General features: G+C 34.8%; 4 protein-coding genes and 2 pseudogenes across 5 annotated transcripts; 5 read left to right on the top strand and 1 right to left on the bottom strand.

The window, feature by feature from the left end:
• Positions 1-1,002: 1,002 nt before the first annotated feature.
• Positions 1,003-3,091, top strand: LOC144838314 (uncharacterized). The gene is made up of 3 exons (XM_078693650.1): positions 1,003-1,234; positions 2,734-2,837; positions 2,936-3,091. Exons 1-3 carry the CDS (start codon positions 1,003-1,005, stop codon positions 3,089-3,091), a joined length of 492 nt encoding a protein of 163 aa, XP_078549776.1.
• Positions 3,092-3,101: 10 nt separating this feature from the next.
• Positions 3,102-4,260, top strand: LOC144838313 (uncharacterized). Its single transcript, XM_078693648.1, has 4 exons — positions 3,102-3,129; positions 3,322-3,493; positions 3,591-3,739; positions 3,832-4,260. Exons 1-4 carry the CDS (start codon positions 3,102-3,104, stop codon positions 4,002-4,004), a joined length of 522 nt encoding a protein of 173 aa, XP_078549774.1. The 3' UTR covers positions 4,005-4,260.
• Positions 4,261-4,340: 80 nt separating this feature from the next.
• Positions 4,341-6,361, bottom strand: LOC144838674 (P2X purinoceptor 7-like; annotated as a pseudogene). Its single transcript, XR_013611691.1, has 4 exons — positions 6,289-6,361; positions 5,310-5,673; positions 4,847-5,077; positions 4,341-4,711 (listed from the first exon to the last, which is right to left on the bottom strand). The product of XR_013611691.1 is annotated as a P2X purinoceptor 7-like (transcript).
• Positions 6,362-22,499: 16,138 nt separating this feature from the next.
• LOC144838767 (uncharacterized) lies at positions 22,500-23,105 on the top strand. Its single transcript, XM_078694240.1, has 2 exons — positions 22,500-22,927; positions 23,031-23,105. The coding sequence occupies exons 1-2, from the start codon at positions 22,586-22,588 to the stop codon at positions 23,043-23,045; spliced, it is 357 nt and encodes a 118-aa protein (XP_078550366.1). The 5' UTR covers positions 22,500-22,585; the 3' UTR covers positions 23,046-23,105.
• A 2,894-nt stretch (positions 23,106-25,999) lies between these two features.
• On the top strand, positions 26,000-28,187 carry LOC144838312 (uncharacterized). Its single transcript, XM_078693647.1, has 4 exons — positions 26,000-26,040; positions 26,182-26,411; positions 27,089-27,209; positions 27,992-28,187. Exons 1-4 carry the CDS (start codon positions 26,000-26,002, stop codon positions 28,185-28,187), a joined length of 588 nt encoding a protein of 195 aa, XP_078549773.1.
• A 5,031-nt stretch (positions 28,188-33,218) lies between these two features.
• LOC144838311 (paraneoplastic antigen Ma2 homolog) lies at positions 33,219-34,616 on the top strand (annotated as a pseudogene).
• Positions 34,617-58,928: the final 24,312 nt, after the last annotated feature.

The following is a 58,928-nucleotide window of genomic DNA, read 5'->3' as shown; positions in this document are numbered from 1 at the left end:
ACCTTTATGTGATGTATTTTATCAAAACCAAATCTTGGTTGTCATTAAATGTACTTAATCATCGCATATGTAATTTTAAAAATTTGGATAGTGATGCCAATGATAAGCCGGAAAAAGTGAGCAGTGCAAGTAAAAAACTTTCAGGCCATGCAATCCAAAATTGGAACTCTTTAAGATTGCTACCATTAATTATAGAAGATAACATTTTAGATATTGATGATGCTGTATGGCAATTGGTTTTAATTCTACAAGAAATAGTTGGAATGGTGTGCAGTTAAGATATATGCATGAGATGATTGAATTATATTTATCGTCTAGAGTTCAAAACATCATTACATGTTGCACTGCCCATTGCTTACAAAACAATTTGGACCTCTTATTAGAGCTGAGATATGAAAGTAAACACAAATATTTCACATGTGCTGCGGCATCAACGCAAAATTACAAACATCCTACAAAAACACTTAGCCACAAACATCAGCTTTTACAGGCAGCATACAGAGCTGGTCCATTATTTTTCCAAGATATTGTTGTTACCTCCTCAACATTTATTTTATGTGTATGATAAAAAGATCATATCAGCTGTTCGAGCAAATTTAGAAATTTGCAAAGATCAGGGTTGGCATTTATCAATATTTGCTTATATTTTTGCTTAAGCTGAAATATTTAAGAAGTGCTTAAGCAAACAACTTAAGCATATTTATCAAACCGTCTTAGCAATGTCGCGTACATTAGAATGTTTTACGTTCAATTGATTGATTTATAATTTATAATTTTCGTTCGTCACATTAATTCGTTCGTTCGTCACATTAGTACTGGTAATAATGTGTGTCACCTGAATATTCATACTTCGTGACAAATCAAATCAAAACGAAAAAAAAAAAACGTTAATTTCACAGCTTCAGAAATATCAGCATTGATTGACGGAGTCAGTAAAAGAAAAAATGTAATTAACGGCAGTTTGAGCAACCTAATACAGGACAGGCTTGGGAGGGTGTGGCAATGGATGTTGCTGCCGTATCTAAAGTTCCTCGAAGTATCGAGGAACTTAAGAAAAAGTGGTCAAACGTTAAAGTTACCAGCAAAAAACGTGGTGCTTTACACAGAATGGAAACGTTAAAGACAGATGGAGGAGCTGGACCTGCACCTCTCGATGAAGAGTGCCAGAAGGTGTTGGCCACTATTGATGGTGGCATCGAAAGCACCGATGACAACATAACAACTTATGATGAAGGTATTTAAAAAATTTTATTACTTATGTATATAAAATAATAATACCGTCCACCCAGAACGTTGATTAAATATTTTGATTAACAGAAAATGGAACTGGCGAAATCTCATGGGAAGACGTGATGGGATGCATCACCAATACACCATCTGCAAATGCGTCAGCATCTACTACGGCAATCAGTTCCGAGCTAGAGCTAGTAAGAGTCCAACAGGAGCATTTGGAAATAGAAAAGCAGAGGTTACAAATTGAAAAGGAGAGGTTGCAAATCGAAAAGGAGAGGTTACAAATCGAAAAGGAGAAGTTACAAATTGAGAAAGCAAAGAAGAACAAAATTTAGGCCATGAGGAAAATCAACAGAGTTTTATAACTTCTATATAGAATATAAATATGAAAAACGTACAGTTCAAATTGGATGGAACTAAAAAACGCATATCAACAGTTTTATATTTATCAATTGTTAATTAATGTATAGATTATAAAAAAATATATTAATATAAACAATAATATTTAAATAATAATATTCAAACTAGCAGTAACCTGTGCTTCGCACGGTCTTTTTCTGCCTTAATATGTTGTTATATAGTTTGCATAAAAAGATATAGTTTTAATTAGATTTACACAAATAATACATTTTTCATATGTATTTATTATCTAACATGACTATTAAATAATTAATAAGGAAGAAGGTTTAATTATCTATAAAATAAATCTATTTTCATCATAATCGGTTAAGTATTTAATGAGTTACAACCGAAAATAGAGTACCTGTCACTTACTTAAATAGCGCCCTCAACTTCAAAATTTTACTAAACATTATTAAATCCCTGCTACAAGTACCCAAACTTAATCGTTAATAACTTATGTTTGCCTTTTCACAAACACATGTAGTTTACACATTATTTCTAGTATATAGTGGATCAGGTTTTGTGCATATCTGAAAAAAAAAATAATTATGGCTTAAAAAAGGTTATTTCATTACAGTAAAGTTAAAATAAAATTATTTTATTGAATAGATAATGTAAATAGCTATTAATCAACATTATTTTCAACAAAATACATCAAATATTTATTAAGTTATAGACAATAAAGTGCATCACTATAAAATGGCGGCCATTTTTTACGCCATCTTGGATTTCAAGGTGACCGCAGTAAATTTGCAACGACACACCTCGTGATTAATTTGTCTCAGGGTATTAGCTAATAAAAAAAGTTGGTGTGCTGAGTGTGTAGAAACATGGCAATGGGACGTGTTAACGAAGCATCATTTTGGCACTTGGACATCCGCTTATATATTGAATGTGTGGAAACGACAACGGCAACTTCTTATTTCTGACGCCATTGAAAGCGGGATGCCATTGGTATTAAATAATTTAAATAGTCCCCCTTGTCACCTAAAGATTGAAGAAGATTGTACACATTTAAATATTAAATAATTTTATTTATTTAACAAATATAACATGCGATGTTTGAAACATTTTCAATATGATCATTTTTTATTTTAGGTGGGGATGCTAGGATGGATAGTCCAGGGCACACAGCCAAGTTTGGTTCTTACTCATTAATGGACTTAAAAAGAAACAAAATTCTTGACACACAACTAGTCCAGGTGAGACTTGAGCCTCATTTAGAGACATGCTGTAATTATTTGTCTGTATACTGTACATCTGTTTAATAGCTATTTTCTGTACTTTATTAATTGTTTAGAAAAACATGGTTGGCGGAAGCTACCATATGGAGTTAGCTGGGCTGAAACTGGGAGTGGCAGCAATCCGAAAAGAGAATTTGAAAATAAAAGACATTATAACAGACCGCCACTTGCAGGTTGCCAAATGGATCCGAGAAAATTTGCCAGATGTCTAACATTACTATGATGTGTGGCATGTGGCAAAAGGTATTGTGTAAATTCGTTTTTATGTGATATTTAATTATTTGACAATAGTAGTGATAGCCTATGAAAATTTAACCCATACCAGATGGCAGAAAAAAAAATGACTCCAACCAGGTACTGGTACTAATTTATTTGTGCATTTTGAAATCACTAATAATTTGTTACTACTGTTGTTTTAAATAATTGTGTAACTTTTCAACAGGGTCAAAGTCTTGTGAGAAGCTGTGCGACCTGCTAGAAAAAACTCATCTACGAAAGGATGTTCAGAAATTAAGTCCACATGCTCAAACATCAGGAGTAGAGGCGTTCCATGGAACCATACTACATTTCGCACCCAAAATGCTTGGGTATTCATACAATGGCATGTTAAGCAGGTACTTACTACTGTTGTCATTTATCCTTACACTTACTATTGGTGTAGCATATTAAAAGTTTACATAAAAATATCAAATATCCAATTTTGTATCTTAGGGTAATACTCGCTGTATTACACTACAATGAAAATTCTGGCAGGGCAGCAGCAAAAGATAGAGATGGAAATGAACGGTTCTCGCTGGTGTTTCCAAGAGCAAAAAGTGGTGGCTACACACTTAAGAAATTATTGACAGATGCAACATTTGGTAAGCCAAAAAAATTGATTGATAAGCTGTATACTATTTTGTTTGATGACTTTGTTCATTTATTGACAATTGCATTTATTTTGTAACCACAGCTTATGTTGATGAGCTTATTTCAGAAACATTATACTTGTGCAGTAGTGGCAAGAAAGATTCTTCGGATTCAATTCCTGAATTAAGTTCACCACCACCACCTGTGTGCTCAAACTTCGTTCGGCCAGATAAAGATGTTGCAATTTCAGATTACAAATCACGATTTGCAAAGTAGACAAGAGCAAGAGCCACCACTTTTTAAAATTTACTTCCATAATGTACTGTAGCACGTATATAAACAAGAGATAGCATTGTCTTTTGTTACTTTTTTATTTTAATTTATAAATATATACAGTATAAACAAGGGATAGCATTGTCTTCCGTTACTTTTTTACTACTTTCATATTATACAGTAATGTTCTGTAAAACGTATAAACAAGGGATAGCATTGCCTTCCGATACTTTTTTACTTCTTTCATATACAGTAATGTACTGTAAAATGTAAATAAATAAGGGATAGCATTGTCTTCCGTTACTTTTTTTCTTCTTTCATATACAGTAATTTACTGTAAAACGTATAAAAATAAGGGATAGCATTGTCTTCCGATACTTTTTTACTTCTTTCATATACAGTAATTTACTGTAAAACGTATATAAATAAGGGATAGCATTGTCTTCCGTTACTTTTATACTTCTTTCATATACAGTAATGTACTGTAAAACTTATATAAAGAAGAGACAGCATATAAATAACAACTTGAAAAAAATTAAATATCTGCAATATTGCCTAATTTAAAGCCTGTGTAGCCATCGTCTTCTGGGTTTGGGAAGGTTCTTCGAATTAGTGCCACTGCACATGACGGGAGAACAACTCTGTTTTCCCTACCAAGGTAGCCCCAACAGAATCTCACCAGGTTCCTGTATGCAACATATCTATATTGCCTGTGAAAGTATTGTTAAAAATTACAGGTTATAACAAATTACCTGTAAAAATACAATATGTTCAACAAGATTCAAGAAAATGGAATGAAAGCATATTGCACCTAGTATTAGTATACATAGAATAGCTCAACTTACTCTTCGTTAGTGTGGGGTAAAGCAGCCATTGCGCCATACTGCTGTTTATATGACAGGTATGCTACTTGTAGCACCCACTCATTTAAACAGACTTCTCTGAAACCTGGATGGCGTGTTTAACACTCTTCATGCATCTCCACTTTCTCCACTTTCTCTCTGGTCTTTGCAATTTCCTGGCAGCAAATGGACTCTCGTGCTGTTGGCATTGGTACACAATTTGTACACATACACCTGAATAAACAGGAATGTCAGATACACTGTTTTTACAGTTATATAAGATGTGATAGGGGTTGCAGCATTGCCATTACTATTTATTATTATTTATTTATTTATTTATTAGCCTAGGTTTACTACTTAGAGTGTAGTAGATACAGTATAAAAAAAAACAGGCCTAGTTTAGCAGCCTATTATTATTACTACAACTTTACTTCATTCATCATCATTATAAGCTATATTTACGTACCACTCTGTATTCAACAGCCTGGCCCTTTCGTCGTTAGCGTTCTCTTCGTGGTCCTCCAAGTCTTCAACCTCTCCTTCTTCGTACTCAGGCTCGAACATATATGCTTGTGCGCCTAGGCCTACAGCACCATCGTCATTTTCTATATCTTCTTCTTCATCATCTTCGTCAAATGATGAAGAATTGTAATCGAGATTCAAACTAATTTTCTTTGGAATCAGATTCCATTACTGTTGTCTTTGATATTACTGTATTATACACACGGCCGCTTTCAGTGTGTTTGTGTGGCCAGCCCAGCATGTAACCTTTCCGGCCTTCTTTTTGACTCCAACTTGTGACGTAGCATTGATGACCTATAGGGTTGCCACTTTTTTATGACAATTTGTCCCAATTTTGAACAACGTAATTAAAAAATATTTTAAAAATATGAATTCGACCGAATTACTAATTACAAACACTTTAGAATAGTCAGAGTAGTAAATACATGATTGTAAAGTAAACAATGAAATTCGTTCTCAGTAATAGAAGGAAATGAGAGTAGACAAAATGACATTGTCCCATGCTACATTAATGAACAATCCGATGGGGACTTGGCCAAAAGAGCTCAAGAAATACAAGTAGGTGACAACATTTTGGTCACGAAATGTCATTCAGGAGGAGGAAGTGTGAGAATGACGGCTGCGTCAAAGGTAATGCAAAATTTGGTTGTTTTTTTTTAAAGAAACAAAAACAATGTATTCCTTCCATATGGTCTGATCATGTGAAATAGTTATTAGGTAATACAACCAAATAATTATGTTGTTTAACAATCAAATCAAATAAATGGTTGTACTTATTTTTGTTAAAGGATATTATGACATTGTAAGTATATCCTAATATGATACCCTCTTTTTTACTGTGGTGAGAAAGCCTTCACCGGGCTGATATTGCATCGTAGGTGCCCTCGTGTAATGTAGTTATAATGTAATTTGCAGATACTTACGAAAGTGAGCAACTTTGAAATTGATGAGGAAAAGGTAGAGGGTTTTTTGAATCCCAAAGTGGTTACGGTGCCAGAGGCGAAAGGCTCACCAACAAAAAGGCACCTTAGCGTCAGTGGAGATGTTTCAGAAGTAATTGTTTGTAGAAAATTAGGTTGCTGTCCTTTTATTTTATTTATTTCATTCAGTTTACTTTGTCTATTTTATTTATTTTGTTAATTTATTAATTTACTATCAATGTGTTTATTTTTTTGTTTGTCTTTTCGAAACTTGTACTATACCTTGGGAATATATGTTTATATACAACATTTGTAGGTTTGTCTTTATACTGTAATTTTAAATTGAAATTGTTTATTATGAAATTCAAAATGTGTGGTTTTATTTCATGAACATTTTTTATGTTTATAACATCAATTGTTTTCTTTTAATGTGTAGATTGGAGATTATGTAGAGACAGTTACGTACAAATGAAGGGAGCGTTGATTCTGGAAGGAGGGGGGGACGAAAGTAGATGTAATTCTGTGGGGGGAGGCAGCAGAAATGAGTCAGGAGGTAGAACTGGGAGACGGGCTAACAACCATCACAGCGGTGATAAAGGAAAAAAACCGACTGTCAAGTACGCCGTCGAGCACAATAAAAGTGTAAAAAAAACATAGGCAGGTACCATCTAGTGTTTACGAGTCTTTTAACAAAGCTTGTCCGTGTTTGACAACTCAACATTACAGAGACAGGTTTCCATTAGCTATAGAAGACTTTAGTGCTACTGGTTCTGAAGCAGAACTTGCCAAGTTAGAAAAGAACGTATTTTACTACATGCTTGCCAAACAATCCATGCATAACAAACATCCCGATGTATGTATGTTTGCCTAGCCTTAAAAGCGTTTCATTTTTCGACAGCTCAAAGGAACTGCTTAAATCAAATTTAGAAATGGTCTCTATTTTGGATTTTCCCACAGATAACAAAGAGACTGAAGCATATTCTGGACCTTTTGTAAGATAGTATCAAATAGGTTCCAGGTTGTCAAAACTTGTAGTAGTAGGTGATGGAAAAACCTATGCCATTTTAATGCACTCAGTTAGATGCTTCCATTTATAGGCGACTGGCATTTATTAAAGAACTGACTCAAGCTCCTTTAATGAAGCTATACTTAGATGCAGGTCTCAAGAACTTACTAGGTTTATTCCATCATGGCACAACTTTAACTTCTGTTGCAAAAGTCTCAGGTTTTGATAAACACTTTTTTGTTACAAAACTGGGAAACTGTATATAGAACACAGTCAGCACAATTTCTACACGATCAACCATTCACTGTAGAGGCCACTGTAGTTGAGTGTATAACACAATTTAGAAATCTTAGAAAATATTGATGTTTTGTCAGAAGTTGATCGAACTTCAGTAGGTTAAGCCGTACCATCTTTAGTGGATAAATTTGATTCTTTCTGTAAAACTAAAGCTGATAAGGATGCCACATTTTGTTTTTGGAAAAATTTCACAAGACGAGATATGTTGGCTTATGTGGGCATGTCAATTTCAATCTCGCACCAATATACTTTGCTTTAGATAGACAACTATACTTGCGTTTGGTTCCGCATCATTTGACAGAATTGAAATGTTTCCCACTTGAAATTTTAGATTATTTTCAGTTAGTATTTCTGGTACTTGTTTTGCTAGTGTGGCTTTTGATGAAGCTTATGAGATGGTCATAAATAAGAAAATTAAGATGGCTATGACAACAAATAGTATGGGAGAGCTTACCACTCAAGTTCATTCATTACCTGTCCGTGCCAACACATTGGCAAAAATTCAAAGTCAGTTAGTAAATTCTAGTCAACAATCACAGATATGACCCCTAGCGTTATGAAAAGTGCAAGTAGTAATATTCAGGCGTAATATGGCTAAAATGAAGGAATTTTCTCCACTTAGCATTCCATCAGCTAACGTTACTAAGGACCTTCTGTCTTACTATGATTCAGGATATAGTGACTTTATTTCATACACATCTTGCGTTCTCCTGGCTGACACAAATTCTAAGAAAATAGTTAGGAAAAAGACAAACTTAAAGACGTTCACACCAAGGAAAGTTACTGTTCCCAAACAAAAGGGCGAGATAGCAGACCAAAAACTTCAGATAGCATGCCTTCGTCGACAGGTAGCCTACTCAAAGTTACATGACGAGGCCGTCACTACTACGACCAGGTCATTGCACTACCTAGAGCTCTGTGGGCTTTCCACTTAAGAGCAATAAAGCTAATTCATCCAAAGTAAGCTAATTCATCCAAAGTTCCCTAATGGCAATTTGACATATATTATTGATGGCATGTTCATACTCAACAGTTCACCTCTTGTGTCACATTTAACATTAGTAAATTATATTAGATTTCTCTACGATAGATGGGTATCATCAACATTTAGGTACACCAAGGCAAGTCAAGTACACATAGTTTTTGATGATCCAAAGAGGCATGGTTAAGTCCCAAAGACTTGGAACGGGCTAGGCGTAATAAGAATCGTACTGATGAGATTTCATATTCAGAATTAGCCTGGAAAACAAATCATTGTCGCCCCATCGCAAAGTCGCCCCATTGCAAAGTCACCCCATCACAAACTTGCCCCTTAAACAGGGTTGCAAGTGTAAAACTAATATCAGATGGAAAGTGAAACGTCACTTGCGATCTGTACATTGGGGTTTATGCATCGAGGTAGATGGTATGTGGATACTTTTATTGCATTATTTTATTATAAAAACGGTTAAGGTATTGTCGTTAATTCATTAAATAAATGCGTTAAATGTACCAAGTAACCGTCGTCACTGTCACTGTCCGTACTGTAAACCCACTTATAAGTCTTTTCCAAAGGCATCTCGACTAGAAGAACACATAAATCGCAGTCATCAACCATCGGGTTGCTTTGGGCAAAGAGGTAAAAACGGTCAACACTACGACGGAAAAACCAAGTAGAAAACCAGTTCAAAAAGCTGAAAAAAGAAAGCACACAAGAAGTAGTTCTGCAGAGTCAGTTTCGATAACAGAAACAATTTGCAAAGATTGTGGCAGATCAATGCTTAAAAAAAATTTTAAAATGCACAAGATGAGAGCACACAAAGAATCAGAAAGCAAACATACTAATTTTCTACCTGCAGTTTGTGTAGATTTGCAAGAAGGTATATTTGCAGTTCAACTGGATAATAGGTCTGGGCATCCGATACACGTTAAGGTAAAAAACAATTGGTCGAGACACAAAGTTGTACTGTGAGGTAGACGAATGTTGCATGTCATCAAATGTAGCAAAGCACAGTGGTATAACGTAATTTGAATGCAAGCATCTTCTGTCTGTTGCAGAAGACACTATTAAATTTGCAATAACGTTGAACTCAACAGCAACGTGTTCAGGACATGTCAGTGTTTATCCCATTTTAAATTTTTATGAAACAAACAATTGCTTTTTCTATTCAGTTTTTAGTGGTCTTGTTAGCTATTATAGCAGATTGCAAAGAGTTGTAGTGTACTACGCACAAGCAGAAAACGAATGGCACTGTAAGTGTCCAAGGGGAAAGCGAGTTTGCATTCACAAGGTGTTGGCTAGGTGGTTCTCATTTGAGACAGCATCGGACACGGAATATCACTATGTAAACACTAACAATGTCAAGTATTTGCAATCAACTGATCTAACAACAGTAGAGGTAAGGTGTTTTTTTAAAAGAAACACTTGCCACAGCACTAGCTTCTCCTGAGAAGAGGAAGTTGTCATTGTCTGGTATGGTGGAAGAGGTCATTGAATAATGATAAAAGTGTTAATTGAGATGTAAAATTGAGCAATCATATAACAAATTGTAAATGTGCATATAGTATTTGTTTACTGTACATTTAGACTGTATGTTATATGTATGTTAATTTTCATTGTATCTATTGTGATACCGTTATTAGTATTGGTTTTCGATCAGTTGTATGTTTAGGAGGGAGGTACCGAGACGATCTGGTATATTATGTAGTATTGAATTTGTTAACGGAAAACAATTGAAGGGTTGTTAATCAACGTGTATGAGAAATGGTACAACTATAGTGCTGTACTGTTATAATTAAAATGTGGACATGGTATATTTTTCAAGATTGGTGTTTCATTAAGAAATATTGTGTGTTGAAGAATGTTCATGCAAGAGATGTGAAAAAGGAATGTTCCTTTAATTAATAGATATAGTAAAAGAAATGTTGTTTTGAATATTGCAGGTGTATCCTATGAGGGTGGACGACAACAATAAGTGGAGAAGATTAGATATCAAGCATGAAGTGCAAACTGTGGAACGAGTTCGCCTCCGAGGTGGGAGAAGGAAATATCGGGTCCATGGTGACATTAAATAATGTTGAGGTGGATACCTACAACAATGTGAAGTATTTACAATCGACGGATCTAACAACAGTAGAGGTGAGGTGTAAAAATTATTTATCGATATTAAATGAATTTATTGTTGACAAAGTGCATATACTATACTTGGATTTCCAAAATGTGTTATTATTACTGTAATCGTGGTTGTCATTGTCATTGTAATGAATGTTTTGTCGGGAAATGTGTTATTTAAACAGTGGTTACAATATCGTTCAATGTAAATGAAAGCCTGTTTACTAGTTAATTATTGAAATAACTAGGAAGTGTGTTTTTTTTAGATTTCTGAAGACGTCATTGTAGAGAGTAAAGAAGAAAAGATTACTGTAGTTGGAGTAGATGAAGACGAGTACGTATATTTTGACGTTATTACATTACTGCATGTGCACGTCATAAGAATGTTTTCTGCTTGGCATGGGTCTCTGATAATCTGTCTAATGTCAATAAAATCAACTAATTAATTTACTACTGTAACATATTATATGAATTATTACTTTGTTATCTGACATAACCCACTATGATCCTTTTTTTAAGGAACTGAATATATTAAAATGTGTGTGTTGAAGAATGTTCATGCAAGAGATGTGAAAAAGGAATGTTCCTTTAATTAATAGATATAGTTAAACAAATGTTGTTTTGAATATTGCAGGTGTATCCTATGAGGGTGGACAACAGAAATAAGTGGAGGAGGTTAGACTTTAAAATATCTGATGGTGGAAGCACTATAATAATAATAATAATAACTGGTACTTGATATAGCGCATTATGCTGAAAGCCTCAATGCGCTTTACAAAGACAGAAAATTTTGAAAAATTACAAATTAAAAAGGTGGGTTTTGAGGAGAGATTTGAAGACACTGGTGGAAGTAGCCTGACGGATTTCAATAGGCAACGCATTCCATAGAGAAACGGATGCCGAAGAAAATGAACGATTTCCATAAAACTTAGTGGAGGGATGAAATATATGGGCAAGAAGAGACTCAGATCTAGATCTCAGAGAAGTGCAAACTTTGGACTGAGTTCGCCTCCGAGGGATAACGTAGAAAAAGAAGACATGACATTATTCATGAAGAATGTCCCATTAAGAAGAGAAGAAGAGAGCGACATAGATAAACACTTAAGTGGAGCATCTGACAATACCGATTTCAACAGGGATAACGTAGAAAAAGAAGACATGACGTCATTCATGTCCCAATAGAAATGGCTACTATAGGCAAGTGTTTTGCTGAACCAATCGGAGAACAAGTAGGCCTAATCAAAAAATTAAAAAGTCCAAGAACTGCACATTTTACAATAACAAAAGAAAAATGGAGCAAAGCATATGAACACTTACGAGGAAAGTATTTTGAAAAAGTGGCATGAACGAATTTATTAAAGGTTTTAAAAAATCAATTACGTACATGGCATAACTTCTTTAAATGAATACCTAAAAAGACTTGGTGAAAAAGACGCGACTCACATAGTTTTGGCAGGCAATATTGATGATCTTGGTACTATAGTAAGCAAATACTTCGCCAAGTATCACATGAGGCAAATACATTGTGCATACTTCACAGTGACAAGCTTAAAAGCCTACACATCAAAATGAAAAATAAAATGGAGTCAGAGAGTCAAACCAAAAAGTGAAATGCTTTATACAGTTTATGTCTTTATCCCCTACTGTATTTTACTGGACCGAGGCAGGTATTCGCCTATGGCATGTTAGTGTTTCTATTCCTCGTCAAATAAATATGGACATAGCGTTGTTGGCGGATTGTCACAGGAAATGCTTTAAATAATGACATCGAGCTTAAAACTATCCCTCACGCATGTACATCACATATATATATGTAAAGAAATCATGCAAGAAGCGGGAAATATGGATATGTCTTGATGACGATTAATACATGATTGCATGGTTTATTTTTATTTACGCAATAGCTAATAAAACAAAAACCCTTTTTTCTGTTGTTTAGGTACTTGCTTTACAAGGTGGGCAAAGCAGACAATTAAAGGTGCAAGAGAAACTGTAAGTGTAACAAACTATCGAAAACTATGCTCGATTTGGATCTAAATATATGGAGGATATTCAATAGCTGCTCCTCCCAACGCTTCTACTTTGGTCCTGTTTAATGCTTGGAAATTTACAGCGCCAAAGAAGTTCAATCCCAAAAATACAAATTTGTGGAAACAAGATGTCCCAGTAAAACAAAATTGTACAAGAAGAAAGATTCAACCAATTAAAAATATACATTCTTCAGAACAAATCCCAGCACAGTCATCTGACTTTAGCACTCAAAAACGCATTGAAAAATAGGACCAGAAAGGTTAGAAGAAAGAAGACAGTCCTCATGGAAGAGAGATGGAATAAGATGCGCAAACAGTTCGACACATTAAGAGACAAAAAATACGGCAAATATGAACAGCGGCCAACAAATCCTTTCAAAGTTACATAATCGGATAAGAAAAGGACAAGTGGAACAGTGATTGAGAGTAATCAGAAGAAAAATAAACCTAACAAGGGCGACGCTTCTTACATAACTCATGATGTGGATGTTGAAGTTGAACCAACAGGAACAAAAAAGAAAGAAGAATGTACATCACGTGTAAATCAATCACCGAACCTAGAGAAAAAATTCATTCCACTTCTAAACATGCACAACAATTATTGGTTCAATGCCAACGTATATATTATATTATATTGTATCGACATCTTTAGACATTCTGACAGTACTTGGAAAAAACTCAATAAATGAAATTATTCAAGTTTATTAGGATCTCTCAAGACCAACAAATCAATTAAATATAGGAATATTCAATCATTGTTGAATGTACTTTCGGCTGACAGACTTCAGTATGGACAACAAAATGATGCTCATTTAATTTATTTCACGCCACATATGCGTAATGATGTCCGGTAATTAAGCTTAACACAATTGAAATTGAAGAAATTGTAACATGCAACAACTGTGATGACACCAATTAAATTTTCGACAATCACGGAGATCAATATGTGAGAATTGTGGATGTTTAGGCATGCTAAAAATTAAAAACTGTTCCAAATGTGTTGGTGATTGTAATGCCAAAGCAGAGGCAAGATGCTGGTTGCTATACAACCCATAATAGAGTTATTAATTGATGTAAATTGTAGTTTCAACTTAAAGTCTGTTATCGTTCACAGAGGCGATATATGTGACACTGGTCACTATGTTACAATGGTACCGGATCACTCCTGTGGCATAATTAGTTGGGTACTCTGCGATGACCACATCATTGAAAACGCCCGACCACACGATATAGCTACAGGTTACGACCATAGCTTAATGTACTATGAGAAAGCAGAAGGAATTGATGAAACTGCCGGCTGTCATCAGACCAATACAAAAATCAATACTTCTAAAAGTGAGACTGAAGTTATGGAAACAATCAAACATAACTGTAAAAGTAAGCCAAATGAAATAATGCAGAAAATAAAAAGAATCGACAACTGGCTAAACAAGGTCATAGTCAATACATATCTCTGGCTTGTACATACCAATTCAAAACATCTTGACAGTATAAAGGTTTATCCATTTCCTACACAACGTCTACCAAAAAGTGACAGGAAGAGGAGAGACATCACTAATTTCATGTACGAGAAACATGAAACTGCAAAATGTCCACTGGCTGTTATTTCCAATTAGCGAGAGTGCACAAACGGAATTAACCTCAATCATAGTACAGAATCTACATTCGATTCATTACAAGGAGTACGAACACGTGGAATAAACTTAGTGAGTGACTTTTATCATCCAGAAGAAGAAACACTTGCCATGGCACTAGCTTCTCCTGAGAAGAGGAAGTTGTCAGTGTCTGCTATGGTGGAAGAGGTGTATCCTATGAGGATGGACCACAAAAATAAGTTGAGGAGGTTAGACTTTAAAATATCTGATGGTAGAAGCACTATGAAGTGCAAACTTTGGAATGAGTTCTTCCCCCACCTCCGATGTGGGGGAAGAAAATGTTGGGTCCATGGTGACATTGAATAATGTTGAGGTTGATATGTACAACAACATCAAGTATTTGTAATCCACTGATTTGACAACAGTAGAAGAAGTGAGGTGTCTTTTTTAAAAATTATTTATCGATAATAAATGAATTTATTGTTGACAAAGTGTATATACTGTACTTGGATTTCCAAGATGTGTTATTATTACTGTCGTGGTTGTCATTGTCATTGTAATGAATGTTTTGTCGGGAAATGTGTTATTTAAACAGTGGTTACAATATCGTTCAATGTAAATGAAAGCCTGTTTACTAGTTAATTATTGAAATAACTAGGAAGTGTGTTTTTTTTAGATTTCTGAAGACGTCATTGTAGAGAGTGAAGAGGAAAAAATAACAGTAGTTAGTGTCGATGAAGACGAGTATGTATATTTTAACGTTATTACATTACTGCATGTGCATGCCATAAGAATGTTTTCTGCTTGGCATGGGTCTCTGATATTCTGTCTAATGTCAATAAATCCAGAAGAAGAAACACTTGCCACGGCACTAGCTTCTCCTGAGAAAAGGAAGTTGTCATTGTCTGGTATGGTGGAAGAGGTCATTGAATAATGATAAAAGTGTTAATTGAGAAGTAAAATTGAGCAATCATATAACAAATTGTAAATGTGCATATAGTATTTGTTTACTGTACATTTAGACTGTATGTTATATGTATGTTAATTTTCATTGTATCTATTGTGATACCGTTATTAGTATTGGTTTTCGATCAGTTGTATGTTTAGGAGGGAGGCACTAAGACGATCTGGTGTATTATTTTAATATTTTTTTAATTAATAGATATTGTAAAAGAAATGTTGTTTTGAATATTGCAGGTGTATCCTATGAGGGTGGACCACAACAATAAGTGGAGGAGGTTAGATTTCAAAATAACTGATGGTGGAAGCACTATGAAGTGCAAACAAAACGAGTTCGCCTCCGAGGTTGGAGAAGAAAATATTGGGTCAAAGGTGACATTAAATAATGTTGAGGTGGATACCTACCTTTATTTAAACAGATGAGTTTAGATAAGCAAGCATAATGTTGACAATGCAACAACATGCCACATTCTCATACAAGATGTATCTTGTGGAAAACAGAGAAACCCTTCATGGTAGCAAAGTATTATGAAATTAAAACACTCGAAGATACATATTAGTGTATCTAAAAATTATTTTACCCTATTTTATGAAAGTTGAGAGCTTTTTCTATGATATTTAGCACACCTAGCAACAGTTTGGGCAAACATTTTTTATGCTCATGGTTTTAATTAACTTTCATGTTACTTGAAAAGTGTAAACTGATTTTCACAATAATTCACAGTTTGAAAATATACTGAAATTCACTTTATTACATTCTCAGAAAATCATTGCGATCATTCTTGGCCATGATTTTGGTAAACTTTTGCAGTTGTACTGTCTGTTTATGTTTCCTCGATGTCATAAGCGACCCATCTAACCCAAAAATGCAAGGTTTTACTAGACATGTGCCATTTGGAAAGAACAATGGGCATTGCAATAAGTGATGCCATTTAGGAAATCGTTTGGACATTCATAAAATATCACTTACAAACTGTAGGGGTCAAGCCTATGACAACAGCTTCTATTAGTTCTAACGCAAAGGGTGTGCATGCAGAAATTGCAAAACATGCTCCTGATCCACAGTATAACAGGGTTGTTTACATTTCATGAATCTTATTAATTGCCATGCATGTAAAATTTCACAAATCTCAAATAGATTCCTTCCGAGAATTGTTCAGCTTTTTTGATAATTCCCCAAAGGGACAGCGGTTCTTTGAAACGGTCATTTCTGCCAAAGCCCCAAATGCCAAGAAGTACAAGCTAAAAAATTGGACACATTGGATTAAAAGGCACTGCTTTTCAAACAATTTGTATATGAATTTATTATTATTACTCTAAATGGAATATGTCTGCCTTCCAATAATTCAGGTGTGGAAATGGGATTCCTTGACTACAAAAGCAAACGGTCTGTGGGAGACAGCAAAACCGAGATAACCACCCTTCAGGATCTGTCTCACAGTATTGGAAGAGAACAGTAGCAATGACAGTAGCAGCTGATCTAGCTGTTATCGGCATGCATAACTAGGATAGAAAATCATGAAAAGGAAAGTATTGTTTTTTTTATCCATAAATTTAGAGAACTTTTTTATATCAAATCTGAACAATTCAATTCAAACTTAGTAAAAGTATAAATGAATTTTGGATGTCCATTTATTTATTATTGTTGTTTTGATGGGATACATTAACATAACATACTAAATTAATGGTGAACCGTACACAAATAAATTATGCAAAAAGATTTGATTGAATGAATGGTAATTATTTTTACTCAGTAAACTTCTATGAAATTCAAGACGAAATTACATCAGCAATAGCAAGGAATGTTAATCCTCTAATGAAGAAACTGATGATGCTTACATTTTCCGAGCGATGTAAAATAATACTATTTTTTAAATGTTTCCCCTTGTCAAAACTCCAGAATTTTTAAGTCTTTTTCATTTCTTTTTGGTTATCCGCACTTGGCGGATAACCCCTTGTTATTGTCAGGATCTTTTTTTTTTTTTTTTTTTTTCTATGTTATTCTTCTTTCTTTCCCAGAATTTTGTGTCACGTGTATCTCAAATTCTGATCAACATTACATCGTATAACTTTGTCAGAAGATTTACCTCTATCTGTAGAAGTGCAGGACAGTTCGTTTTTTTACTTTAGAGTCGCGCAGCGTAAGCTACGCGCGATTTTATGAATTTTGCGTATTTAACATAGACTAAAAACCAAAAGTCATTTTGTAATGACACTTGGTGAACATTTAAGTCATATCAAGGGCAAACTTTCTATGGATTAAAAATGGCATGTTTCAAAGAAAGTTACGCGCGAACGCGCGTTTAAAATTTCAAAATGCGAAAAATCAACTTCTAATCAACTTTCTACGCGTTTCATGTCATTTTGAGCATTTCAAAAATTCCCACGCACGCGCAATAATTTTACGCGCGCGTGCGCATGTAGCGCAAAAATATAATTTTTTCGCGTGATTTATGTTTTTTCAGCCTTTTCTAGTAATTTTACCAACTTTTAAACAATTTCGACTTAAAATTACGTCATACGAGCACGTGGAATTGGATAATTTGCGTGCGTTTTTGATGAAAAAGTTCAAAAATTCGTCAAAATTATGCCTTTTTTTAAACAGTCATAGATTCTAAACTACATGATGAAGTTTATTTTGTATTACATATTATGGAAGTTGATGAGTTGTAGATATACAATCAAGCATCGATATGGCTAACTGGACATAGTGACGTCATCGTATGGCCACTTGAATATAAAATAGCGGATTTTTGTCTCTTTCGTCATAGCTCATCACATTTAATAGAGCGCATCTCCACTTATCCGTATTCCATTTTCCCCCATTTTTTTATATTGTCTAGGCCAATCAATTATCTTTCGCATGATATACCGTTTTTAAAATTGTGATGACGTCATCATGTCCAAAAGCGTCAATAACTTGGGCCACTTATTTTCACCAATTCTTCACTGTATGTAGTACGTATACAACATATAGTGTAAACTGATTATACTTAGACGTGACACAAAATAGAGAGCACACTAACATTTTTTCAATGGCATAATCGTTTTTCTCTGCTCAATATTCTAACGTATGACGTGCACGTGGCGTTTGCTCTGCGGATAACCTAACTCGTCCGTAGTGACGAGTTCAAATCTAGTTTAAAATTAATATTGTATTAAAAATCCTTCTCCAATGTCCATTGTGAATAGACTGGGTATTATTGTGTTGTATGCATCATTATAATTATTATTGACTTAATTTAATTCATAACATACCTAGATATAAAAAACCTACAATGTCAACACAATAGGGAGTTACTCACGACCGTCAGAGTTAGCATCATCATAGTGAATGCATTTCCAACCGGAATTAAAACTTGCCATTAAATAATTCTACTCTGATACAGGATCTCATATTCATAAATGTTACAAATAAATTTCAGATTTTACTGGATTGAAGAATTACTTCAATTCGGCGATGTAGAATCAAGCTACACTGAATTTGGAGAGTGAAGTACTTTGTAGTGAAGATGAGGTACATTAAAGTGCTAATATACTTTATAACTATTTAACTATTAATAGTGGAACTATTTACGGCCATTGATTTTGTTATACATTATCCTTTCACTTTTAAATATATGTAAGCTAACAAGATGAAAGCAATACTGGATTTAAAGGAACTTTAGACTTTACTTTCGACTGTTCAGACTTTACGAAAATAAAAGAAGCTAACGAAAAATTGTGCTGTGTCAATTAGATAATTCGCGCAAACACTAACAAAAGTATTTTCGAGGTGTATTAATTATTTGATATTAGATAAAATAAAAAAGTGGACATAAATCGAATGAAAACACATTGCTGTTTTAACAACTTAAAAGTTGTTTTCATGTTCAACCATCAAACCATTTGGAATCGTTTTGTTTGTGTGTGTTTATTTTTATTCATTTACATTTTTTTATTTCAATGGTTTTGATATTTTGCAATTTTTGTGTGTGTGGGAGATTTGTTATTTATTTAATACGGTACTTTTATAATTAAATTGTGGTCTAGCAGTAACTCGTGCTCCGCACGGTCTTGTTTGCCTTAATAATAATTTCGCATGGGATAACTAAGTATAATAAAAGTGCACTCTTCCCCTGACAAAATATTTTGTTATACCCGAAGTATTCCTTCACTTTGAAATATCTGTAAGCTAAAAAATGACAGCAATACTGGATATGGAACTCATGCTGTGTGAATATTAATCTGGGGCGCACGTTGAGAGGGACATGCATGAAGTCTGTCAATCAGTTGGCAGATTGAAACATTTTAATGATACGTTGAGTCTGGAAAAAGAGAAAAAACTACAGTTTGGTTTCTACAGGCCTGTTTCGTGAGTCGTGCAACTCACTCATTAGGAGACTTTAATGAAAAATCAATTACAACGTTTACTTGTAGAATTAGCATGTAGCTGAGTTCAGTTGAGTTTCTAGAACGTGTATGCCAGAATGATGAGGTGTGATTTCTGTACCGTGTCTTAAAATCATTTTCAGTGAGATCGACATAAGTTTCCGAAGTGGATTTGTCCTTGCGTGTCACTGTGGCTTGGTATATTACAGATCATTGTAGGAAATTTCCGTTAAGCATGCATTTGTCTTTCTGTCGGCAGTTGCATGTTTTGTTTTCTTGTGTGTTTACCACAGATGTTGATTTGGGCTGGTTAAGTATTCTCTTGTTGTGACTGTCTATTATCTGTTTCATATTGTTCGTACAGCTGTAGCTAATCTTCCTTAGTTCGTTATCTTTTGTAAAATGTTTGTCCACTAAGGATAAGAATTTCTTTCCAATGTTTGTGCGTTTTTGCTGAACCAGAGAATGTCGTTTCGTTGTCTGTTTTTTCGTCTGCTCTGGATTACCGGCTCATATTTTAGTGTGTGCTGGTATCCACTGTCGATAGGGGCGGCTTGGTTGAATGAGTTCTTGTCGGATGACAAGGACGAGAGTCATTTATTTATTCCAGCAGGTATATGCTTTAGAATGATCGGTGGATGGTTACTTTGTTGATGGATATACTGTAACGTGGCGTTTGGTTTGGTGTAGGGCTGGTATGTGTTCCTGGTTAGATTGAGTGTGACGTCTAGGAAGTTAATGACTTGTTTGTTTGTACGTAAGCCATTATCTTTGAATATCCGGCATATGTCTTTTTTAATGTTTTCTGTAACTTTAGGTGTGGTGTCTGTGACAACAAGGCTGTCGTCTCTGTAAAGTCCTATGTTGATTCCTAGTTTCTTTTGTAACTAGTATTACAGGAAGCTCCCAACAAGTTCACCCGTTTCTACACCATCATAACTACCCATAGTCACATCGAATGATGTGGGGACTTTCTTTTGCCATGGTTGCTGTTTGTTTGACAATGTTGATTTTTTGGTATGTATTGTGTCTCTTTCGTTGTTGGTAATATCGTCATAGCTAGCAGCGAAGTCTATTGCTTTGTTCAGCAGATCATTGCTGATAGAGATGGATAATAGACAGTCACAACAAGAGAATATTTAACCAGCCCGAATCAACATCCGTGGTAAACACACAAGAAAACAAAACATGCAACTGCCGACAGAAAGACACATGCTCGGAGATTGCCTACAATCATCTGTAATATACCAAGCCACAGTGACATGCAAAGACAGTACTCCACTTTGAAAACTTATATTGGTCTCACTGAAAATAATTTTAAGACACGGTACAGAAATCACACCTCATCATTCCGGCATACACGTTCTAGAAACTCAACTGAACTCAGTAAACATATTTGGACACACAAAGACAACAACACAGATTATTCAATCTCATGGCGCATCTTGCCATCTACTGAAGCATATAGTAGCGCAAACAAAAATGCAACCTAGCAAATTATTTATCATCCGCCACTCTGAATTATCAACATTAAACAAATGTAACGAACTTGTGTCCTCTTGCCGACACAGAAAGAAAGCATTTTAACATTCCAAAACATAGCACCTAGTACATGCTAATTCTAAAGTAAATGTGCTTATAAAAGCAACGTTGTAATTGATTTTTTTCATTGAAGTCTCGTTATAGGCGAGTTGCACGACTCATGAAACAGGCCTGTAGAGACCAAACTGTAGTTTTTTCTCTTTTTCCAGACTCAACGTATGTTTCAGCTCTACTTTACTGTATTGAACACTTTTTAGACGGTTACATTAAACTGAATATTTATATATATATCAGGATTCGAAATAACACTGGTCCGCCGGCCAATGGCCAGTTAAATGCGTGGCGGACCAATAAAGCAGCCAAATAACAAGTCCGCTTGGCCAGTTAAACAATGACGTTATATTAGTTGGGCATATGTAGGCCGGCCAGTTTTGTAAATGTTTATATAATAAAAACATATCAAATGACTAAATAAAAGTGTATTTCCTGGATTTCCTCTTTCTCTTTTCTTTGATAATACTGATTGACTAAGCTCAAGTGGGAACACCAATACCATGGCTCGATTATGACAAAGAAAAAGATGTTATGGCATGTAGGGTTTGTAAGAATGTATATAAAGAGGCGACACTGACTCGACGAAAGAAAAACATCTTTGTCTCTAGTACAAGTCATTTCAAAATAGATTCAATTAAAGAACATCAAAAAAGTGAAAGTCATTCAGTTGTTATTGGTCGGGAAGATGCAAAGTCCAAAACCCCTGGAACATCTCAAGCTGAAAAAATAATTCAAGGGATGAACAAGAAAATAATGAATAATTTAACGGTGTTATTCCGGAATGCACACGCAATTGCTAAAAATTGCAGACCATTCACAGATTTTAAATGGATGGCAACCATGGACACGGTGAAAGGGACACGGTGAAAGGTGTGGATGTCGGTAGGAATTACCATAATGACAGATCGTCATACATTATATAGCTGAGGTAAGTTTAGTGTAAACAGCGCCCCTATAATTGCTTATCGCCGCGAACGTTAATTTTTAAGATAACTGGGTTTTAATGTAATTAATAGTAAAAAGTAATACTTTGCATGTGCTAGAAAATATGACCTAACAAAAAAGAAAGTAATTTTTTATCAACAAATTATTTAATTTCCTATAGTAAATTTTTAAAAAGGTGTTTTTTGTTGCAGGTACAAAGAACACAACTTCAGCAGAAGTTAGAAAATGCAAAATTGTTCTCACTTATTTCAGATGGAACAACAGATAAGTCCATCGCTGAAGGCACTGTCTACACTGAATTTGTTGGAGTTAAAAATATTCCAACTGCTGATGCTCCTTCGATTAAGCAAGCAATGGTTTCAAGTGTAAACAGAAGTTGGTAGGTTTGGGAACAGATGGGGCAGCAGTGATGCTTGGAAGAAATAATGGGGTTGCCAAACTAATGAAGGATGAATATAATGATCAACTTCAGGCAGTCCATTGCACAGCACACCATCTGGAACTTGCATTTAAAGACGGCATAAAGTCGGTGAATATGTATACAAATCTCAGTACCTTCATGCTCAACCTATACTTATTCTATAAGCAGAGCTCTAAAAACAGAAGTGGATTGAAGCTAGTAGCAGAGGCAACCAACACAGATCAGGTAGTACCAACCCAAGTTGGTGGTACCAGATGGCTGCCACATCTCCAAAGGGCTTTACAGCATATTATATCAGGCTATAAAGCACTTGTTACACATTTTAACCAGGTAATGTTAAGAATTTTATTTCCTTTTCTGCAACCTAATAACTAAATGAAGATCGAATTGGAAAGTAATTTTAATTGTAATGTAATTTATTATCATATTATAGATACAGTTGCAATAAGGAACATCTGGAGCAATGAGTGCCAAGGCCAAGGAAAATCCTAAAAACGACATGATAAAGTATCATGGTTCTTTCAAAAGTTTCTCTGGCCGCCCAAATTAAAAATGCTACAGCTGATGTTGCCACTACCATGAATGCTGCTTTCAGTACACTTAAAAAGTACAAGAACAGGCAAGTATAGTGACTTTGATAAATACCGTTTCAATTGAACAATACCTTCCTAACTAGAGAACGTAAATGTCAGTCATTTATTATGTCAGTCATTTATTATATCTGTAACCTATTTTGTTTTAGACATATGACACCAAAATTGCAAAGCCTTGGAGAATGTCTTGAGTTCTATGGAGAAGGCCTTACTGGACAAGGCAACATTGATAAAGCTATGGATGACATCTTGGACTCATTGGATGACAGTCTAAGTGGCCGATTTTCTGACATGAATGAAGGAATTCTTGATGCAATGAAGATTATCAGTTTTAAATTCTGGAAGATGGTAAACATTTTAGTTTATCTGAAGTTACACAAACTTATTAAATTACCTGCCAAAAGTATTATATATTTTTGATATATTTAAAGTAATCTAACCATGTTTTATTAACGTACCTGTTTCTCTTTTAAAGGTACGAGAATGTTGGAAGACAGGCCAACAGGAAGGAGGTTGTGGCCTCAGCCATTACTGAGCTACTCAATATCTGCGCAGTAATTGACCTTTTTTAGTCGAACTTTAAAAATATTAAATGATGTAGAGTTTCGAATTTCGATGGGTAGTGCATTCAGCAAAGACGGTGCTTTACATAAAAAACTGTCCTGTCAAGATGAGGAAAAGGAACAATGAAGTATCTTTTTCCACATGTTTCATGCTGCCGCATGCCGATGTTGCTTCTCTGTGGTTAGTGCTGTTGCTACCGTCGCTATTACTGCTGCTGCGCACCGCTGCTGCCTGCATAATATGCTGCCGCATGCCGATGTTGCTTCTCTGTGGTTAGTGCTGTTGCTACCGTCGCTATTACTGCTGCTGCGCACCGCTGCTGCCTGCATAATATGCTGCTGCATACCGATGTTGTTTCCACCCTTTGTGATGGGCACTGTTACTAAAAGTAAACTGTTATTTTACAAAAAAACATATGTAGCCTATGATTCATTCATTCTAAAGGTATATTCACATCAGATCCAATTTTCGTTTCGGAAAGCTAACGAAACAATTTTAAATGCACGTACAGCACACGCTCCTATTCTAAAACCACTAAAGAGTGTGATGTAGCATTCAAATTAATTTTGGGTTAGTCTTCCGAAACGAAAATCAGATCTGGTGTGAATGTACCTTAAGCCGTCAAAGTTACATTTATGTGATATGCTTATACTTTACTTCACATTTCTATTATATAATGAATGTTTATGAGTGTAATAGCATGAGGTGAATGATGAAAGGTTATATATCAACGAGGAAATGCCGAGTTGATATTTAACCTTTCATCATTCACCAAATGCCATTATTTGTACCATTTCACAAATATAAAACATTCATTATTTGTTTTATGACATTTAAATAGATTCCTATCATTTGAATCAAATAAAAAAGGTAGCCATATTGTCAAGGCCTACATTTGATTCACATTGATTAAAACAGTAACATTTGGTTTTTAATATTATATTAAATGTTATATTTATATGGATTTTATAAACACACCTACTTTAGTGTTAATTATGTCAACAAACGACCAAACAATCCTAGGCCTAGCAAGGCTAAAACGCCTAGGCTAGGCCTAATACTAACAGGCCTAGGCTAGACCCAGTACTAGCTTGGGTTGGCTGAAAAAAAGTGAAAGACAAAACTTCGACAGACAACTCATCTAGGCTAATTCTGTTTTTTCCAACAATTCCACGTCTTGCAGAGATGTTCCCATTAATTAATCAAAATCCTACAAACAATCTAAAGCTAATTTAAATGTCTTTTTGATCTAAATTAGTACGTATATCTCTCCAGAAATATACTTCCATCGCGAAAAACCAGTCATAACATTCAAATCGCCACGATAGTACAAAATAGGTGGCGCTGCTGTATTTCAAAAGCAATAGTATAAAACAAAATATTTTCCAAATGCGAAAAAAATAATAATAATTTTTTTTTTTTTTTTTTAAATTACCTAAACAGGCTGCTTTAAAACAGTTAAAAAGTTTGTTATTTGTTGAAAAAAGTTAATGTGCAAGCTATATCTAGGCCATATCCCGTTTGCTAGTTATTTGAACAGATAAGTCCATCGCTAGTGGGTACATCATTGTGAAATAAATATTTTCCCTTTAATACCAATTTAAATTTAATATCAAGTCCTATATGGACTTGATACACATGCAATTCTATTTGAGCACTCATTACTATATGGAAAAAATCTCAGAAGGGGCGTTTATTAGAAACAATACGGTATGCTTATTTTAAGACTACTGTTTAAATTCTATCAAGACACATGCAATTACTAAAGCTGTATTACATATTATTGCCGTTCATAATGTCAGTAAGGTGACTATAGTGTGCCTTCATTTTTATGTTATAGTCGAAGGAAATGGTTAATTTATATACCATACTATTCTACATGTCTCAAGTTGGAAAAAAGGGGAAGAATCTGTGGTCAAAACTTAAACCACCAACCTAAATTCTAATTGAAAAAAAATTGAATCAAGTCTCATTGTACTTTATTATAGTCCAACTGCAGCTTTTAACCTTCAAGAAACAACTTTTGCTAATGAAGAATTTGGCTACAGTGATAATGAGGAAAACATTACTACTGAAGAAACTGATAAAGAATCTTCTGACAACATTAAACATATCAATATTATGGAAGATTCTCCACTACTCCTCAATGATGAGACATGTTTAATATGCAAACTGTTTAAAGTCTTTGGCGCCCATGAGTGTAAATAAGAACTTTTCCAAGCAAACATGCAATGAGCTTGTCAAAATGGACACCAAGTTTATTGGATCAGCATTATATTTTAATGGGTAGGACATCGTACTTATGATGATTGAATAGCAATAACAGTAAAAAACATATTTCTGTTAAATTTCCTGTTCTAGTGGTGATGTCTCATTAAAGACACTATAATACTGTATCTATTAATTATTAATTGTAATATTTTTAAGATATGTGTTAATGGGCACCTCAACAATAGGTTTTAACATCAACTGCTATATTGGCTTCTGGAAACAACTATGGAAAGATAGCTCTATTTGCCAAGTTTATGAAACTACACATAGTAAATATAACACATTTTATAGAATACAGAGACTCAGACGTTATCTGGTTCCAGCTGTAACAAAGACCCAGAAGGATATTCTAAAAATTCATGAAGGAAAGGAAGTTGTTTTGATTGGTAGGTCTTGTAATTTACATTCTGATGTATCAAGAGTTAAAATTAAATGGTATAATTTGTAAACAGTGACATTTAATAGATTTACTTACACAATTCTGTACCTACACTATGATGAATAATGCAGACAAAGCAAAATACTATGCTTAATTCTGACAAAGGTGAGCACAATGGAAAACTTCGGGAAAGATCTCCGCCTTGGATACCTACCTCATCTATCTCAGATGTACTGCGAAAAGTAGATTTAAATATTACAATATTGTTCCATATTTCTTTCTTAGGAAGATATCATTAAGGGTTTTAAAAGAAATGTTGGGTTTCATCGGTAGATTTTTAAGCGTTGGAGGTAAAGTTAGTTCCGGCTTTTTATCTTTTTGACGATTGGATGCAAAAAAAATCTGTTTTCCGATAATCGTGACACTAAACTTTTTTTGTTTAGTTAAAAAAAATATGCAATCATTATTATTAGCATATTGTCCATATTCATTAGTTGTTGATTAAACAACAATATTTTGAATATCAGCGCCCCGAGTTCCAAAAAAATGATGATTTTAAATCGCTTTTTTTGTTTGGTTTATTTTTTTTTTACGAAAAAGTGAGTAACAAAATGGCCTATTTCATTTTTCATGTTTTGGGGAAACAATATATCTTTAAACAAGAAAGATGCATTTATTTTGCAGATATGAAACCTATACATTCTTCATACTCATCAGCATGTTGCCTTAATACAACAAGATGGATGTTCAATCAGAGTTTTTTAATTGATCTGAAACCATTACCGTATATGTTGATGTACAAGATGCACTTTTGACGCACAAATTTGACCTCTAAATTTTGGGTGCGTCTTATACACAGGTCACTTCCTCGTGCACCCAAGTCAAACAAAGTTAATAGTACAGTAAACGTAACTCTGGAACTTTCAGAAAAGAAATCAACGAAATGGTGAGTCGATTGAAGCTTTTGTAACAGACATTTACAATTTCATATAAAGCCTAGAACAATTCTGACATTGGACGCAACTGCCAATGTTAAAAGCAACTAGATTTGAACTTGTCACTAAGGACGAGCTTTTGTTATAGCAAAACTATATAATCTTCCTGCTCATAGGGAAGCTCCTAATACTCCTTATCCACAGTGCATACATGCATTTAACAACATGTGTATATAATCCTTTCCAAATATAAATTTGTTAAATAGCCAATTAGTTAAATTCATACATAAAAAGTTTTATTTACAAATTTTTACCTATGTCAATGAAGGGAAAGAAGAAAAACTTACAACTATAATCCCAGCTCCTAAGTGCAATTAAATTATATTGTCATATGAATTACATTAGGCTAATATTGAAAAAATGTATAAATATTTGAAACCAAACTGATTTGATTTACTGTATTAGTTACAGCCCATTCTTTTTTGTAACTTTGTTTACATGCTTTCCTACATACAGGAAACACAATTCAATTTTATTGGACAATTGTTAAAAAAACCATCATTATACAATTTACAGATAACCTTCCTTTATATCCATCAAATGATCCATAATGTTCGTAAATATGTAATTTATTGTATCATTTAATTTATAGATTTCTACGTCCATATGACCTGCTGGTCATCAGCGAAGAAACAGAGTATGTCATCACGGTCACCGATCTTTCGGATGTCGAGGGAGAGATTACAGAGCTGCCAATACCTGTGCACATCACAATGGGCAGCAATGGTGCCACAGTAGAGTGCCTGAAAATGACAACGTACTGTGAAGAAACTGGAACCGAACTTTAAACAATTTTTAAAGTTTTTTAACAAGTTGTTTGTACCAAAAACGGGATTCTTAAATGATACTTGTTTGTATTTAATGGATTTTAAAATAATTTATACTTTTTTCCAAAATGATTTAATTCATTTACATTTGGAAGAATTGCTTCGCAACATTGCTATGAGACTAGTGAAACCTCAGCATATTAGATGTGTAACGTCAAGAAAAGACTTAGATGTTTTGTGTATTGACAATCAATGGGACAATGTAAATGTAGGTATTGGAAGAGACGCAAAATTGCTATTAATGACTGAGGAAGTATGTGATTTGGCGGACCGTATTGATAAATTTTATGATGATGCCAGATGCCTTTCTAAGAGTTTTTGTAAGATTATGAAGAAATTTCCTCTTGGGGCCGACTTGACTTGGGGCCGACTTGACTTTGGCCGAGACGGTTTAGGGCCGACTTGGATCGAAATCCTATCAGGCTACCAACACATAACACATCTGCCGTGGCCACACTCCTCTTGCCCTCCGGGGAAGAGGACAACAACCAAGAAGGACCAGCACGAAGAAGGACACCAGCGACGTCTCCTCTACTTCCAGAAGGAGGGAGGCACCAGCCAGCTGGAAGTAGTTCCAGAGGGGTAGCACCTCATTGGAAAGGCCAGCATCGCCGCTCCTGCTGCGGGCAAATACTGAAGCGAGGGTCAGCGTTGGGCAGCAGGTGCGCGTGAACAGAATTAGCAGCATCACCACGAGAGGCTCGTTCGACGCCATCGTGAAGCTGCGGAACGGCACCGAATTCGAAGCCAATATCACCATTGCGGGTTACCTCAACTGCAGCGGCCGCCTCCTGGCTCAGGATCTGACCAGGGGCGTCGTGGCAGGTCGGGTGACCAAAACAATCGGCCCAGACAGGATAAGTTGCCGGCTGGAGGGCCCGGACCTCAGCGGCCTGTCTGTCGGGGACCTGGTCGGGGAGCAGATGGCCCAGGCAGAGGACCCGATTTTCCAAGCGACGGACGTAAGGTTGATGAAACTTTTACTTATTTTACCACACTCTAACTGTGATGTGGAACGTTCATTAGTGTTATGAAACATATTAAGACACAATTCAGAGAAAGTCTCTCCCACTCTACTTTAGTTAACCTTATGTCATGCAAGATCAATTTATTCACATAAATGTCATGCCTTTAACCTACTAAAGATGTCCTAGCAAACGCTCGTAAAGCAACATCTATGTATAACCAAATAAAAAATTAAGGAGAAAAACAGCAATACTATATAATAAAGGTGTAAAGAGATAAAATTTAAATTATTATATACAGTATGTAAATACTGTATGGGATAGTGATGATTAAATGTATTTTTATTGTACTTTTTAAAATGTGTGTTTCATATTGTAATGTTGTTCGCGCGTTACAGCAAGGCGCCATGCAACACAAAACCAAATTTAAGTGTTTTTTGTAAGATTCCTTTAGGCCTAAGTAAATTGTTAGTGAGTTCTTTTTGTTGGCGTTGACGCCAATCACAACACACCGAAGATGAAAATCATTATTTTTTAACCTAATACTTTATTTTTTTATAAAGGGTGCCGTAAGCCTGGATCCATTATGTCTTTCTATTTGATATGCAATTATGAAAATATTAATAAAAAAGATAAAAGAAATTGAATCGCATTACAAAGAAAGCTGAATATATTGTTAAAGATCTGTTGGTGCAGTTAGATGAAATATACATAGATTGGATAGTGAAGGCAGCTCATAAAATAATTAAGGATGTTGATCATCCTCTTAGCAAATACTTTATTATCAAACGCAATGGTAGAATACATGTTCCAATAACTAAGACAAACAGATCGAGATATAATTAATTCACGTCACCATCGATAAAATGTTATGTAATACAAGACTATGTAAACAATGAAACTTTATAAAATGTTTTTATATTTTTAATATTTTTAAACATTTTTAACATTTTTAGTCTATTTGAATTTAGCAATTTATAAATTGTAAGGTTTTAGGAACATTCTAATGGTTTGTTTTTAATCCTTTTAAAGCTGTTTTAAACTATTTTAATCTCCTGAATCCTATTCAATTTTAATACCTTGTCATTTTACACCGTGTTTCATAACTTATATTTTTTTGTGCAATTATGTGTGTGTACATAATATATTTTATTGTATATCTATTTATTATTTTACTAATAATTGTCAATCTTCAAGAACAATTTCTGTTGTTATTTTATGATGATGATGGACAAATAAAGCATTTCAGTATTCAGTAAGAGACATCTACCATTCCCTGTGTAGTGTCATGCAAAGAGAAATGGAAGAGGCCAGGACGACCAGCCCATATCCTTATTTTTCAATAGAACTTGACGAAGCTACGGACACATCAAATGCGTCTGTTCTCGTTGCCTTTATACGATTTATCAATAGTGAAGGTATTCTTTCAACAAAATTCCTTTCTGTGAAAGAACACACATGACTGACGCTGAGACAATTTATAATGCCGCACTAGAGATGATTGTGGATTGCAGTTTAGATGATAAAAACATGGTTGGTCTTGCCACGGATTGTGCCAGTGTGATGATGGGCATTCACACAAGAGTGGCAACAAGGTATGATATTAAATTATAACTCATCCATTAGTTTCTAAAGCACAGGTGTATTAAATACAATATTATTATAAAAACGTACCTCAATAGACACTGATCCGGGTCTCTGATCGAACATGTAAACCATACAAAAGAGGTCCAACAACGGTGATTGAGTTTTGATGCAGAATTTGATTGGATCGGCATATTAATATTTAATACGCGTTTCCTGATTTTTAATAGGTGCCCATCTCCCTTGCAACACACAACAATTCCTTAACATGCCGTTTTTCCTATTTCAGGTTCAGAGCAACAATTCCTCAAATAATTACCACGCACTATATGGAACATCGGTTACAACTGGTTAGTGAAAAGGCATCCAACAAGGTACCGTATATAGCAAAATATATCAGTGTCCTTAACCAATTTTCTAAAGCTCTAAAGTTTTCGCCAAAATTGAAACAAGAGCTTACTGCTTCAAAAGAGCTCCATGAGGAAAAAGCAAATCAAATCAAGCAGGTATTTTTTTCCAGCTGGTTATCCTTTAAAGCGTTCAATCTCTTGCTGGCTGCATTGGTGGTGTAATATCTTGTCTACATCAAGTAGCTGTAGACCGGAACACGGAGGGAAGAGCTATTCTTCATGGAATAGCCAACCAGATGGGAACAGTGAAATTCGTTTTAATGACTCAGACGCAGTGGGCATTCTTGGTCTTCTTTCCCTGTCGTTACAACGCGAGAAAACAACATATGACCGCGCAAAATCACAAGTTGATGCAGCCATTGTAGCATTAAAATCGCTCCAAACATCACCAGGGCCATACTTACAGAGTGTAATGGACATCATTCCAACCTCTCCTGATCCTTCAGGCTCGTACGTCACATATAAAACCCATGATCTCTAGGATTCCCCATCACAGCGCACAAAGTTTCAGAAGGCTTCAGAGTCATTTATCGAAGAACTTGTGCCACGTTTATCAACAACGTTTCCCGACAACACCATATTGGATGCCCTTAGGGTCCTTTTTAGTCCCTGTGACCAGAGACACATAGAGTTAGAAGAACAACAAGAAAATTTAAAAACAATCGCAGAACAATACAGTGACCATATCTCATTAGAAGACGCTTTAAATAAATGGAAGCCGATTCGATTTCTTGTTCGACAAGAGAGGTAGACAGATTGCGACATGCTAGGCTTTTTGAAAATGTTCCTCCATGAAAATAGGGCGACTTACCCCAATATTGCAAATTTAACGGCCATAGGGGTAGCCATACCGACAACCTCAGTGGACTGTGAAAGAGGTATCTCCGCATACAATTCCATCAAAACAGATGCTCGTGTAACCCAGGCTAAAAAAAGTAGGCCAGTCCAAGAAGACGAAGGGTAACCCAGGCCACAAAAGTGTGCCAGTCCAAGGAAAATTGCAACATTTACCATTCCTACTTCCTTACAAACAGAAAGTTCTGACCAACATACTTTAAGTATGAGCTAATTATTGTAAGGCTAAACTTTTAGCTGATCAAACTCCAAATAAGGAAATAGGGCCACAATCATCTGCCATTAGATAATGGTCCAGGAATGTATTTCGGAACAGGGTGGGGCCAAGACATATAAAAAAGACTGCATAGTTGGGAAAAATCACAACTCAACTCTAAATCTATTGAGAGCAGTCAGGTCCTCCCTGATACTTTTTGTACGTTCTGAAAGAAGTTGTATTTACACTTATTCCTTGCTCAACAAATTCAGGTAAGATAACCAACATAAACTTATTATTTTGTAGCTTAAGTACCATAGCCAAGTCCTTTAGCTGTGCTTGTTACCTACATATAGGATACTACTTTTATGTTTATCACTGTCTGTTATTAAATCCAGCAATGAATTTATTATCTTAGATACAACTTGATATATTGTAAATATGTACTATATGTTTGATCATCTTATAGCCTATTGATTGTATGTTTATATGTAAGTTAGAGTGTAGTAATAAGACCCTGTCATTATATACTCACTAGGCTATGATTTATTTGCTAATCCTAAATTATCCTTGAATGAAGCCTGTATAGAGAATTCAGTAGTTATAGGAATCAAATACAAAAGGCTACCATAGTACACAACTCAACTCTAAATCTATTAAGAGCAGTCAGGTCCTCCCTGATACTTTTTGTACGTTCTGAAAGAAGTTGTATTTACACTTATTTCTTGCTCAACAAATTCAGTGTGTGGATTCTGTGTGTAAAGTCCACAGCCAGACGAGGGAATCGGTGGAGTGTATAAGCGTCAAACTTCGAACGGGTTTACCACACCAAATGGGGACAAGCTCGACCACTGCCAGTTGTCAACAAACTTAAGTTTGACTTGTTATCTAAATCTTAAGCATACCTTAATTATAAGTCGCATATTGTATAATTTGTATTACGATTTAGAATAATAACATATCTACTATAAGCCAACTATTTTGTACTCTTTTATTTATTATCTACGCGTGTCTAGTGCCGCCGCCCCAATCAACTCAAACCCCGCTCACCTCAACCTAAGTCGATAATCTTTTGTGTTGTGTGTAGAGCGGTTACATAAAAACTGGCGCCCAATGTGGGGCTTGAAAAGGCACTGGTTAGATAATAAATTTATAATTATATACTATATTGCATAATTTTTATCATTGTATTACATTTTATGCTTTTCAATTTTACTTTATAATATTCTTGTATTACCCTTATATATCTAATTATTGTTTTATAATTTGTAATATTTTATAGTAATTTCACTTATTTTAATTTACAATTGTAACTTCTTATTTTGTATACCATGGATATATATGACTGGTGTATTAAACACAAGGTCGATCCTTGTCATGCTATTGCATTACGGGGTGTATTGAAGGCCAATTATAGTCAAGATAGAATACCTAATGCATTCAAAGATATAGATCGATCCCAGGTTGTTGAAGTTATAGATGAAACAGATATCACTTTCCAACTATTAATTTCATTTTCCAAACCTGTAGCAGATCTAAATATCCCCACAACCATTGACCACACAGATAACGAAACCTGGACTATTATAAAATGGGATGGGAAGACCCCAGAAAAGGATACCCATATCCTACCAACAGATTTCCAGGGACAACTACAAAAATTTCTCTTAGAACATGGGAAAACCCTAAACGATCTTAGGCTAGATTCCATCCCCTCCGACACGAAAGAAGTAGTAGTAAAACACCTAATAGGCAAAAACGTGCCCCGTACGGCCGGTGTTCGTCGGTTACGACAGTTTTCGGGACGGGTGCCAATCCCTTCAAATGATTTCGACTTCGAGACTTGGTCCCAACTAGTCCAACAACTTTTAAGGGATGATAGCTTATCACAGGCTGAACAAAAGAGCATCTTAAGTCAAAGTCTCTTTCCTCCAGCACTTAATATCCTAAATAAAGTGGCCGATAAATCAACTGCTGATGTACTTAATGAGGTCTATGGATTGGCAGTTGATGCAGATGACCTCTATACTCTATTTAGGGAGACCTATCAGTCGGAAGGGGAAGTGCCTCTAAATTTTTAATGCGCCTGGATGAAAATCTAACTAGGGCAACAAAGGCAGGGACAGTTGGGGTAGCAAAGGCTGACCACCTGAGACTAACTCAATTTGTCCGTGGGCTAGTATATGACGAGATGCTATCATCTACATTAAACCTTAAACAACGTAAATCAAATCCCCCTACTTATTTAACACTAATTAAAGAAGTTAGAAGTGAGGAAATTAATAGTAGGGCTAGGGCAGAAAAGCGAACACCTAAGGCAGTTAGTGCCAAGGCTGCGTTATGTAGCTATGAAGCCCTTAGCCATGAGGTAGAACCCTAAAACTCGTTCTTCACCTGCGCCAAACACTAGGTCTAAAATATGTTATAATTGGGAACCATATGATTGGTTGTCCCAACCCAACTAATGCCACATTAGTACAACAGAAATTGGTCAAAAGGTTTAATCAGCATACCTTAATTATAAGTTGCATATTGTATAATTTGTATTACGATTTAGAATAATAACTTATCTATGTGTGTCTAGTGCCGCAGCCCCAATCAACTCGAACCCCGCTCACCTCAACCCTAAGTCGATAATCTTTTGTGTTGTGTGTAGAGTGTTTACACTCGCAACAGTTTAACTGTGTCATTGGTTATGAATTGATTCTACATCTCGAATCGAAAGAAATTGAGGGTTTTGACTATGAAGAGGCATTTCAGGTTTGGATTAACGCTAAAGAAAGAAAGGGATTTACTGCAATGATGAGGGAATCGCTGAAAAAAAAAGAAGTTCCCGGTTATTTTCTGTTTTCTTGTTTCGTATTTTTTTTATAGATTTATTGTTTTTTCTTTGTATAGCCTATCATCTAACGATTAACTTTACTATAAGTTATTCGAAAGTTATGTAGTTATGTAGTACTGTACACGAATTAGTTAGTCCTAATCACGGTTATAAATAATTGTTTGTTGATTTCTCAACCTACATTATCGGCCGGAATTATTGAATATTAATGCAAGAAATCACTTCATTTCATATGCTTTTGGCTTTTTTTGACGATGATATAAGAAAGATACACAATAGTAATTCACAATTCAGCAAGTGACCGATCACATTAATTTCTGTTGTACTGTTTCGTTTTGTATATCATTTAATTTCCAGATTATCTTTAGTTTATTCGGAAGTTGTAGTAAGTAGGCCTAGTGCATCATTGTAGTTGTATCCCTATACATTTTTTATGATGATTTATCAACTCACTTTTGCTAGAAATATTTAACTAGGACTATACTGTATATTGGCCTATCACTCAAATTCTCAAACATTTTTGTTTATAATTTTAATTTACTAAATGCGAGTACACTCATATTTTTAGTTTTTCAAATCGTCCTCTGCATGAGACCTTTTTTAGCCTTAATAATCAAAAAACAAAATGAACAATTGTTATTTATTGTGTACAGTACTATGTTTATATTTTTACTCACCTTATTAATTATTTATAATTCATAAATAAAAACAAATATGTTTATTCATTACCGGAAAATAAACCGGTTTGTGAGTAGGCCTAAATAAACGATCCGATCCTTGCTTGTAAATTTGGGATTTAAGGTCATGAGAAACATGCGCAGTAATTTTTATTTTCAGATAACGTATGCAGAGCACACACATGAATCACAGAGCATCAGCTAGGGCTGGGGAATATGTGTGTGTGTGATGAGAAAAATTCCATGACAATACGTTATTGTGTTGTGAATAAAATGAAAAAAAACACACAAACAGAAACAAATTTTCCATTTTTTATTGATTGACGAAAAATACTTTTCTAGGCTACACATGGATATTATATTGACGTACGTCGCGCACGACTCCGACCACTCGCTGGGTGAGTGATTCTTGCTTTTGGCTGGCGCTGACCGCCAAATACTATCTCTGCGCATGTATGTACATGATGTTTTAGGCCTAGGCCTATAATTAAGAATGTTGCTATGGTCATGTTTGAATGGAATAAAAGTAAAAATAAACAAGACAACAGCATACACTATGTAAATGTATTTACAGACCATTTTGGCCATTTTTTATCATTTTTAAATTTGACAAAAGTATTTTCAATTTCGCGAAAGAAAATCTGCGACCTTTCGCAAATTTTGCGAAAGCAAATTTGACCTTAGCGTTAGCGTAGAAAGGGGTTCTCGCCAAGACCCAGGGCCAGGCAGCCAGATTGGCAATGGTTTACCAAGCTATGTTTGAAGCTAAAATCGCATTATGCCAAGAACAAACCCACTCACCACCGAACACCCCCATGCCCAACACTCCATGGGGCAGCCAATCAGATGACAAAATTGTCATAAATGCCACAACAATGAAGCACGCCATTGATAGCGTCAAACTGTGCATAAAGTATAAGTTCGCATTGATGCCACCTATTGAACAACATAGGCATACAGTACTCAAATCACAAAACATTTTGTTTATCATATATATTGGTATTTTACCAAGATACCGATGCGGACTACATTGCTCCAGATGACCAAACTGATTATGAATCAGCAGATACTACTAGGTGTCAGCGAAAATATATCGTTGTCAAAGAGAATTAATGGCTCTGTTTGACAGGTGTCGGCAGTGTGGAGGGAAAGCAGACACTATTTACGGTACATAAATACATTTTTTTATATTTCTAGGCTGTAATTGTATAACACAGTTCTTAAGAGCTCTAAGATTTTAAAACATTGCAGTTTTTACTGATCGAACATATTTCTACCACCAGAAATGGTAAATACAGTACATCTATTATTATATTTTTTCAATGGTCTATCGCGTTCATTCACAGCAATAAACGCTCCTCTGAGCTTGATGATGTGTTGTTACTGTGTTACTAATAGTAACATACCAAACCAAGTTATGTTTTTTTTTAATAGGTATTTGCTGCCAGCTGTGTCCTGTGTTTTCGCAGCACAGAGAGAACACAATTTCAAGAGCAACATGAATATTTCATGTGATATGCGCTGCGATAGCCCAGGACATACAGCCAAGTTTGGCACGTATACCACCCATAAAGTAATCAACATCCAAGTAAGTCGTCAAGTCAAATTTACTCCATCTTCATTGTACCGTAATACTTTACCTGTACTGTGCTTATAACATTTTGGACATGCCACCTCCAAAATTATTGGTAATTAACTTTTTAACTGAATTCGTTTTACAGAAAGATGAATGTTCAAATTCACCGGCGATGGAACTGGAGGGGTTGAAAAGAACATTGTTGGTTTTAAAGGGTAATTTCAGAGGAAAGAATTGTTTCCGATAGGCATAGTAGTTGTAGCTGCCTACCTCAAAAATTCCATGAAGAATACGTACACTACTTTGATGTGAGGCAAGTATTTAACTACTTCAATTGATCACCTTTGCTGGACCAGCACTAATATGGTACATGATTATTATTATTATAAAATTATACACTCAAATGTTATCTCAGTACTGTAGTCCATTTAATTGCCAACAATCTTTAAACACAATATTTTAAATTTTTTTTAAATAAAAAGTTTGCATACTTTTTGAAGATGTTTAATATGATCAAACTGCAGTAGAACTTAAATAAATGTCTGAAGGCTGGAAAGATTAAAGACTGTGACCAGATACCAAAATGGATCAAATCTATTGTAACAATGATTTATTGGATTGTGTCAACTACACCCGAGACCAATGATTTGAGTTACGACAAGGAATTAAAAGTCCAACAATTTAAAAGTATATACAATCGTGTAAGAGGGATACATGAACATGAAACTCCCTTGTATCCCAAATGCATGCATGGTAAACTGGAAGAACAGGATTACATTCTCCCAAGTAAGTATCTCATGTGTACAAGATGCACTTTTGACGCACAAATTTGACCTCTAAATTTTGGGTGCGTCTTATACACAGGTCACTTCCTTGCGCACCCTAAAAAGTCAAACAAAGTTAACAGTACAGTAGCCTCAATAACAAGGAGGCCTAGCCTACCTATTACTAGTTTACAACTCTGTCAATATAGGCCTAGCTAGTTAGTCTAGCCTGTCTAATCATCATCGTCGATCACCACATCATGAGTTTATTGAATTTTCAATTAAGGTAAATTGTCATCCTATGTATTTACAGTACTTGAGATATTCTACCTAGGCCAAGTACTTTAGACTTTCAACTCGAATGTGTGTATTTCTAGCACCATAGCACCTCAAAACGGAATATGGCCGACTAACTCGCACATCATATTAGTTTTCACGATCGCTCTAAACACACGTATGTCCAATCGCGCTCAGCGGTAGTAGCCACGGCAGCCGTATGTGATTGGTTAATCTTTTTCAACCCAGGCGAATCGTGATTGGTTGATTTAATGCACTTTGACATGTCAGCCAGACACAGCAGCTTGATGTATCATCAGTGCATGACGACGAAAATAACATGTGCGACACACGCACCATCATTATTTTCGCAAGATGCCGAGTGCTTGCTGTATCGGTGGATGCAATCGGATTGGCTCAACACACCCAAATGTTTCATTTTTTTTATTTCCAGACAAGTTTAAACGTAGTGTAACGTTTACTAAATGTACTGAATTTGTAAAGTTAACGAGAAAGGGGTATTTGTGGAAGGGAACAAACAGAATATGTAGCGCCCACTTTTTAAACGGGGACATCGAAAATTATTTCTATGTTTCTAAAATGCAGAAGACTAGGGTGGTGGTAAGGCCGAGATTAAAAACCGATGCTTGCCCCACCGTAACAGCTCCGGTAAGTGATGAAGAAGGCCTACCACCCCAACCCCAAAAAACGGAAAGTGCGGCCTCGGACTGCAGCGAGGTTGAAAGGGTAAGTAGGATTTTTATAAATATAAGTCCCTGCCTACTTACGTTGTCGTTCAAATCTAGGCCTAGCCTGATTATACTATAATAGTGGGGCCGGGTGCCTAGGTCTATAAGAAGAGGCTATAGTTAGTCATATATTCATTGAAGAAACATTCGTTCGATTTAGTTTATTTACAGATGTTTTGTGTCCCCCCAAAAACTGATCTAAATTGTAAAATTGAATTTACGTCAGTTTTGGGGGACACACAACATCTCGTTGGGAGTGTATGAGCATTCATTCATTTCACATCAGATCAATGGCCAAAATATTATATAATACTGTAGTTGTGATCAATGCATGTTCAATTTTGTAAATAAAGATTTTTGTGTTTTGCAGGGTTTATGCAGCCTACAATTGCCATTCACATGCTGAACCAACTTGATTTTGATGGTTTTAATGACAGACACATTGCCATCTTGTGTATCAAGCGAAAACGGGGACTGTTTCAAGAGATGGAGGAATCACCAGCAGGAACCATGACATTTGGAGACATTCTGTTGCAAATTCGAAAGATGCGCTCTGTCGGTAAATTGTATACATTTGATGAAGAATCGACACAATGCTACGCGGCATTTTATGATGATATTGAGAATATAATGATAGAGAGGTAAGGTGATATATCTTCCTTTTTTAAGTTAACTTTACATAAGGCGTTTTATGCACTTTTCTTGTGAGCTGCTGTTATCTTATTTGGGTGCCATCCCATTATAATGATTTAGGTACATGAAAGTATTGACAACAATATAATTTAAATCAACTTTCCCGATTGTTCGTAATCAAAACGGTACTGGGTATGGTCTACTAGCGTTCCTGCTCCCAACTCGTCATCCATTCATAGAAGCCTTGATGAAGTAAGCTTATCTGGTGGTAACTATAGAACGGTCCCGAGATAACGACTATATTTCGGCTTTAGTCGATAGAAGATTGAAAAATTGGTTAGAGAGAGTATACAGTGTTTGATTACATTAGTGTTTTATTTGTTACATTATGTGTAGAAGAGTCTATATAGAATTGATGTTCCGTGTTGTTATAGTTAATATGATTAATCCATGTCATTTTGGTTAACCTATGTGAATTAACAATAAAATTCTAAAGCAAGCAAACCTTTGTTTTAGGTTCTTTGTTTTGTCAATTAATATCCAACGCCCAAGTCAAAAGTCTTTTCATTCTTGTAAAATTGTTTATTTCATTTGTTTCTATCTCGGCCGAGAATGCATGTTGTTTTGTCTGCGAGAGCATGACATGTGTGAATCATAATGAATGGTGGGTGAACAGAAAATGACAATTTAATTACGCCTTAAATCATTTAGGCCGTAATTAAATTTACTCCCAACATTTTAAATGTCATTTATCAGTTAATGTTCGTCGAGCAAAGCTATAATCAAGAAAATCTTCATAATGCCGAAGCGAAAATATTGCAGTTTTAAACCAGAGTTCACAAAGTCATACCCCTGTATAATTGAGTGTGAACCTTTTAAGGCCAGATATGCAACATGGTTTTTGGTGTAAAATACAAAGGATTGCGTGCGGCCAAAGTGCATGTAGAAGTTTTAAAGTAAAGTAGTTTTTGTAAGAGTTATTAAACTTTAAACAAATAATTCACTCACACTCTATTTTTAATATTATTTCTGTCAGTTTGCTAATAATATTATTGTAGGCTAGCTAACTACGCTACCGCTAGCTGTCTGTGGTCTAAAATAGTAGGCCTATACTATAGCACTTTCCTTAGCTAGAGGCTGTAGTAGGTAAGGTAGGCTAGGCTAGGCCTAGATTGTAGTAGTAGCCTATCTACTACAAGCTAGGCCTAGCCTATGGCCTATGGCGTTAATTTACAGAAAGGTCGAACAAATAAAGTATGGCATAAACATAGGCCAAAAATCATGTACTATCGAATTTGTATATAAAATATTAATAATTACGTTCGCTATTTGTATTTTATTATTGATTTACATGAAATCGAATCTTTCATTTTATTAATATTTACATCGAATCTTAATATTTCATTATAATTTACGTCTTTATGCAACATTGCATTTTTAATTTACGTTTGCGTAGCAAATGTGTGTTATTTTATTTCATTATGATCTTCAGTATTTATATTATTTATTATTGCATTAAATCAATGTACATTTTATTATAAATTTACATGCTATCGAATCTTATATTGTAATTTACATCGAATCTTAATTTTAAATTATAATCTACATTATGTATATACCAAAAAGTAAACGCTGGACTAATGTTAGGCTATCTTTCGCAAGGTCCAAGAAGTTGGCCTTCAACGCGCCTACATGCAGCAACCAAATACCAGACCCTTCGTCCGACAACTGATGGAAGGAAGGAATGTAATTTTAATTGTTTGTCTGCAGCTAATCTACACTTCTACTTACTTTGTAAGCTGCTATTTGACAAAGGACAGACAGTTGCGATTCATTCAGAGTTGGCATGGAGGATAACATACGTAATCAATCACGCCATGCTGCACGTGCAACAGATCGTCTGAACCTGCTGTGGGACGAATACACAAGAGGAACGCGAACCGATAGGGCACTATTGCTGGCCACCAGTCGCGTTATTAGCCGTTATTGTGCCGAGTGTGCTGGGTGCCAGGCTCTCGGTATTATTGGCAAGTATGTATCTGGTCCTTAATTGGATGAAACTCGTAGAAAAAGACCAAAATATTCTTGATTTAAATGTACCCTTTACTGTTCAAAACATGGAAGTTAGATGAATCTTCACTTGTTAATGGGAAGGCGGAGAGCTTGTTTGAAGATGTTCCAATGATCAAAGATGATGTTTTATAGATTTAATGTGCAAAAAAAAGAAGACAAAAAATATAAAAAGAAACACTCAAAACAAACAGTTCTTTTCAGAACCACCAAATATCCAAAAGAAAGCCTTGTGTTATGAATATATTTTATAAATAATATTTAAAATAATGTTTAATAAAATTAATAATAAATAATAAGGGATTGTTAAAATAATAATGCATTATTATAGTTAATTCTATTAATAAAATTGCCAGTTCTGTATAAAGTTAAATTATTTGAAATGTTGTATTTATCCTTTATCAATGAACTTGACCTTTAAAAATAACCTTGAATATAGTAATCAATAATTCATTTTATACAATAGAACCGTACAAAACAAAAATTCATCGATAATTGGTGTTGAATTTACATTACACAACATAGTGCAAATTGTGTATAGGAGACAGTTTTTGTTTAACTAAAACAATAGAGATTATCGCCTTCAAAAGATAATATCTCCGCTAATACTGTCAGATTTAAATCATTTTTGCTTTAAATTGCTTTATTCAATTACTAGTGTAGGCTGGTATGTCGTCTATAAGAATGTTGTGTATATTTTTTGTTAAAAGCAAACTTAGACTTTATTTCATATCTTGATAATATAAGGAATGAAAAAAAATATGTTGCCATTTTTTTAAAAGACATTTAAAGGCCCAAATTCAAGATGGCCGCCAACATTTAAAAAAAACGCTATTTAGATAAGAATGTCACCAATAAAACAAATTATCAATGTGAATCAAGTCTGTTTTGATGGTATTATTCATTAAACAATCATTTGTGACTAGGCAAAAGTATAATCTGTCGGCCATATTGGATTTCAAAATGGCCGCCACTAAAAAATTAAATTATTTAAATATTTTTGTTTAATATGTGTCCATATGTGTAAATAAATATTTTGTTGTACTAGAATGTTCTACAATAGTCATTTTCATATGATTGTATAAAGTTGTCTAAAGTTGTCTAAACTTGTCTAATGTTGTCTAACTTTGTATGAGTTATTGCCATTATTGACTCTCTCACAAGTACATTACACTTTTGATGATATGGTACCACAAAATGCTTTTGTGTTATGGTCTTCTAAACTTGAAATTACAGGTTTATTAAATTTATTCTAAAAAGGATATCCCAAGTGAAATGTTATTTGTCAGGTTAGTAGTTAATTATAAGTAATATGTATAGAAGAAGATTATAAAGAAATTTAGTAAATTAATGTTTTCAATTTTGTTTTTATATTGATAAATCTTCTTATAAACATAGTTAAATAATGCTATTATATTCATATAGGTAACAGTACTTCTCCTATCCTTTCCAAACTGTATATCAAATCATGGAAGCTCATCTGACAACCAAAAAGCAAAAATTAATTGATGAAAAAGTGTGCTTTGTTTGTCAGAGAAGTGGTGGCCAAAGTGGATATAAAAGTTACGTAACAACACCATCATTGGATTCAATTAAAAAAATTATAGAAAGTGCTCAATTAAGATATGAGTATGGCGAAACAGATTTTGTAGAATTGATTAATCGTATACAAGATTTAAGTGCAGAGCAACTGTTAAATGAGGGCATTTCCTATCACAGGCAATGCTATCAGGATCTTACACACAAAGGCAAAATTGATAGGGCAAAAGCTAGATTTAACAAGGGGATAAATGTTGGGGATGTTGGTGCCATACGTCAAAAAAAGAGGGGAAGACCATCTTCCTTTACTGATATGTCTGCCTCAACATCCACAAGGGGCAAAAGAAATAGTTTTGACAACCATAAATGCATTATTTGTGATGAAGACACAGAAATTAAACTGCATGATATTTCAACAAAAAACATGGGATTCCAGTTCATTGAAATTGGCAAAAACACAAGCAATTTAAATCTTAAAGCAAGACTTAGTAATGTTGTTGCAGCAGCTGATCCTCTAGCAGCAGTTGCGTATGATATCAAATACCATCTTCCTTGTTTAGTAAAGGTAAAAAGAGAAATCGATAGGAACAGTAAATCTGAAACGACACATGATGATGATTGCAGTAAAATTGTATCTGACCTTGAACTACTTGAGGTAGTAGAATATGAACTTGACAATCAAACAGACACTATTCTTAACATGAATGATATTCAAACAACTTACATAAATATTCTTGAAAGCAACGGAGTATCAGTACCTAACAATCCACGGTATAAACCATATTTAAAGCAGCTGATTATTGATAGTATTCCTGATGTACACTTTAACAGACCATTAGACAAGACAATGTCAGAGCAAGTTTTATCAACCAAATCTAAAGAAGTTGCGGTATCAATTGCAATAGAAATGGGAAATCTAAAGGAGGACTTGCAGATTCTTCTCAAAGCAGCCAAACTAATAAGAAAAGATATTGAAAACTCACCTAAATGGAAGTTCTGTGGTACATTTCAAGATTATGACCCACCACCATTGCTGTACATGTTTTGCAAGCATGCTATACAAGGAACAAGGCCCATTCAAACTGAGAGAAGAGAAACATCTATAAGTCAAAGTGCATCAGTCTTGGCGCAACACTTTGTTCAAGCTTACAAATCAGACAGACAAGTGTCCTATAAACCAAAGACAGAGGCAGGCGACTTTAGAAACCACTGTGAAACTCCTTTATCTGTTGGTTTAGCTCTAGATGTACACAAGAATACTAGATCAAAGTCAATTGTATCAAAGTTAGAAGAGCTCGATCTTGGCACCAGTTACTCTAAAGTTATGGAAATCGAATCCGGTATTGCCAAAGCTGTTAAAATGCAGATGGAATCTGTGGGAGGACTGTGTCTTCCTCCTTGGCTTGTAAAGGATAACTTTGTTTGGTTCGCACTGGACAACATAGATTTTCTAGAAGCCACGCCCTGCGGCATGAATACATTGCATGGAACAGCAATAGCAATTTATCAAACTGTCAATCAAGACAAACCACCAATCTTACCAAAAGTTAAAATTGATCGCACACCAAAGGCTAAAAATCAATCAGATAATGAAGCTTTGGAATGTGAATATCTAGTGTGTTCAAAACCAAGTCCTAAAAAGAATAAGTTTCCATGCAAGTTGAGCACTTCACAGCCCATTACAGAGATGAGTAAAAAGACAGATATGGCATGGATACTTGAATGTCTGAACTTTGAAGGAAATAAAGATACTCATTTACAAGCTCCAGGAACATGGGGAGCATTTAACTCCCTCCTCTCATCTCCTGCAAGACGTACCAATGTTTCATTAGTTCCACCGTTAATACGATCACCTCCCACAGAATATGGAACGTTATACACTGGTCTGATGAGAGCACATGATATAACAACTCAGGTATTAGGAAAAGGAAAGATAACGGTGATGACTCTTGACCTTCAACTGTATGATATGGCGATGAAACTTTGGGTGGACAGAGATGACATTAAGAAACAATTTCTGTTTCGACCCGGTGAGCTACATGTAGTCTTTTGGGCATTGGCAGCATTGGGGAAATATGTTGAAGCAAGCGGAATTGACCAAGCTTGGGTTGAAGCTGGACTCTATTCACCTACAACAGTAACACAAATCTTAAATGGAAAACATCTATACAGGTCACTAGAAGCCCATACTATAACTCTTCTTTCTCTCTACCATCTCTATTTTGACAGTTTTTTAGACAAAATGACGGAAGAGAAAGATATTCTAAGTGATGCATCGTTTCATTTGCAAGATGCTTATCATAAGGATATTACCGGGAGCACAGAAGGTCCACAAAATCTAAACGAGGCACCAGAGCTGGCAAATCTAGTTTCTGAGTTTGAAAGCCAGCATTTTAAAGGAAACGAATTTTCTAGAAAACAGCACCATGAGATAACAGGAGGAAAGGCATCCCGAATAAAGAAGAATGCTGCATTGCTCACACAGGTGTTTGTTGACCATGGAGATCCATTCAATGCTGATGGTAATGACCTTTATAATCTTCTTAGCAAAGAAGTAATGAATGAGAAGGTGACAAATGAAATATTAGAGCGTGATGCCATTGGGCAGAACATGTTTGAGGCATTTGTAACAGAACGTCTTGTAGAGGGCAAATTGTCTGTATGGGATCCAATGAAAAGGAGGAAGATTGGTACATTTAAAAGTGCAAATACAGCGATGAACCTGAAAACAGGTGACAAACTCATCAAAGTCAAAGAAGAAAGAGGCCTCCTACAAAGATTCATTGTTGTATCACGTAGTCGCCCTGATCTAGATTTGAAGGTATGTGTAGGAAAGTATAAGTTTGGCGTTATTCCACGTGCACTTTTTGCTTCAGACGGGACACTTCTTCTTGCATATGACAAATCTAAGATTGTTCATCACCTCGAAGAACTAATTCCTGAAGAACAATACATTACTTCAGATGAAACAATACAACCAATGGACCAGGATGTAACAACAGATCAGTACACAGTTATTGTTATAGATGGTATGGCACTAGTAAACTCAATCTCCAAAACAGATGATATGAAATATTGCAGTGATTTTGCTGATTCGTTTCTGAGCAAGCTTGTTGTGATCGCAGAACGGTATGATGAAGTTCGTTTGGTATTTGATAGATACATTACTAGTTCTTTGAAAGAACAAATGAGAAAGAAGAGAACGAAAGGAAGGTCAACCTACTATCACATTCAAGATAGCTCACTAATCAACAATATTTCATTGAAGGACTTTCTTTCAGACATAAAGACAAAGGCAGAGTTAGTTGAATACTTAGCTGCAAAGACACTGGGTCATAGTAGGAGCTCTGTCAATCAACTGAAGAAATTTATGGTAACAGTTGGGACAGAGACCAAAGGCAATATTAATGTGCCAAATACACTACTCACTCATAGTCATGAAGAGGCAGATACCTTACTTTTACTACATGCTCTTTCCGTGAATGGTGATGTGGAGATTGTCATCGACTCGCCAGATACGGATGTCTTGTTGTTGATGATATACATGTATCCAAAACTACCTGTCAATACATTTTTCCTGACTGGAAAGGGGAAAAACAACAGGAAGATCCCTATCAAACCTATCTATAAAAATCTTGGGGAAAAACGTGCATTAGCTATTCTTGGGTTTCATGCATTTACAGGATCAGATATGTGTGGCAGGTTTGCTGGAAGGACAAAAGACTGGTGCATGAAGGTGTTCATGTCATTGGAAGACGGAATATTGGATGTATTGGCTTTACTAGGTCAGGATGACATAACAGAACCAGGTCCAGAAATGACAACCCAATTAGAAAAGTTTGTTTGTTTGCTGTATAGATCAAAATTACACACTAAAGTTGATGAACTACGCTGGTTCTTATATTCGAACCGTCAAGCAGAGGGAGAGAGTCTTCCTCCCACTAAAGGTTCATTACAACCACACATCCTGAGAGCACATTACATTGCAATGGTGTGGAGAAAGGCCTGTGAAAGTCATCCACATTTTCCTTCTCCAACTGACTATGGATGGGAATTGGAAGAAGACAAGTTTGTTCCAGTGCGATGCTTAAATGCCCCTGCACCAGAAGCTATAATTGCACTTATTAAATGTGGCTGCAAATCTGGATGTCAAGGAAATGTGTGTAGTTGCCGCAGGAATAAGCTCCCATGTACAGAAATATGCGGTTGTATTGTTCATGAATGCAGCAACTTAGAAAACTTAACCCCAACCCTTGCAGGAGATGCAAGCGAGGAATTATAAGGTAACTTTGATTTTCCTGATAAAAAGTATTGTTGTATGCCGACTGGCCAGACTGAGTTGCAGACTGGTATGTTAAATGGTCAATATGTTATGTTAATTACCATTTTGTTGGCATATGCCTATCATTTGATGTGACTTAAATCTATGTCATTTAACAGTACACATGTCTTAATAAGAAATTAACCATTTTCTCAAATGGCGGCCATTTTGGGATTCAAAATGGCTGAATACTGTTGCATGTAGGTTTATGTAGTATAGAACGCATATGGCACTAGTTCTAACGTAAAACATTATTCAAAATGGAAGTTACTTTGTCCAACATGTTAGATTTATTGGATTTTTTATGTATTGGCGGCCATCTTGGATTTGACACCCTTAAGCTTCTTTAGAAAAATGGCAACATATTTTTTTTATTACTTTACACCCTAAAGACACTAAATCAGCTTGAATTTTGCTTTTAACAAAAAAATGACACGAAATTACATAGTGGCCTACATTATACCTCTTTCTTATAAAAGTAGTTCAAAATGCTTACATTACAAGACATTTCAAAATTTTGTGTTTGTAGCTAACCATGACATTTGGAAACATTCTGTTGCAAATTCGAAAGATGCGCTCGGTTGGTAAATTGTATACATTTGATGAAGAATCAACACAATGCTACGCGGCATTTTATGATGATATTGAGAATAGAATGATAGAGGTACAGTAAGGTAATATATCTTCTTTTTTAAAGTTAACTTTACATAAGGCGTTTTATGCACTTTTCTTGTGAGCTGCTGTTATCTTATTTGGGTGCCATACCATTATAATTTATTTATTTATTTGTACTGATTTCCAAAGTGGTTCAGTAAACATATTTATAACAAAAATAAAATATAAAAGAAAAACAAAAAGAAAGAAAAGAGATATAAAACTATTTACAATTGTGAAGGCAAAAAGGTTAATACATATATGTTTTCTATAGTGAAGATTTAAAAGTTGCCAAAGACATATGGAGTTCTGACCGAGTTCTGATTTTATGTTATTTGGTAGAGAATTCCATAGTTTTGTTGATCTATAAACAAAAGTTCTTTTACCCTGAGAGTTATTCCATAACGGAATAGATAAGTCATTATTACTTTGGGAGCGAGTGCATTTATTATGGTTATCTACAGTAAATTGAAATAATATTGTTAAGTATCTCAGTAGCTATTTCTTTTAAACATTTAAAGGGGGATTCTGGGTTTAAAATTGCTTTTAAATATCGTTTATTTATTAAATAAAAAATATTATAGACACAATGAAGAAGTAATAACGAGAAATTAAAAAAAAATAAATTTTATATACATTTTAGGGTAAGTTCATGGAAAGTCTGTTTATCAGCAGCTTATGGAAGCTCATTAATATTCATGAGATATTCACAAAATCACGTCATCAGTGGATTCCAAACTCGCAACGTCATGTACAGTATGTTGTGTTTGTCAACTAATTTAAATCTCTCTCCCCTGTCAAATGAAGACCACTCGATCATTGTGAAATACATTTTTTGTAGATTTTCTAAGCTGGGCTTAAAGTGTAATAATAACAGTAGTAGAATATATTTATTTGACATTTAATGAAATACAAAATTTAGTACAGATCATGGAGTCATAAATTATACTATTTTTATACCTCTTTAGTATAGTACAGATCGTATTATCGGCTTCACGTACTAGGCCTAGCCTAAATCATTTTTTTTTATGGGTGAGAGCCATTCTGACTAGGAGGGATTCCATGCCCCAATGGCTACGTTAAAAGATTGGGGCCCATGGGCCTAGCTAGCCTAGACGATTGGCCCATAAATAACAAAACTCAGTGGATTCAAAACCCATCCTATAAACCAAACTCCTAAACAAGATCCGATCGCCGTCCGCACGTACGTTTGGTTTCCCGTTTGTCTAAGTAGGCCTAAAGTAGTTTACTCTCCAAAAAAGCAGATACTGCATCAAGCAAGTAGACCTAGTAGTAGGAAGGAGACCTAGCCGATCCGGCTCAGTTAATTGAACTAGCTAGGGTAGTAGACCCTATGGGAATTGATACTACCAGGCCTTTTACTACAGTATAGGCTACACTTGTTAAAATTAGCAATACTTATGTTTACAAATATTCCAACTCTCTTATTCGAGCTATATTATCTATACCATTCCGGTAGGTCGAGTCGACCTTCAATCAAATACTGTACATCGTTCATGTTGTGATTACGGGGTATACTCGACCCAACCAGTTTGGTTTTGTTTATTTTAGGTGTTATTTATTATAAAATTGAGTATTAGATGATATTTGTCAATCAAATTATGAGTAAAAAATCTGAAATATGACAGTAAACGTAGTATTTGTTTAGGGTTTTATTTAATATAGGCCTACAATTTAGGTATTTTAGGTTGTAAGCTAAATTGATAAAGGTTTTTGATAGAATGTTTTCTTCTTATCATCATGAATTTTTTTTCTTGTTTATTTTGTTTTATATTTGCGGAGAGGTTATTATTATGATTATTCATGTTGTCACAAATACATTCAACACAGAAACGGTCTTTCATCTTTTAATTAAAATCTGCTACATTGCGAGTCTTAAGGCCGAGCGGTTAAGGCAGGGGCGGCGTTTACTGAGCTAACAACATCGGCGAGGGTTCGAGTGTGTTTTATTAGTTTGAAACTAATTGTGTTTTTTTTATGTTTGAGGATAATTTATTTGATTTGATGTTAACATCCCAAAATAAATGTTTCTTTGATGGAACCAGAAATGGTAGATTTATTTTTTTTTATTAATAAAAAGTGATTCTGATTTTTTATATTATAGTTGTTATATTGGTATTGCTGAAGTTTAATTGTGTTTGAAAAGTTGTGATTGCATTGGTAAATGGCCAGCCTGTTGTTTGTAATTGATATCGTGAAATTGATATGTTGAGGATAGTTATAAGGGATCTGAAGCGATTGCACGTGATCAGTTGAAGAATGAGAAGTCGAAGTTGTTGAACTTAGAGGGAAGCCCCCCTAAGCGAAGGCTATCGGTGAAAGGGAATGTATTAGAGGTAATTATTGATGAATTTTTGTATTTATTAGATGGTGTTTAATAATGTTATTTTATTTATAAAGTAAAGTTGCTTTGTGACTAATAGCATTTTCAATTTTGATGCTTTATGTAAAATAAATTTTCAGGTGGGGAAGTTAGTGGAGACACCCACCTATAAGAGACGATGTCTAAAGTTAGGCACACAGGAATCAAATATTGATTTAGTCCTTGGGGCGATAAAAGTCAGTTGATTGACTGGAAAGCACTGAAACAGGTTACCATTTCGGCGGTAGTGGTAGAGGAAACAAATAAACTTAAAAGCACGAGATCTACTGTTGTAGAAGTAAGTGTTGTGATGGTTTTATTAATTTTTTTTAGCATGCCAAGTTTGAGGTTTATTGGCGGCTTGATATTTACCAAATACTAATAGGCATGCTCTCGGCCTAATTCTTTCAATTGTCGTCTGGGCAAGGTGTTTTGGGTTGGAGTGTGTTAAAATAATTGCACTACGATGTTAGTTTGTTGGTTGTACAGTATAATTAGTATCGGTAAAGTCATATTGAATGTTTTAAGCTCAACATATTTTGTGTTAGAAATTAAGCTTGAGATGTGTAGGAAGGCGTGACTTTATAAGCTTGAGCCTACTCAGATGTTATTTAATTATTACCAATATATTTTAGTTTTGAATAAATAAGTATCTCTGTTAACAAGGCCATATACATAGCTGCCGTCGCGTGCTCACGTTAGTGTTTACCGACCAACCATAGTAAGCTGTAGAGTCGCGTTGCACAAGATTAAATACTAAGATTTTTTTTGTTTTGATAGTGAAGTACATAAAAGTTTAACGTAATTATTAAGGAAGAATGAAACATGTCGTATTTCTGGAATGGAAATAGCGTAAATGAAATTAATACATATTGATTAGAAATGAATTTACTTATAAAAATGATGGTGAATTGCTTTGTATTTTGAGATGAATTAGATATGATTTGTACGTTGTAGTTATTAATTAAAACAATTCTAATTTCAGACTGACGATACTGAATTTTTAGAAGGGGTGGTCATCGGGCTTGGCGATGAGAACGAAGAACCTGCAATGTTGTTGAAGAAGGCCTACCACCCCAACCCAAAAATCGGAAAGTGCGGCCTCGGACTGCAGCATGGCGAAGACGCAAGGTTGAAAGGGTAAGTAATTTTATAAATATAAGCCCCTGCCTACTTACGTTGTCGTTCAAATCTAGGCCTAGCCTGATTATACTATAATAGTGGGGCCGGGTGCCTAGGCCAATAAGAGGCTATAGTTAGTCATGTATTCATTTACCAAACATTCGTTCGATTTAGTTTATTTACTCCCAATCAGATGTTTTGTGTCCCCCCAAAAACTGATCTAAATTGTAAAATTGACTTTTATTTATAAAATACATTTTACAATTTACGTCAGTTTTGGGGGACACACAACATCTCGTTGGGAGTGTATGAGCATTTATTCATTTCACATCAGATCAATGGCCAAAATATTATATAATGCTGTAGTTGTGATCAATGCATGTTCAATTTTGTAAATAAAGATTGTTGTGTTTTCACATGCTGAACCAACTTGATTTTGATGGTTTTAATGACCGACACATTGCCATGTTGTGTATCAAGCGAAAACGGGGACTGTTTCAGGAGATGGAGGAATCACCAGCAGGAACCATGACATTTGGAGACATTCTGTTGCAAATTCGAAAGATGCGCTCGGTCGGTAAATTGTATACATTTGATGAAGAATCGACACAATGCTACGCGGCATTTTATGATGATATTGAGAATAGAATGATAGAGGTACAGTAAGGTGATATATCTTCCTTTTTTAAGTTAACTTTACATAAGGCATTTTATGCACTTTTCTTGTGAGCTGCTGTTATCTTATTTGGGTGCCATCCAATTATACTGATTTAGGTACATAAAATTATTATGACAACAATTTAATTTAAATCAACCACAGGTACAGTAAAATAATACTACTCAGAAATAAATCATAACAAATTCAAAAATTCACTTACATCTGATCATTCTACACATTGAAAATAAGAACTGTTGATTGATTTGTACCACAGTGCAAATACATGCTGATACTGCAGATTCAATTCAACACATTCTTATCAAGGCCAAACTCCTTATTGCCTATGGAAGGCAATTTGGAGGTATGGCAAAGGTCAATTGAGCTGTTGTACAGTATCACAATCTAGTCCTATAAGCAATTGCTATGAAAAACCCCATCCCTTGTAGATTTTATCATGTAGTGTTATACTGTAGAATATCCAGTTAAAATATCTAGATTGTTTACTTTTAAAAGTCTTTACCTTATCCTATTCAACCTTATTTTTGCAGTTGACCTGGGATTTGTATGTCTTCCTACGCTAAGATCCACATGCCATGTGCTTTTTTCTCTAAGATATATTTATTATAAGTGCCAAAAACCCGATTTTTCTCGATATGAGGCCTTTATTATTCAAATTTTTTAAAGAAAAAGCACAAAAAATATCCATGTATTTAATTTTTGGAACATAATATTCCGTGAAGCTCAACTACAAAACCACCATTGTGTGATATGATGTCATCGTTAGCCAATCAAAGCTGAGCTTTCCCGTGATTATCGGCATTGGTCACGGTTGAATGATTTTGGATTCTGGCTGATTTGATTTGATTGGTAGATGCGAATCACCCGCAGCGGAATGTTTTCTCTCGCGCGTGTACAGTACCATGAACTCACATGGTCTCTCGTTATACACAAAGTTAGAGCAATGAATTTGTCCGAATTCCGTTAAGTAAACAACTTTTTATATTTTATAAGCATGTAATGTTTTATTGATATTTCAATGGGTGATGTATAAAATAAATTACTAAAAAAACGTAATCATATGTAATTATTTAAACCAAAAATGGCGTAGTTAAATTCTTGACAAAGATAGCCGAGTTGGGGTTTGGAAAATTCAAGGACAACAAGTTTGTGAAGAGTGCATATGACACCTTGACACCCGACACACTGGTAATCCTGGAATCTATTGGACAAAAATTAATCAGTTTAATTACCCATTATACAAGCTTTTAACATATGTACACCAATATTCAAACTGTGTGTATTTCTATGCTAAAATTCACGTTTTTGTAAAGTACGGCTATAGTCTACTTCAAACGAATTTGTCTCGAAATATCAAATATAGCAGCTATAGCAGTCTATAACAGACTGTGGTTCAGGTATTGCTATATATTTGATATAAAGCAAACTTAATATCGAATATATCAACTATAAAATATAGCTGCTATAGCAGTCTATAAATACAGACTCTGGTTTGGGTATTGTCATTATAGTATTGTTATCTATAAAGCAAAATTAATATCAACTAGAATTTAATTCGTCACTTTGACGAATTATAGGTGATCATTTTTATCATTTTACTGAAATTAATTTTTTTTTAAACATGCACGTACGTTAACATACGATCGGAAAATGTTGATGTATGCCATCCTATTATATGCTTATAGTGCTGAGTTGTGCCTATATGCCATATACAATATGTACAGTATATACTGTATATCTATATACAGTGTAGCATAGGTGAAATTGCGGGACACATGTTCTAATTTTTTGGCATGATGACGTTATCAAACTAAACTTTAAGATGACAATTTCGAAAGATAATTAATTGAGCAAAAAAATATAAGATTTGGAAAACAATTTGGCACGTAGAAGCGCTGTGCGCGCTCTTTGAATTGTGTATAACTTTGACGAAAAATATGAAAAAACTACTTTTTCACTTCAACTGGCCATATGTTAACGTCACAACATCCGATAGGCTTAATTTTTATATGAATAAATATCTACATTTCATCAGCTTTCATAATAAATTATAATCATCAAGGTAACCTTCAATTCTGAAGAGCTGTAAGATATTCAAATTTACTGCGAAGGTGAAATTACACGGCCTACGTTATTCAAGTTTTTACGCGTGATGACGTCATTAAAATGAAGATAGTGTCAACTCATGATAAAGATAATTAATTAAGCAAGCACATACTGAAAGTTGTGCGAAATTCGAGCACACATAACCAAGATGCGCTCTGTTGAATGTGATAATCTACACAAAAAGATAACAAATCCTAATTTTTAAATTCAAGTGGCCATTTGATGACGTCAAAACATTTTGTACGTAAAATGTGTACATGAATTCATATCTACAACTCAATGGCTTCCAGAATAAGTTAAAAAAATCGGGGGTCATCTTGCATTCTGAAGAATTATTTTCATTTTAAAAAAGACCTATTTTTCACCATTTTCAGAACTTTTGTAAAATAAATGTGCGCATTTTGTCATTTTTAACGTGCTCGTATAGCGTTATTTTAAGTCGGAACTGACTCAAATTTGGTGAATGTACTAAGGATGGTGAGTAGAATGAGATTTGTAAAAAAAATTCATATTTTTTACGCTTTTTAAGTATCGCGCGCGCAAAAACGCATTTTTGCGCAGTAATTTTTTGAAACACGCAAATGGCCTAATTCATGCTCTAAATTGATCAAAACTTAATTTTGAGCTTTTTAAATTTTTAACGCGCGATATCACGCGCATGAACCTACGTGCGCGTGCGTTTTTATTTGCTAATATTTTTACCCTTGATCTGAAGTTTACGTGTAGTGAATTTCATTAATATGTGATAATGAATTATGGAGATATGATTGATAATGTGATTTCGCAAAATGGCGTATAAATGTCGTCACGGATGAGTGATCACGCTGGAAAGCTTATTAGGATTAAGTTGTATTATTTGAAAGATATTCTGAAATTTTTGTAATCATTGACATTAAACTTTTTGAGATAATTGTTACACAAAATAGTGTACAGAAACAATAAAAAGAAAAAAAAAAATAAAAAAAAAAATAATAATAAAGATTTTATACAATAACAATAGGTGATCATTTTATTCTAAATGATCACCTAAATATATCAACTATCAAATATAGCAGCTATAGCAGTCTATAAATACAGACTCTGGTTCAGGTATTGCTATATATTTGATATGAAGCAAACTTAATATCAAATACAGCTGCTATAGCAGTCTAAATACAGACTGTCCAGTGTCAGCCTGTGACACTCTGACATGACCCTTTGGAAAATCCAATAGAGAGGCATGCAACTCCTCCTGGGACACGTTGGTTTGAGAAATATCAAGTTGTACAGTACACTCATCCAGTTGAATAGTACAGTATAAGGTTTTCCGAACAATGCTGTGCTGTATTGGGGGGGGGGGGGGGGATGCTTTCTGCTTCTTCCAAGCCAATTGGAAACTTTTAAAAAAGAGGATTTCGTGAAACTAACTAGAAAAGGATACATCTGGAAGCCGTCTCATAAATATGCACCAAGCATTTTTGTGTAGAAGATAATATAAACCACACCGAAATAAGAGATGAGAAAGAAGGGGAAAAAGATAAAATACGGTCTTCGTCCTGGCACTTTCCCAACATTGAAATCGCCAGTAATAGAAGAGAATAGGGCTGATAGCACGAAGCCAAAAAAATACAGTACTCAAATCACAAAACATTTTGTTTATCATATATGCCGAGATAGAATATTGGTATTTTACTAAGATACCGATGCGGACTACATTGCTCCAGATGACCAAACTGATGGTGTCAGCGAAAATATATCATTGGTCTAAGAGAATGGCTCTGTTTGACAGGTGTCGGCAGTGTGGAGGGAAAGCAGGACACTATTTACGGTACATAAATACACTTTTTTAAATTTCTAGGCTGTTGTATAACACAGTTCTTAAGAGCTCTAAGATTTTTAAACGTTGCAGTTTTTACCACCAGAAATGGTATGTACAGTACAACTATTATATTTTTTAAATGGTCTATTGCGTTCATTCACAGCAATGAACGCTCCTTTGAGCTTGATGATGTGTTGTTACTGTGTTACTAATAGTAACATACCAAACCAAGTTATGTTTTTTAATAGGTATTTGCTGCCAGATGTGTCTTGTGCTTTCGCAGCGCAGAGAGAACACAATTTCAAGAGCAAGACTAGACATGAACTCGTCACTTTGACGAGTTAGTTATTATTATTGATTATGATTGATATGCTAACCTATAACATGTTATAGGTTGGCAGATTTCTAACAGAGGTGCAATAGCTCTGATACGAGCAAATTATTGTTTGCTGTCCTCTATCATGTAAAAATCAGAATAGACAGAATATCTGTGGTTATTTACGGTTATGAACATGACGACGTCATCAGAATTTTGATTTTGATTTGATTTGAATTTATTCAGAAGTACACAAATATACATTACAATTGGTAAACAAGAACAATTAAAACATACGGTAGTCTTCCATGGATAACCCAAAAAGCCGGTAAATATTATTCCAGCTTATTTCCATTGGGGTCCATTATATACATAAAAACAATAAAATATAAAACCAGTAAAACAATAAAACATAGCATATAAAAGCATACTGTATAAAATTGATTATTAAAATAATTTTTTAAAAGTCTTACAGTAAGTTAAAATACATCTGTCATTTATTCATTCATGAGACGTTGCTAAATATTCCTTTACTTTAAATTTAAAATCTGTCTTGCTAAAAATGGTTTTTAAAATGTGTGGTAATAGGTTCCATTGTTGTGCTGCTGTGTAGAAGAATGTGTCTTTGATATATGTGTCTTAAAAATGGTAAATCATCTGAAAGATAATTGACTGACCTAGGCCTAATGATATCTTCACGAGGGCAAGCATCCACTCTGTTAATACAAAAATCGCGGATTACTAATTGTTGTGATATATATTTTTTGGATGTATTGTATACTGAGGCAAGGCAATTATTGATAGCGCCCTCTTTTATCTTTTATTGTTATTAATACTGGTTTTGGAAATCTTGTAAACTATGTAATGTACCGAGATATTAATCAGTTTAGTGAAATGGTATTGAAAATGTTTCTTAAAATGTCTAGCAATGATTGCTATTACAATTAGAAATGTATTGAAATACAATTATATATGTATGTATAAATATATATGTGATAGGGCGTTTATTACAGGAAATAAATGAACGTTTATTGTACTTTTGTGTATGACCTGGGACTGGATTGTTTATCTATCAGACTGTATATGCGACACTGTTGTTGGAATTACCTGTTTGTCAACAGTCTGCTTTATACTTTTATGTAAAATGTCATTTTTCAAGATATGGCAATACAATTACATGTGTAGCGTATATAGTGCATGCGTAGCTTACGCGCGCCTATAATTTTTAAAAGGTTTTCAATTTATTTTTGATAATTTAGAGTACATTTCAGTCAATTTTAAGTGTTTAAAAAATTGCAATAAGTGCGTATTTTTGCACGCGGACTGCGCGTTAAACTTTAAAATGCACTCTTTTTGCCCGATTTCTGTTTGTAAAGATTTCATAGCAGAACATTATGATTCATTGCGGTACGTACTAATGTTTCTGCACCGAAGTGGTTACTGAATAGCGAGCTTTCGTAACGGGACGGTAAACGTGCAGTACGGCCGGTTTAACCAACCGTGACTGTACTCATTTACTAGGCTCTCGTCATGTCTGTTACTGTTTCGTTTTGTTCACGCGACGGGAACATGTGCGCGACGTCATAGTGCGATCAGGTATCATCATCAGTTGTCTCGGCCTTCAGCATCTCACACAACATGCCGAACCTACATAGGGTACGAGATGCTCTTGTTGCTGCCTATATTTCAGATGTTCTAGACGAGGAAGAATTCATTATGTTGTATAGTATGAATTCTCCAAGTAATCCTGATTTTCAGTATAAAAGTGATGAATATCAATTCAACTTAGATAAATTCAACAATGATGAATGCAACAGCTATTTCAGGCTAGGCCTAGGCCGAATCTCTAAGCCAATTTTTTTATTTTATATTTTGCATCACTGATCTAGAGCACTACATTGTTAGTTAGTAAGTAATGCTTAAATTAAATAATTAAATATATTTTTACTTTTCTGGACCAAACTTAAAGCCTTGGCTTATTAATGCGTTCTGCTCACACAATTGTATTTATGTTTCTGTATTATATTGTATTGTATTGTGTGAAACAATAAACTTGAAACTAACTTGACATCATTAATGAACATTCATTTAATATGCTATAGCCTAGTCCATGTTTGATTACAATAAGTTAAAATAATGACTGAATAAACTGCTTTACTGTTGACGATACTACTTCTATCGTGTCCTCCA

The sequence above is a fragment of the Antedon bifida genome, chromosome 3 (genome assembly GCF_963402885.1).
Source record: "Antedon bifida chromosome 3, ecAntBifi1.1, whole genome shotgun sequence".
Lineage (NCBI taxonomy): Eukaryota > Metazoa > Echinodermata > Crinoidea > Comatulida > Antedonidae > Antedon > Antedon bifida.
This window is presented reverse-complemented; position numbering and strand designations above follow the sequence as displayed.

What these genes read in the sequence shown, in the direction of transcription:
- LOC144838314 (XM_078693650.1), top strand. Translation starts at nt 1,003, where the DNA reads ATGGATGTTGCTGCCGTATCTAAAGTTCCTCGAAGTATCGAGGAACTT. An exon ending in CATAACAACTTATGATGAAG is followed by an intron (nt 1,235 to 2,733) that starts GTATTTAAAAAA and finishes TTTTTATTTTAG; the next exon opens with GTGGGGATGCTAGGATGGAT. An exon ending in TTGACACACAACTAGTCCAG is followed by an intron (nt 2,838 to 2,935) that starts GTGAGACTTGAG and finishes TTAATTGTTTAG; the next exon opens with AAAAACATGGTTGGCGGAAG.
- LOC144838313 (XM_078693648.1), top strand. Translation starts at nt 3,102, where the DNA reads ATGTGTGGCATGTGGCAAAAGGTATTGT. An exon ending in TACAATGGCATGTTAAGCAG is followed by an intron (nt 3,494 to 3,590) that starts GTACTTACTACT and finishes TTTGTATCTTAG; the next exon opens with GGTAATACTCGCTGTATTAC. An exon ending in ATTGACAGATGCAACATTTG is followed by an intron (nt 3,740 to 3,831) that starts GTAAGCCAAAAA and finishes TTGTAACCACAG; the next exon opens with CTTATGTTGATGAGCTTATT.
- LOC144838767 (XM_078694240.1), top strand. Translation starts at nt 22,586, where the DNA reads ATGCTTGGAAGAAATAATGGGGTTGCCAAACTAATGAAGGATGAATAT.
- LOC144838312 (XM_078693647.1), top strand. Translation starts at nt 26,000, where the DNA reads ATGGACACCAAGTTTATTGGATCAGCATTATATTTTAATGG. An exon ending in TCAGCATTATATTTTAATGG is followed by an intron (nt 26,041 to 26,181) that starts GTAGGACATCGT and finishes AATATTTTTAAG; the next exon opens with ATATGTGTTAATGGGCACCT. An exon ending in TATATGTTGATGTACAAGAT is followed by an intron (nt 27,210 to 27,991) that starts GCACTTTTGACG and finishes TTTAATTTATAG; the next exon opens with ATTTCTACGTCCATATGACC.